We start from the raw sequence: 72089 nt of genomic DNA, 5'->3' as shown, positions 1-72089 counted from the left end.
CCACACTGTTTTGCCTGCATATTGTTTAGAAAAGTTTCTGTGTATTTAAAAGAATTTTAAATTAATTGTCAGTACTTAAAAACTGAGAGATTTTACATAAGTATTCAGATTTTGGCTTCTCTTGATAATTCAGAAATTTGGATATCCTTTGCCTACATTCTTATGAGGAAGCATTGTCTGTAGCTGAGTAGCTGCTGCTCACTTTAGAAGTGGCATCGCAGGGGCTTCCCTGGTGGCTCAGTGGTTGAGAGTCCACCTGCCGTTGCAGGGGACACGGGTTCGTGCTCCGGTCCGGGAAGATCCCACATGCCGTGGAGCTGCTGGGCCCGTGAGCCATGGCCGCTGAGCCTGCGTGTCTGGAGCCTGTACTTTGCAACGGGAGAGGCCACAACAGTGAGAGTCCTGCGTACCACAAAAGAAAAAAAAAAAAAAGAAGTGGCATCGCTCTTCAATTTGCCATAGTCCCCACTACTCCCTTTTATTTCCCACATAAATGTTGCATGTCAGCTGCCATGTATCATTCTGCTTCCAGAGTTTTTTTTCCTTGTGGTGGAATTAGGAAACAAATTATTTCTTGTACTTGTGTCTATATTAGGTGTGAACAAAATGAGAAACATACACAGATACCAAGTATTTACACTTATTCACTCACTCATGTTACCTGACAAGTTTGTATACTTTAGAGTATAAGTTATGTAGACTATAACACAGGGCTCACTTGGATAGGTAAACTCTGATAAAAAATAAAAAAGGATTTTACTTAGGTCTTAGAGAGTGTTTAGGATTTTTATAGGTAGATCAAAATATGTTAGGGAAGGTAGGAAGGTTAAGCAGGTAAACATTAAAATGCAATTTGTATAAAAAATAGATTCAGTAGCAAAACAAGCATTACTCAGTTTTTGACTAGTGTAATTTGTGATGGGTTTGGTGGCTTCTGAGGCTGAAATGAATGGAATGCATAAACAAATCTGAGAATGTTTCAGTGGAAGTACCAGTCATGCCTTCTCTTTCTCTTTGCCTCTTGTCTCTAAGACAGTCACATGCACACACACATACTCAGATATATACACACACACTCCTACACAAATATGCATACATACATGCATACACATACATACATACACATGTATATATTACTGTTTTTCACTTTGAATTGTTCAGTGGCTTTAGACAATGGGATGAGAAATAATGTTGATAAAACTGACAAAGTAAATGAATTACTAGGACATAATTGTCAAAAGATTCAGGTAACAGAATTAGAGATATTTTTTTCCTTCAGGCAGGCTCTTATGGAATCCACAGGGTCACAGAATCAGTAGGGACTAAGCCATGAACCATGGATGCCTTACAAATAGAATCAGCAGATGACCATTGTCCATGTGATTGCCAGCCAGTCAAGGTCTGGCTTTCCAAATTAACTGGGAAGGTCTGTTGTCATCTTATCTCCATTAATTGTGCTGCCTCCTCCAACCCTTGTTGCGGATGGAAAAAATAAAGTATTAAAAGGATAGATACGGTTTTAAATAGGTTATTACCTGGCTGCTTTCAGAATAGTAAAGAACCATTCTAAAACGGTACTTGAGTGCATTTGACTGAAACATCTTCATGTAACGTGAGCCTTACTGAGCATCAGTTTGCTACACTTCACTGTACTAGCGATAGTTCTCATTGTAATAGTCCATTCCAATTTACCTTATGCCAAGAAAACGAGTATTTCCTGAACTCCAGAGGCACAATTTCCTTTCTTATGTATTCTGTCTTGAAAGAAAATGTCACTTCGAAACAAAAAGCAAATATTTAAATCTCCCCCTCACTCCACCCCATCCCTATCTTTAAAAGATTAGATATCAGGGCAAAATAATTTGTGATAACTGCAAATTATTAAGATGTAGCCTGGCTTACCCACTTCTGTTCAATACATAAAATATTTCTTAACAAACTGCTTGAAGCAAAATAGGAATTTCACAGGTATTAAGTCTATTTTTTCTCTCTTTAGATATAACTACTGACTTAAAACATGTAGATTTGGGACCCATGAATGATGAAATTACTGTCCTGCAGGTGCATAATGGTAAATAAACATAAAAGATCGAAAGCTTATGCAAGGCACATATGAACCAAGTGCCTACCAGGTTTTAGAACTGAAAAGTGTCACAGCATTTGCTATAGTGGAAAAGGCCTAGACATTTTGGGTTTGGGTCCTGTGGACACTAATTTCCATCTGTAAGGACTCCCTTTTTTCCTCCTACCTGTTTCCTTCCTTACTTCATCTATCCCTTCCTTTCTTCATAAAATGAACACTTACTCTGTGCCAGTTACTGTACCAGGTGCTGGAACACAACTCCCTGTATTAGCCTGCTAGGGCTGTCATAACAAAATATTACAGATTGGGTTATTTTAACAACAAAAATTTATTTTCTCATAGTTCTGGAGGTTAGAGTCCAATATCAAGATGTTGGCCAGTTTGGTTTCTACTGAAGCTTTTCTCCTTGGCTGTCGTTTTACTGTGTCCTCACTTGGTCTTCCTCTGTGAAATTTGTCGCTGGTGTCTCTTCCTCTTCTTACAAGGACATCATTCATAATTAATTAGGTCCCCAAACTTACCACCTCATTTAATCTTTTTTTTTCTGAACTAAATAAAATTTTTTAAAATTTTATATTGAAGCATAGTTGGTTAACAGTGTTGTGTTAGTTTCAGGTGTACAGCAAAGTGATTCAGTTATACATATACATGCATCTATTCTTTTTCAAATTATTTTCCCATCATGTAATCTTAACTACCTCTTAAAGGCTCTGTCTCCATACAGTCATATCTTAAGGTACTGGGGGTTAGGACTTCAACATACAAATTTGGCGGGGGACCAAAATTCAGTCCGTATCACACCCTAATGCAAGATCCCTCTTTTGGAGAGGATTATGGTATAATAGGAGATTAAGAAGGAAACAAAAGTATTAATCACTTGATCAAGGATAAGTCACTTCACCTCTCAATTTCTTAGCATTTTTCCTGTAAATGATGGATTAGGTAAATAATTTCTAGGATTTCTTACAGTTCTGATGATCTGTGATTCCAACTCTGTGTCTAAAATTAGGCCTGAAATACAGGGTGAAATAAATACGGAGAATGGGAAGGGACATGACTAGGCAGTGAGGAAAGTACCAACTGAATGGTAACTGTTCCTTCTCTAGGGGTCACTGGTATGAATGTAGTCATTCCCCTTTAATTTTCTAAGAAAGGTTTCTTGTCTCCCATTACTTCAGGGAGTTGGTGATTTTTATTAATCAGTCACTCATCAACTTTTTATATTCTGAAAAATTAACTAAGATTTAACAAATTCTTAAAACAAAAAAGCTGTCTTGTTCTTGGAGTTGAGCAGACATTTTGTTGCCTGAATTTAGGCCCTGAGTCTCTGAAAGAATTCCCCAAACATGTACCACCCCGTCTGTAAAATAACTGACCCCCTCACATCATAATATCAAATGAATGGAAGGAAACCCTTAGTGTTCCAGATTCAGTGCCATGTATAAGGCTTGTTTTCATCAGTTGTGATTCTTCTTTCCGAAAATGAATTTCTCTGTTTTCCTTTTACCTTTTATCCAGTGTGAAGTAATTTAAAAATCCATTAACACATATTGCCATGTTAATTGGATGGTATTCTTCAAGGTCAAGAAACTATCAATAGATATTGAATAGTGACTATAAATAAATTCATCACAGTAATTAGATTTGTCAATTAAATTTGGGAACTGCAACTGGATTAAAGGTGGATCACTTTGGGAAAATAATTTTGCTCAACATAATAGAGGAAGATTGGTTGATGATCTCATATGCAAGGTTGACCCCATGAATGAACTAAGCTTCTGATTTTTTTTATATCAGCAGGTTCAGAAACTCCTGAAAGTGTGGATGCTGCTGAATTTCCTCTAAAAATATTTTTAGAAATTAAAACCAGGTGAAATATCCAACATAATATTTATCAAGAAGACACTCTAATAACAAGATCTAACATTTATTAAGAACTTGGTCTTTGCCAGATTATGTACTAAAACTTTAATGTATTATCTTTTTTACTCCTCATAGATTATATACCACATGAGGTATATAGTTACTTCTTTTTGCAGGTGAAACTTTTCCATGGTCATTCATACTATTAATAAGTGCCGGAGCTGAATTAAAATTTAGGTCCATCTGACTCCAAGCCCAACACTCTTGTCACCTCTCTGCATGTGTATTACTAGATAAATATTTTAATTAATTTCACTTTATTTGTTATTCTCTCCAAGTGAGAAGGTTTCTGGTAAAGAAAAATGTAATCCTTGTTGTTTTTAGTTTTAGTAAATTTGGAATGGTTATTCTGAAAACCAGATCACATAATTTATTGCATATTTCTTCATTTTTTAATCTTGAAGTTGTACAGTGTATAAAAGTTTGTGGTCACTATTTGCATTCTATTTTGTTGGTGATGGAGAGCTATGTTTTTTTTCACATGTTTTCTCCATAAGGAGTCTGAATTGCATAGCAACTTTAGCATTACTGGTCTGGGGATGTCAGATGCTCTGTGTATGGAAGAGAAGTGCGACTGTCTATTTTTGATGCTGCCAATCTTATATATTCACTCAGCAAATAATCATTAAGTGCCAGTCATGTGCCATAATCTAGCCTAGGTGCTGACAATACAACAGTGAATCAGAAGACAAAAATTGCTACGTCAAAGAACTTATATTCTGAGAGTAGAAAAGCAGAACCAGTAGGTGATCTCAGATTTGTCTGACCCCAAAGTGCACACTTTATAAGTAGGCTATTCTGCCGTTTCTTATCTGCTGAGTCACTTTTTTAACATAAACCAGTACATTTGGTGTGTGTGTGGTGGTGGGGACTGAAGCTTTGGGGGTGTGCAGAATGTGTGGTAATGACTAGAAAGTAACACACTAAGCTGTGTTTGTCTTAGTTTTTTTAAAGTATCGCACTAACTGCTGACATCTGAGCATGTAATACCATAGGACATGGTTCATACTTTCTGTTTGTTGCAGAAAAATGTCTGTTGTTTGTGGTATGCCAGATCCTCAAGGGGAGTGGCCACCAGAAACTTCTGTGACGAGTGAGGGATCATTATACAGAGTAGCTATCAATGCTGAAAATCAACTTGAATGCCAACTTTTTATTATTTTAATAAATATTGAGCATTCATTATGTCTTAGGCTCTAGATAATGGAGATAAGTAAAGATTTGGGGGAATGACACAATGGGGCAACATAGCAAATAGCACATATTTGATATCGATAGAATATTAACTGTAAGTGTATCTGAAAATCAGGCTGAAGAGAATAGAATGTGTGTTTTGCCAAATGGCTTTTGATCTTGTGGCAGAGAATGGGAACTTCTTTCTATGTCCTTCAAACTGGAGAACAGATATCTTAGGGAATATGTGATTGTTTTTAAGTGGTACAGAGGCTGATATATAAACCTATCCTTTCTATAATATCAACTTTTTATTGACTACCCAGAAGCAAAAAAACCCTAAATTTAAAAATACTAAGCATAGGGGCTTTCCTAGTGGTGCAGTGGTTAAGAATCTGCCTGCCAATGCAGAGGACACGTGTTCGAGCCCTGGTCCGGGAAGATCCCACATGCCGCGGAGCAACTAAACCTGCGAGCCACAACTACTGAGCCTGTACTCTAGAGCCCACGAGCCACAACTACTGAAGCCCTCGTGCCTAGAGCCCATGCTCCGCAACACGAGAAGCCACGACAATGAGAAGGCCGTGCACCTCAACGAAGAGTAGTCCCCGCTCACCACAACTAGAGAAAGCCTGCGCACGGCAATGAAGACCCAATACAGCCAAAAATAAAAACAAATAAATAAATTTTTAAAAAATACTAAACATAGATAAATTACAAAGAAGCATGCAAAGTGTATGTGCATTTTTAAACTTTTGTATCTATTTATTGAAATATACATAGAGAAAAGTGAACATAAGTGTAGAGATGGTAAATTTTCACTGATGACAGCTAATAGCGTATCAAGAAATAGAACATTAGCAGCACCCTCAAACCCCACTGTGCACTTTTCCAGTCTCTACCTCCTTCCACCAAGAGTGAGCACTTTCCTGACTTCTAACAGCACAGATTAGTTCCACCTGTTTCTGAACTTTATAGACATGGAACCATAGAGCAGTACTCTTTTGTGTCTGGCTTCTTTCCCTCAACATTGTGTTTGCGAGAGTCAACAATATTTTCTGTGTGTAGCTGTAGACTGTTCATTCTCCTTGTATCATGTTCATTGTGCGAATATAGTTTATTTTGTTTATACATTCTGCTCTTGATGGACATTTGGGCAATTTACAGATCTTTGACTATTACAAATAGCTTTGATATGACATAAAAATATGTATGCATTTCTAAGAGCCAAGTTGCTGGGTCATAGGTTTATATACGTTTAGCTCTAAAAGATATAGTTTTTCAAAGTGGTTGTACAATTTATACTCATACTAGCAGTGTATTAGAGTTTTAGTTGCTTCAGGTTCTTGACAGAATTTTCCATCTTTTTAATTTTAGTCATTCTAGTGGGTATGCAGTGATACTTGATTGTAATTTTAATTGCGTTTCCTAAATGAAATATTTTTGTATTTTTAAATATTTTTCTTGTAATCTAGATACTCTCTTTGGTTAAGTGTTCATTTTTTGTCCACCTTTTTACTGGGTTTTCTGTTTTTTTTTTTTTTTTATTGATTTGTAGAAGTGCATTGTATATTTTGGGTACTAGCCTTATGCCAAATATCTGTGTTGCAAATATCTTCTCTTACACCTTGTGTTGAATATACACATTTTTAGCTAATACATAAGCATAAGACTTGAATGCAGTTTTGCTCACAAGAGGTCACTTTGGGCTATGCCCCAAAGGATGAAAGTTTACTTATGTATTTGCTCCACTATCACTTAAGGATATAGGTGCCATATTCCCCAGCCCTGTCCTGGTCTCAAGTGCCCTATCCTTGAAGTTAAAACCAGGAAGATTCAAGAAACAATGAACAAGGCTAGATCCTTAATGTTTGCTAATGCACTTCGTAGTCTCAGGAATGTTATAGAATTTAGGATAAAGAGTTACATCTAATAGATATCAGAAAACTGATTAGTGTTTGTAAGAGATGAGTGGCATGTATAATTGAATTAAATGCCATATTTTAGGAGACGGGTAGTTCTCACTCAAAGGAAGAAGGGGTTTTTAGAAAAATGTCCCCTTTTTGTTTGTAGGCACATGGCATGTTTGTAATTCTGGAATGACAACATCAATATTGTTATGCTGAGCCCAGCCATGAAGGTCATGTGATACCTTAGCCCAAGCCTTCTGTTTGTACACAGTCTAAGTACTTTTTATGTTATTCTTCTTCACTCTTTATTTGAATATATGTATCAGTTAGGGATGCATTCTGCTATAAATAGCAGTTTAAACACATGAGGCCTAGTGATTTAATGAAACAAGAAATTCATGGGTGAGGAGTCTAGGACTGGCACAGAAGCTCAAGGAGGTCATCGGGGACCTGGTTGCTTTCCATCTTCCCACTCTGTTCTCTTTAGTGTATAGGCCTTTGTCCTCATGCTTATTGACTCAGGGTCACAAGATGGCTGCTGAACCTACTGGGAGAGGATATGTCTTCCAGGCAGGAGGAAGCAAGAGAGCAAAACAACTAGTAGGCTAATAGGCTTTAATTCATGTACAAAATCTCTGGGGATTTCTGCCTATTTCTTATGCCCTGAACTCTGATATATGTCCACACCTGACTCCAAAGTAAGCTGGAAAATGGGATTGTTTTGTTTTTTAGCTGTGACAGTCAGGAAGGCAAGAACAAGGAGGCCTGTGAAAGGGGCGTGGTCTGCAGAATAGGCCACAGAGCCTTCATCTCCCTCCCTTTTCTCTTACATATTTTATTTGTCATTATAAAGGTATTAGAGACTTGTTAAATGAAGACAGCAAAGAACAAGAGCAAAGTACAAAAAAGTGTCCATCATTTTAACATCCTGAACAGTCACTATAGATATAATAGCTTGCATCTTCTAGTCACTTCAGAAAACAAGACCTGGGTGCTCAGTGTACTGTACTCATGGGTATTGGTGGTGTCATTGCTCTCAGGCGTCCTCAGTAGACAGAGAGGTAGGTAATCCACACACACAATTACATTTACATATATTCTACAAGTGTCTGTATATTATGAAATCATTAAGTTCACACTGTTATATTTAATTCCAGTCCCACATCAAGGTTCATTCCACTTGTCTTTTTTCCTATATTTGTTAGCCCTTTCTCCACAGTGAGAAACCTGACTCCTTTTATCAACCATGTATTTACTTATTTGATCAGTCTCTCCATAACCTGTCTCCCATCTTACCACTTTCCCCTCCCACCCCTCTAGATGTCTTCTTAACTCTACTGAGCCTTCAGTAACGTGTGCCAGGCTGCTCCCTTACTTGGACATGACCACCGCTTCCCGCTTGAGCTCAGGCAGCTTTGCTAGGCTGCCCATTTGCTCCCATTCCCTTCCTGCTTCCTAGAGCAAGCCCTTCTCACCCACAAGTGTTCTGGCTTCTCACTGGCTCAGAAGAATCCCTATAACCCCATTCTGACACTATCTTTCTTGGCCTTATCTGTCAGTTTGGGACAGAATTTTGCAGGAAAGGACGGGAAGGAGAGAAGGATATACAAAGAAACTATTTGTCTTTTTATTTCGTGGTGTGTTCTGATGTTAGAAACTTTACATTTTCTTTAAGTAAACTGGTCAGTCTTTTGGGGTGATTGCTTTTTTTTTAATTAAAAATAAATTTATTTATTTATTTTTGGCTGCCATGGGTCTTCATTGCTGCGTGGGGTGATTTCTTATCCTTTTACATTTGAAATGTGGTGCCCCATAGAGATATTAAAAATATACTATTTTTTCTAAGTTTTTTGGCATTTAATTATCTATCAGTTAGACATTTTGCCTTTTAATGTGAGGGGAAGAGATCTAAGCTAATTATTTTCTGTTATTACAATACCACCTTCCTTTTTTAACTTTTCTCATTTTCTCTTCTTGTAGCTTCCCATATCACTTTTCTTTATGTTTCTTTCTACTTGTTTTTGACTTCTTCTTTGCACCTTTATATTCCCTCAAATTCTGCCACCAGAGATCACAAACCCTGCCAGCTCTGCCCTACAGTGTCCTTTGCTTTCCACTCTGCCATCCTCTGAATGCTCTCTTCCACCCTTTGCGTAACAGTCAGCTAGATTTTAGGAAATCAAGTTGTCATTCACAGTAATGAATGCCAAATAAATCAAAGATATTTTAGGCTCTTCCTAAGAAAGCCTAGGGAAAGAGAACCCTCTGATTGTCTAAGATCTTTCCAGCCCTAGCTTTCAGTCTGCAGCTGAAGTCAGCAGGATTACTTTTATATTCTTCCCTATAAGGGGACTGTCTTGCCCTAAGCAAAGTGTGACTTGTTACTACAACAGATTTCTACCCCGGGGATACACTGGTCAGAAGAGGTTTTCCATAATATTTAGGCCAAATATTTTACCTGTTGGAAAAGGTAAGTTTAAAGGTTCCAGAAACATCCCAGTACAGCTCCCTCAATCCTCCTTGTTTTTCACTCCTCCAGATAAACAGAAACATGCTTAGTTTGTGTGTTAGAAATAATCACAGATGTGAACTGCTTTACGTTTATGTATCAGTACGATACCATGAGAATAACAGGTACTCATTTCAGTATAGCAGATTTTATGTTATGGTATCATTTACATTTTCTAATGTATTTCCAGTCTTTAAAGCTCTATGGCATATTTATCAGACTGCAACTTAAAGTAAGTAAGGATTAAGGGACTAAAGAGATAAAAATGAGGTTTAAAGAAAATTGGTTCGAAGGACTAAAGGACAGTGAGTAATTTTCCTCTCTTTTGATTCCCAAGTGAATGCATTTCTGAAGAACTTTGTTTTAGAAAGATGCTTATGTCCTGAGTGAAGTCAGAGAAAACACTAAAATGATGTGGTTATAATTAGGAAATGGTTGGGGATGGGGAGGGAGAGCGTATAAAGCATATATGTGGGCTAAGTGATTTTTGAAAACTATTTTCAAGGTGAAAGTAATAAGCCAACCATTTGCCAGTCTTTCTGGAACAGTCAACTCTTGATTATGTACGGAGGCAGTGGTGTGGATGATTAGCAAAGAGTGGATAGTTTCCTATGCTTTTCTATTAACATGGGCAAGGGAGTGGTTGGTTCAGGTTGTTTAGCAGGTAGAGGAGAGAGTCTCCTTTCTCCTCAAACCTTCAACATTTCTTCCTTCTTATTTTAAGCTATAACTTTGTTTCTTATCTCACAGAAGAGAAGTAGTATTTCACAGAAGTAATCAGAAGAGAAATTCCTCTATCTTCCTCTCCTCACATTATGCAACCCCCTACATCTATCTATACATATGAATTCTACCTTTCATCCTTCACTGTGGATGAAATGTGGTTCTTGCTATGGCAATACCCTCCATCCCTCCTCCCCCACCCGATATTCCTGCCATTTGCTCTCTTAAGACCCTATCTCCTCTGTACTAATCAAGGACATTGCTCTAGCAAATCTTTTTTCTCTTGCTTCATGATTTTTCGCTTTTTGTCAAATCATTCCAATGAACAAACACATAAGCTTTTTCCTGTCTTAAAAACAGATAACAACAATAGCAAAACTCCAAAAAATTTCTTTATTCCATTTTTTGCTCTTCCTTAGAGTTAAACTCCTAGAAAGGGCTGTTCTAATACATACTGTATATCCCTTGTCCCCATTTGTCTTTGAGCCCACTTGATGACCTTGAAACAGCTCTCATGAAGTACACCTGATTTTTATGTGGCTAAATGGGTTTTCTGTGAAGTCTTCCCTGACCAGCTTATATAAAAGAGCCTCCCCATCACTCTCTATACCCCTGTTCTCCCTTTATTTTTTTTTCCTCAGCCCTCATCAGCAACTGACATGCTGTTAAAATTGTTAAAATTTAAATAAGAATGTAAACTCACTGAGTCAGGATTTTTACTTTGTTGACTACTGAGTCCTAGCACCTAGAACAGCACCTGTCCCATAATGGATACAGAGTAAATGTTTATTGAGTGCATAGATAACTGGATGGTAAGGGAAACAAGCATTTCTTATTTGTTTTAAAGTTCTAAGGGCTGAATTTGTGTCATGTTTGGATGGCACAGTGGGAAGGGAGAAAAGGATGTATGGGTGGGAAGAGAACGGGGGCCAGAGCCCAAGTATCACCTGTTTGGCACCAAGTCAAAATCCTTGGAAGGGGATTCTGCCTCTGAGTGATGATGTAGTGATTCATATAGCATAAAGATGGTTGATAGACTTTGTTAGGCATCAGGGTAACCAATTAAGATATCCTCATGTGAAGTTGGACAACTCCAGAATTATTTGGTCATTAGTAAAGCAAACCTGAGATATGCTAGGTAGGAGAAACTATTTCCAGGACTGACTGGCCCCATGAATTCTTGAAGTCAATTTCTCACAAACTGTAACTTCTTCAATAGTATATATATATTTTTAAGATAGGGACTAATATTCTTTTCTATTTTAATTTATTTATTTTACTTTTGGCTGCGCTGGGTCTTTGTTGGTGCTCGCGGGCTTTCTCTAGTTGCGGCGAGCAGGGGCCACTCTTCGTTGCGGTGCGTGGGTTTCTCATTGCGGTGGCTTCTCTTGTTGCAGAGCACGGGCTCTAGGCACGTGGGCTTCAGTAGTTGTGGCATGTGGGCTCTAGAGCACAGGCTCAGTAGTTGTGACACACAGGCTTAGTTGCTCCGTGGCATGTGAGATCTTCCCAGACCAGGGCTCAAACCTGTGTCCCCTGCATTGGCAGGTGGATTCTTAACCATTGCGCCACCAGAGAACTCCCTAATATTCTTTTCTTAGGAAGCATTTTTGGCTTACAAAGAGAGGCAGCATAAAAAATAACACATTATGTATACGAAAATCAGCAGCTGCCATGCAATGAAAATAAGGCAATGAGAGTTTTAAATTAAAACTATTCTAATTTCAAACCTCCTGTCTCTTACTATTAAAAAAGTTCTCCAAGGCAACAAGATATAGCTATAAAAGCTTGAAATCTGTTTTAATCTTAGTTCTATTACAAAACTAATGGAATAGCAAAATGGGGTATTTCTTCAGTTTCTTTATTTGTACATTGAGGATTCTGGACTGGAGTTGAGTTAGCAAATGTATTTCATCTTCTGTGCCAGCTGTGAATGATTGGTAAGGGCACCCTAGAGTGCTGTGTGGATAGGCACTGGAGACCACACCTAGGCCCAGCAAAAATGAAACCTGAAATTGATTGGCGCTGTCTGCCTTGGGTTTAGGAAAGATGAATGGCAGCGTGTGTGTGTTGTGTCTTTGCTTTCCTGGACTTTACAGTCTCTAAGATATTTTTCAGTTCTAAAATTCAATGATTGGAGTGCCTAGTATGTTATATACAGTCTCTGCAGTAAAGGCAATGATAAGATTTTATACGTAAGATAATAAAACATTTGTTTTAGTGTATGCTTTTGGAAAATCTGAATATCTTTCGTAACATTTTCTTCTAAAGGTTCTGGGATTTATATATTACTCAGAATATTTTTACATTGTGTGCGAAGTGCAACATGATAAGTGTACACAAGAAGCATATTGAAATAGTAGTGATATTTTGCCATAGAAAACTCAAGTCAGCATCAATTAATATAATTCACCTAAATCAAGTTTTAGTTTAATTTTAAACAATCTTGCAGTTTTACCCACTGGTGTTGTCTTATGATAAGCCCATAGGTGGTGCTATTTTGGCGTCCAGGAAATGAAGCATTTCAACTGCAATCTTTCCAAATTACTATAGAAACTTCTAAAATTGAGTGATGCTGTCTTAGTTAAAATAAATATAAGGGTGAGATATAAGGGAGAATATCTAGAGATCTTTAGAGATAATTCAACTTTAAACATGGAACCTTAATTATGATGCAAACGTAGTCTGCTTCAATTTATATTTCTTAGAGCAGTTCTTCCTTGCCCACCACCTGTAACATGCCATATAAAAGAAATTGGAAATTTTAGGTCGAGTATATGGATCTGATATAATTTCATCTATTTTTTAAGAAAGTATCAAAATGTGATACAATTATGTAACTGGCTGAAAAGCATCATTATGTTTGGGATATTTTTAGTGCAGTAACCTAAGTGATCACAAGAAGGAAATGTCAGTTTGTGGAAGTAAGCATGTGTTCTTCATGTAACTGTTAAATATGTCTTACTCATCTTCAAACCTGGCACTGAATTTGACACTTAAGTTCTTAAGTGTCAATTTTCTGAATGGAAATAATTTAAATAGTACTTTGGATAAATGTACTTTGAAATGCATTATTTCGTATATAATCCTGGAGTTATTTGTGGTGTTTGGATCATCTGAACTCATTTTCTCTAATTTCTGATCTTTGATATAATCAAAGGGTTTTTTTTAAGAACTGAAAAGGGCATTTAGAAATCATCTAACTCAATCCTCTCATTTTCCTTTCCTTTCTTTTACTTTATATTTTTTGTGATTTCTATGTTCATCTTGGTCATGTGCTTTTATTTTTGTTTTCCCGTTTGTTTGGTCTGGTCTTATTATTTTAGAACAAATACAATGAAATAAGTCAGATTCCACTTTCTACATGAAGCTTAGGGTCAGCCAAACACCTGGTTCAAAGTGAAATGTCTGTTAAATTAAGCAAACAGTGGTTTGCTTTCACACCCTGACCAAATGGTCTGATTTTAGTCTGAACTGGGTTGATGGTTTTCCACTCAGACTATCCGATTTTGTCCTTTTAGTAAGCTGATTTGATTAACTGTGTTTATTTTGCCTGCATCACTGTAATCTCTAACTAATTGCCTCAGGGTGTCTGTGGTATGCAAGCAGCTCAAGGGCTGGAGGTTTTTGTTTGTTATTTTTATTTACAAAGCAGTCACATCCTGCTGGCAGGATCCACGTTGTGTTCCTTTTTTTCTTTGAGCACTTGGACAGTGCTTTCTACCCAGTAGGCTCTCAATATTTGTTTTTTAAATCTCTATGTATTCTTTTATTTGAGATATCGGTTAAGAGGTTTTACCATGAATTAGGACCTCACCTATGTGATTCTGATATGAATTCCTCTGGAATCTGAGTTGAATAACTTTGGATCTTCTCAGCTCTTTCAAAGTCTTCCCAAACTTTGACCACCTTTGAAGACCTTGTTATGGGATCTCCTTCTGGATTCTGAGATGCTTTTCAATAGTTACAAATACCCTATTCATTTCCTTTTCATTTTCTAGATTTATTGAAACTCCAAAGTTATTTTTTCATTGAGTATTACTCATAAGTTTATAGATGAAAATTTCTGAATAAAGGGAAGGGAATTCCGTATTTAAGAACATAGAAGGAGGGGGGTGGGTGGTGGTGGTGGGATGAACTGGGAGACTTGGGATTGACATGTATGCACTAATATGTATAAAATAGATAACTAATAAGAACCTGCTGTGTAGCACAGGGAACTCCACTTCGCTGTACAGTAGAAAGTACAACATTGTAAAACAACTATACCCAATTAGAAAAAAAAAGTCTAATTTTACATTCACAGAAAAAGAAAAAAAAAGAACATTGAAGAAAATGCGGAAGTGGGAATCTTGTAACACCAAAGGGATTCAAAACTGTATGTAGACATGTCTCTTCATTTTACATATGAGGAAATGAAATCAAAGAAAGGCTGAGTTGTCCAAGATGCACACTGGTTAGTGACTGAAGGATCCTCAGACTCCTATTCCAGTGCTGTTTCAACTTAACTGTCCTGGGAGGTAAATCATAAGTTGCTCAGATTTTCACACCTTTCCATCTCCATTCCTGCTCTTTCTTTTGTCTAAGGTCAATCAGAAGTGACCAGATCTCTCTAAACCTTTCCCTGAAACAATGAAAAGAGAAACAGTGAAAGATGCTGCTGAGCTGGGTGTGGAAGACTGGGTAGAGGTGAGTGGTGAGTGATTAAACATGGAAGATTTCATACATCATGTTTATCTAATATTTGCAGAGTTTTTAAAAAACTTCAAGTTGCATGGGGTTTTACAGCAGACTAACCATCTCATAACCATCAACACTCCCTAGAAATTGTTTTCTTCCTTTTTCTGTTATATAGGAATGCATTTCAATTTAGCATACTTTAACTGTCAGAAATACCAGAAAGAGCTTTTGCACTTTATGCAATCTTCCCAAACTCCTCTCCAGTGGACACACAGTGAGAGCAATTTTGAAGCAATCCTTGGTTTGCCTTCCCATTGCCCTTTCACCCCAGATGAGGCTTTCAGCTAATTAGGTCTTCCTGACATCTCAATGAGAGTTATACTGTGCTCTACCTAGAGCATAGATTGGGGAAGGTCACACAACTCTAGCCTTGCCGGGATTTCTTTGTAAAAACCATATTTTGTTTAGCTGTTTGACACCTAACATTTCAGTTGCCCAAGTGCTCACAATTTCAAGGTTCCAATGAACTGCAACTTACCATTTTAACGTTACTCTTTACTCTGTTTCTTTACTCTGTTTCTGACTCTTATCTTTAGGTATTACGAGTCCCAAGTCATAATGAAATCATTTTTATTTTGCTTTTTAAAAATTTGAAGAAATGTTGAATGTCAGGACAGAATCACTGCGTTTATTTTTATGGGCACATTACTTAAAGATTAAAAGGCAATGAAAGAACAAGGACCTTTCAATATTTTTAGCATACAGTGTGCTTTGGAAGGCAGCAAATCAGAAGGTCATCAGTGCTGTGGTATACCTTCACAGAGGAATGAAGCCAATTAATGTACAATTACTGGCATCGGTGCTTTATTTGAAGGGTCTTTTACAATGAAACTTTTTAACAGGATAATTGTAGACATCTGCTCCATGTTACCTTAGCAGCAGCATAGCCAATATTTGCTAAGATGTTCTGAGCTTTTACAGCTTTACACAAAAGGACATACTGGCAATTCTGTTTTCTATATAATAGGCATACTATGCAAAATGCTGAGCTAGAATTCAGCATTGTAGAAATGCTCAATGTCACCAGAGCGATTGACTTGTTCCACCTGGCTTTCAGACATTTGGAGAAGCAAAACATATGTACCTTAATTGCAAAATGTGGGTTTAATGAACATGCGGCTGTTATGTTATACCAAATGCAACAATCGACATGATGGCAAGCTACTTAAGAACATGTCACAATGTTTGGTTTTTAAGAGGTTTGCCTTTGGCAGTGTTTCAGAGAAGAATGTGTTTCTTGCATTTGCACTCCTGTGAGCCAATAATAAAGTGTTCAGCATATGAGGCTGGTATTTATTTTAAATTGCTATGTCAATATTTTTGTTTAAAAGCAGGTTTGATTCCCTGTGTGGACTTTGTTGAAGCCTTCTATCACTGCTTTTTATTTGAGTTTTTGATTTAGCTTCTTTTCCCCCTGATTTTGTGTTTTGCAGAATGGCTTGCATGAAAGCCTTCTGATTGGGTTGGGGGGATAAAGTTGCTATGTGAATTTCAAAGCTCAGACAATGTAAAAAGGAGCAAACACTTGCTCAAGGAATCAGAGAAGTGACTGCAATCAAGCAGTGTTGCTTTTGTGACCTTGAAGCTTCCCAGAATAGCTACAACATTTGGAATAATGGAAGCCCTGAATTCAAATGCCTCAGGATGACCTCATCACCAGCAGCCCCCTTCCTCCTCCTGATATGTCTCCAGGCTTTATGCCAATGTTTAGTCCGTTAGCAGGAATCCAGAAAATCAGGCTTTTGTTTTTGAAAATACAAAATAAAGGCAGCCATTATGGTATATTGCATAACTGATTTAATCCTAATGTGGTGTCAAAACAAATTTCCCCAGTAGTTGAGAGAATGCTTTATCTACCACAGATACAGTTGCTTTGTTGATACTGGGTGCTCTTCCAATAAATTGTTGGGCAGTTCTGTTCATGAACTCTCACAGTTCTCCATCCCAAGAACATTTTTGTGGGTAATTAAAACAGTCTTTTTATAACGGCAGTATGAAACAGTATGCATCATCTATACACGCTGAGCTAAAAAAATATTGTATTCGTAAGTTAAATTGGACATTTTGAAAGGTTAACGCAAAAAGCTGCTTTGCTCTTGGTAATCAATAAAGAAAAAAGGATTTCAGGTAATTAAAATCTGTGAAGTGAACATTTCTCATTTGGAACCTATTAAAAAGAATGTAAGCCGACAGAGAGGCGAGAGATAAATATGGAAAACAAGTGCTTCAAAGTTTCTGTTATATGTTGGCAAGGGAAGTAACTACATATATTCTGAGGTCTGAAATAATATAACATGTTATTACAGATAATATGACAAATTATACAGTCTGTGTGTAAGTTATGTATGTACATTACTTAATTTAAGCATTAGGTTGTGATTTTAAAGTATGCCTGTACTATATTTTGGGCTCCGATTTAGCTGTTGTTTAGGTTTTTCTTACTCAAAGTTTGAGCTTGGAGGCAGTATGCAGCATGAACGCTTGTTAGAAATGCAGAATTTCAGGTCCATTCCTGACCTACAGAATCACAATCTGCAATTTAATGAGATCCCTACGTGATTTATATGCACATCAAAGTTTGAGGACAGGCTTTGGGTGATTGTCATACTAAGGTGTGTTGCCTCTTAAAAATTCATGCTCATTTTTTTAGGCCCAAATCAGTAGTGTTTCCTGGGCCAAATATAAGGATAATAACAGACTCTGCCTAGGTTATTTTAGAGCTCCTGACTGCTCACAATGTAGCAACTAAGGGAATTAAATGCTGAGAGTGGAGCCAGACTCCATGCCCAACACTTGCATCTAGGCCCTGTTGATACAATTTTTCTCTTTGTCTAATGGCAGCGTTCTTTCCTCTTTCTTTGCTGTTTCCCTATGAAAATTGATCTCTGGTACCAGATTACAGTTTTCTTTACTAGACATTAGAAATCACCTCTGTGGAATTATGTTTGTTTGTTTGTTTCTTTGTTGGCATATTCTCAGCTCTTTAGAATTTTTCCTAGAATTCTGACCTTGGCTATAGATACCGGACTGAAACATCTGAATACTTGCCATTCTGTGTTGGTTAATTTTATGTGTCAACTGGACTGAACTAAGGGTTGCTCAGATAGCTGGTAAAGTATTATTTCTGGGTGTGTCTGAGGGTGTATTTCTGGAAGAGATTAGCATTTGAATCAGAACATTGAGTAAAGCAGATGGCCCTCCCCAGTGTGGGCAGGCATCATCCAATCTGTTGCGGGCCCCAATAAAACAGAAAGGCAGAGGAAGGGTGAATTAGCTTTCTCTTTTTGAGCTGAGACATCCATCCTTTCCTACCCTTGGACATTAGATGTAAGCTTCCGGTTCCTGGGCTTTTGGATTCAGATTGGGTTTTATACTCTTAGAACCATCCTCTTCCCTCCCACCCCAGGTGGGTCAGTTCTTTGATTACCTGTCTGTAATTTCTGCTTCAGGTCTCAGCACACAGCTTCTGCCAGGTACAGGATGCTAGACTGTAAAAATTCTTTTTGCTTTCTCTTCAGTTTTCATATAGCTTTCAGAACATTGAAGTAGCATATGCTTCATTTTAGTTTTGACATAGAGTTGCAAAGATGTTTGTATGATAGAAGAGATCTTTTTTGTGCTAGGGATTAAAATATATGGCTATGACATTTTAAAAAAAATATTTGTTTATTTGGCTGTGCCGGGTCTTAGTTGAGACACACGGGATCTTTTTTAGTTGTGGCATGCAGGATCTTTTAGTTGCGGCATGCGCACTCTTAGTTGCAGCATACAAACTCTTAGTTGCAGCATGTGGGATCTAGTTCCCTGACCAGGGATTGAACCTGGGCCCCCTGCATTGAGAGTGTGCAGTCCCTGACTTTTGGATAATAAATATTTTGTATATATATATATATATATATATGTAAATTTCTTTCCAGTGAAGAGTAAGGACCTATGCTGTGTGCTGTGCAGTATAAGGATGAATTATAAACTACATGGTTTAGAGCACCTAGTGCATATAACTGTAATACAGGTAGGCCAGTGTATAAGTGCTATGAAAATAGAAGTGACAAGGGCATTAAGTGCTCAGAGTAGAGAGAAGTCACATCTGGCTGATATTCAGGAAAAGGCTCAAAGAAGAGGCAGTATCTGAATAGAACCTAAATGGGATAGGGAAATAGTATTCCCAGCCCAGAACATAGCAAGGGCACAGATGCTAAAACAGATTTATTTAAGATGTACCCAGAATTATAATGGACATTCAGGTGAAGCTGAATATATGTGAAGGCAAATGGTGGGAGACAGAGGAATCTGATCACAATGTGCTAAGCATGTGAACTGGATTTCTGGAAGGAGCACAATTGTTAGTGACAAAAATGGGAGAAAAATAGTGCTGTAGGGGGAAGTGCTGTAGGGAGAAAGGCAACTTTGTGCCTGAATGCCTGCCTACTGAAGGCTGGCCATGAAAAGGTCACACTTAGCAGTAAAGGAATGCACATGAAGTCATCTTTGTCAGTCTGAGCAAGATTTCTCATCCAGAGGGGTAAAGGATATGTGTATTAGAAATCAGTGGCACCATCACGTGATTGTCAGCAGGCACATAGCTCATAGACAAAATAATACATTGGTCATATGTTTGGCCAAGTGGATCTAATAAATTGAGAATCCAGAAAACCCACTGATCAAACTTTGCAGCTCAGGACAGATGAAACAAGTAAAGTGATTGGTTCTCATTAACCAGGAGAGAACAGGTGAGATAGGAGACTAGTGTAATGAATGGAGGTGAGAAGGAGACTAGTATAATGGAGGAAGCACTGACTCAAGACTTAAAATACAGGGACAATGATACAATTCTGTCCTAATTCACTGTGTGACTCTTGACAAGTCACTATAGCTTTCTGGGCTTCAGTGTCCTCGTCTGTAAAATGAGGACAGTCTGTATTCCTGGCCAATGTGGATACATTTTGCCTAATTTTCTAGGTCTTTTGAGGATCACAGTGAACAAACAAATTTCAGTTTGGGAGACTGTGCCAACCAATATGGTGAGGTAGGAAATTTAAGTTTCTTTCTGAATATCAAAATAGTAAAAATTTTGTTGAATCTACATTCCACATGTTGATGCAAATGGAACCATTGCTGTACACTCAGGCAGTAGTGGTAGAGGTGCAGAGTTTGAGAAGCAGCACCAATGGACCCAAGACCATGTTCACGGCCTTTTGGACCACTGGACTGCTGGAGGAGTCAGAGGAGGGTGGGAGTTAGAAGTTATGACTGGGGACATCCGCAGGCGGCTTTGTAGAATAGGACATGATGTTGGGCCTTCAACAAAAATGCTCTACTGCTAGCTCGTGCCTGGATCCATGATGCTTAAACTTCAGGTTGTATATTTTTGGTGTTCATCATTGTGGAAGATCGTTTAAGACTTTGGCTTCCAAGTGTCACATAGTTTATGCACTGCAGGGAATGTCTGCCAATCAAGTAGTATATCTCAGTGGGATATATTTTAAAATTCTGGTGGCTGTAATCACCTCTCATTACAATTTTCTACAACGTCTACTCTGGAAAGAATGCTATAAAAATAGAAAAAAAGATGTATTTTCAGAAAATTATTCACAATTAATGCCAAGTGAGTAAAATTCCTAAGTGTTTAAATGCTAAGTAAAAGACAATACTAACTTGACCTTCTTCAATTTTCATATGGAAGCTTGTGAAGTTTGGGTAGGATAAAGAGAAAAGTACCTTTTATTCCCAAAGGTTTTTAAAACCTGACTTTAGTAGGTACTCTGTGTCTTTTCTTTGTAATCTCCGGTTTTATAGTCTCCTTTATCAGTTGTGAGAGGTGTGGACTGCTAGTTTGTATCTTTCAGAAGGGACACCTGGGTCAACAGGTTGAAAGAACTTTGAAAGTTATTTGTATCTTTGCTAGTCACTGCATTGTGTGAGAATCGCCCTAGCTAGTGTGTAAACTACCTTTGAATAAGAGGCAGAAAATGGAATTTATCAGGGGACAATGCCCTTTGTTTAGAAGGAGTAACAAAAGATGAACAAAAGGACACAGCCAGTCTTCTGTGTTCAGTGTCCCATTTTTCCAGATACAAAAGGGGATAATATTCAATCTTGATTGTGCACAGAGGCTTTTGGTACTTTAAGGAGATGGAGGAAGAAGGGATATGAAAAAAGAAAGCAACCGATATGTTCTTGAACTGTGACTTCTAGCAGCTGCATTTAAAAAACAACCATTACATTTTTTGAGTGTATCTGTGAGGCTTATCCATTATGTGGGCAAACACAATCTGATTAGTATTTGTTATAAGCTCATCTTGTCTGCTTTTATTATAGACAGCACCTTCAGATGTGGGGCCACTGCAGCTATTAAATCAGGAATATTTAGCCATTATTTGTAATAAATGTCAGCAGGGCTGAACTGAAGCCAGCAGGAAGTGTTCAGAGCAGAAAACACACTGACATTCATTCATGCAAATTTGTACCACTGGTAGAATTAATCATAAAGAGGGAGGGTAGAGCATACAATGCATTTATATTACTGGTTTGGCCAGTTCTCCTTCTTCTTGAATATGAGAGTTATAATGAACAGAGAGCAATCTACTGACAAATAGTCCCACGTGAAGTACAGGCAGCAAGATTAACTTTTCCAAAGCAGGCATGTCTGGGTTTATAGTAGATCACCTTTCCTTCCCTCCACACTACCCTGACCATCTAAGGCAGTTTGTGGTGTCCTTTTTCCTCTTTAAAAGACATCTAGATTTATGGGACTTTCCTGGTAGTCCAGTGGTAAAGAATCTGCCTTTCAATGCAGGGGATGTGGGTTCGATCCCTGGTCTGGCAACTAAGATCCCACCTGCCGCGGGGCAACTAAGCCCGAGTGCCATAACTACTGAGCTTGTGCGCCTCAACTAGAGCCCGTGTGCCGCAAACTACAGAGCCCACGTGTGCTGGAGCCTGCACGCCACAACTAGAGAGAGAAAAACCTGCATGCCATATCTAGAGAGAAGCCCGTGCACCACAATGAACAGCTCGCATGCCTCAACAAAGATCCTGCGTGCTGCAACTAAGACCTGACGCAGCCAAAAAAAAAAAAAAAGACATCTAGATTTAGCATGCACATAACTCTTACCTCTAAAAATCATAGGGACACTCTAAAGAACATTCTGTGAGTTTTGCTGAGTGCTGGACCAGACTTACCTTATTATAACTCAGGATGCTTACATCACATTTGGAAGCTATGGTGATAGGAACTTAGCTGTTGGTGATTAAGAAACTGTAGTTTACCAAAAAGAAGAAAGTTCAAATCCTTTGTAATCTGCCTCTGTGTAAAGTGAGGTGAAACAGCCTCTACAACTGAATAATCTCCTCAGAGAAGATTGTAATCACCATTATCAAACATAGCTATTTAATATGGGAGTATCATTTAATTCTGTGAGTAAAGTTATAACCAGAAAAGAATTAGTGCACTTATTTTTGTAGAAAGTTGAGAAAAATACAAGATGAAAGCATACTTTAAAATTTTTCTTATTGTATGAAATTATTATTCACTAGGAAACAAAAACTGCTGAAAGAAGTTGGCATTAAATATAGGTGATTTCAAAGATACTAATTCTTATGATGTTTTAGCCCTATCATTTGAATAAAAAACATGAAGAACATGAGATAAAAATATGCTTAATAAAGTTAACATAGAAATGCTTTTAAAAATCGTATACTCATATTAATCAGAATTAAGGTAAAGTCTTCTAAAATGTTTCATGTATCATGGAAGTCAATTCAAAGTAATGCTTTTCTAAAACAGTGTCAGCCCTCGCCCCCACCCCTGCTGCTATCACTTGTACGCATATTTATAGAATGCATATTATAAACTGAAGCACTTTCCTTGCTAATTCTAATCCTTGATGTGATTATGTTTCTTGCATTATTTTTCTTAGTGTAGGTTTTAGGAGAGAGCTTACACAAGTCAAATGGAAAAGGACATTTCTATTAATTAAGTGAAAGTTGTACTAAGTATAGCAACTGAATTGAATGACTTATGCTATAATTAGGGAGATCAGAAGTGGCATCAAGGGAGGTGTAGAACATGTTTTTTGCCTATGGGATGTTTGCAGTACCATGGAGAAAACTAGAGAAGCTGATGTAGCATTGTGACGTCACAACTTTTCAAAGCTGAGCTACTCTTTTTAACAATGTCCTTATGGTGTAATTATTGATTCCATGTCTCATTCTACAGAGGATTTGCAGAAATTATAGGAACGTGTTAAAAAAATAAAGGGGTGAAAGAAGTATAAATTAATGGCAGCAGTAAACATTTCTTTATAGGGAAGATCAATATAAGGGGGATAGATATTCACACTGCAGATACATAGACTATTTAATCTTACAGAGTTACTAAAGCTGAGTCAAAATTTTGGCTTTGGGTCTCCTAGTGGCCAAAAAGAAAGAGCAATATGATTCTTATGTGATTAGAATTGTTGGAAAGAAGAAAGTATTAGTAATTTGAGGCAGACAGACTCTGTGGTGGTCCTCATGATTCCTGCCTCCTGGTATTCATGTTCCTAGTGCAGACTCTTCCCCTTGAGTATGGTTAGGATCTATAACTTCTGACTAAGAAGAGTATGGCAAAGGTGTCAGGACATGCATGATTATCAGTGAGTGAGTGATTACAGCACAGAAGATTATACCACCCATCTTGCTAGGACTCTCAAATTCTCTCCTTTGCTGGCTTTGAAGAAGCAAGATGCCATATTGTGAGCTGCCATAAGGAGAAAGCCAGTGGAGGGGGAAAGTAGCCTCTAGCAAACTGCCAGCAAGAAGCTAAGCTCCTGAATCTAGCAGCACAAGGAATTGAATGCTGCCAACAAGGGCATGAGTGGATCATTCCCCACTTGAGCCTCAGTTAAGACTGCAGCCATAGCTGACACCTGTATTGAAGCTCTATGAGACCCTGAAACAGAAGAGCTAGATAAATCGTTCCTGGACTCCTGACCCACTGAAATTGTGAGGCAATACATGTCTCCTGTTAAAAGCACTAAATTTGTAGTAATATTGTTGTGCAGCAATAGATAACTAATGGGTAAATATAAGAAGAACTCCTTTTCAGTTCCTCTGCTGTTTGGGCCCTAAAACTGTTCTTTATTTTTAATTTATCTTTGGGACCCAAGAATTTTTTTCTCCCCATCAAATTGCCTGCATCTCCACCTCCTCTTATAAATATGTTTCCTTTGGTTTCAAAGACAGTTATTTCATATCCCTATGTCTTCTCCCTTTTCCCCCCCTCTCTTTTTTTTAATTAATTAATTTATTTTTGGCTGCATTGAGTCTTTGTTGCTGTGTGCAGGCTTTGTCTAGTTTCAGTGAGCAGGGGCTACTCTTCGTTGCGGTGCACAGGCTTCTCACAGTGGCTCCTCTTGTTGCGGAGCACGGACTCTAGGCGCGCAGGCTTCACTATTTATGGCACGCGGGCTTGGTAATTGTGGCTCATAGGCTCTAGAGCGCAGGCTTAGTAGCTGTGGTGCACGGGCTTAGTTGTTCCACGGCATGTGGGATCTTCCTGGACCAGGGATCGAACCCGTGTCCCCTGCATTGGCAGGTGGATTCTTAACAACTGTGCCACCAGGAAAGTCCTATTTTCCCTCTTAAGATGGTTCTCTTCTCTATACCCAAAGAAAAGTGAGCATTCAATCTCTGAAGAGACTACAGATTGTTTTTCTGAAAGATTTTGATGCTGCTTTAAAAAATAAGCATAGCACAATTTACAAAGTATACATATTACAAAAAATTTTATAAGGGAGACAAAATAGAAAACACAGATTATATTTATTATGTATCAGGCTCTATTCTAAGTGCTTACATGTTAACTTATTTTACATTAATAAAAACTTTTTCAGAAAAAAATTGAAACAGAGAGGTTAAATAACTTTCTCAAGGACACACATTTAAAGTGCAAACTGGAATCCAATTCCAAGTATTCTGGTTTCAGAATCTGTACTTTTAACTACTATGCTATCCTGCCTCTTAAATGCTGTTAGCAGGAGAAGACAACTATTAGAATGGATGCAATTGTATATAAAGCTGAGTCTAAGTTTCCTGGTGGTACTTGCTGAGGATGAAATGTGCTAAGTATTTAATTTTAATTGTGTTAAGAAAGCATTAGTGAAGTGGCCGTGAATCAGCCTCCATATAATAAAAGGAGATTCACAGAGTTGTTTTTGAAGCCCCCTTCAGCTTTCGATTTGGGCAAGTAGCCCATATCATCTCCTCATCAGGAGGCTCGTTTGGGCACCAATTTTGATTAATCTGAATTTTATTTAAAAAGGTAGCCTTTGCATTTTTTTTCCACTTTGATTATTCTCCTTGAAACTTCTAGTTTAAGCAACACAACCAACTGATGCATCTGTCTTTCAGGCTGAATCACCTTTGGCCTCCTATAGCCATCATCCATCTCCACCTTTCCTTCTTGATTGTTGAAGTTTTGTATAGTGTGATGGTTAATTTTATGTGTCATCTTGGCTGGGCTATGGTGACCAGATATGTGATCAAACATTATTCTGTATTCCTGTAAGGATTTTTTGGATGAGATTAACATTGTTCCTGAAAAGCACAAAAATTTTACCTCACTCCATTGAGAAAGAATTCTGCTAGCAGACAGCTTTTGACTTGAACTTCAGCACCAGCTCCTCCTAGATCTCTGGCTTTCCAGCCCACTTGGCAGATTTTGGAATTGCCAGCCTACATAATCATGTGATCCAATTCCTTAAAGTAAATCTGTTTTAATGGTACTGTTTCTCTGGAGAACCCTGACTAATACAGTATCCATGTGCTTCAGGAGAGGCTGGTCTTCCTTTTAGTCAAGAGGTGAAAAGGAAATGTTAGAGGAATTCTACTGGCAACATTTTGAGAAATGTTTCCTCGATTGTAAAAGGAGATACAAGACAGGAGATCCTTTCTTTTATCACTCTGGACTTCATTGGCTGGTGTGACACCAGGACCAGTGCTAATCAACTTGGAATGAGGGGAGGAGATAGCCACAGAAACCAAGGCTATATACTCAGGATGGCAAAGCAGGAAACTGAGACATTCTAGTTGCTTGAGATACTGTTGAGCTGCTGAATTAGCCAACATAAGAGCCCTGAGTTTAAAACTCCTTTCTTTACATGCAAGATAATAAATGTCTATATTGTTTAATCAATTCTAATTGGATATTAATTTTACTTGCTGCTGAAAATATACTAATGGATGTTGTTAACCATTGCATATATCTCTGGGGAGTTGAACAAAGTGACCTGACATGTGTAATTATTAGATACTGATTACCAAATCAGTTACAACCTCATAAGAATACAAGGTCCAGGTAGTAAATATATTTAATGTGTAATGGGGACTGTGGGGTACCTGAAGAGGGTATAATCTGCCTTATAGGGCAGCTACTCAGCTCCTATGAATTGTTACCATGAAAATGCAATCTAAGCACTGTCAGTTTTTTTGAATTTGAATTGGAAAAATATGTATTTTTCTTTAAAACCTTCCAGTTTTTGAATGTTTATAATTAATTGTTTATAAGAAATAAAACATGAGTGGGTCAGACAATCAAGGTTGAAGGCCAGAGTCCACTTGAAAGGTTCTAGTTTGCAATTTCGGACATAAAAAGTGGTGAATTTATGCCAAATATAATTTCTTGTTTCATTTTATGTTAAGTATTTATTACCTCTTTTTCCTTGTACTACATAAGTAGCAGGACTAATGATCTCTTAAGGCAGTTTCTGGATAGTGATAATAACCACATTACTTGAATACAGAAGAATGCTTATCTTCCCATTTGCTTTAATATAAAGCATTATGAAACAGTTATGATACAAAGTTTAAAAGGAAGAAGGAATGTAGAACCCTTTTTTTTTTTACCATCATTTAAAATTGATATGAACTCATCAAGACACCATTTCCTCTACAGAAATTATCTAGGATTTCTTATTTTCATTTTGTTTTGAAACATGCTTGCTGAATTAGTCCATCTAGATTTTAAATTCTAATCAGATGTATACTCAAGAATTTCTGGGCAGACTCCACCACCACTTATTTGACACTGGGAAAATTATTTAAGCTTTTAAAAGCTATTTTTTCCCATCAGTGAAATATGAAAATTAAGAGGAGGAGACATTCAAGATGGCAGAGGAATAAGATGTGGAGATCACATTCCTTCCCATAAATACATCAAAAATACATCTACATGTGGAACAACTCCTACAGAACACCTACTGAGCACTGGCAGAAGGCCTCAGACTTCTCAAAAGGCAAGAAAATTCCCACGTACCTGGGTAGGGCCAAAAAAAAAAAGAAAAAACAGAGACAAAAGAATAGGGACAGGACCTGTACCTCTGGGAGGGAGCTGTGAAGGAGGAAAAGTTTCCACACACTCGGGAGCCCCTTCACTGGCAGGGACTGGGGGTGGGTGGGGGGAAAGCTTTGGAGCCATGAAGAAAAGCGCAGCAACAGGGGTGCAGAGGGCAAAGCAGAGAGAGTCCCGCACAGAGGATCGGTGCCGACCAGCACTCACCAGCCTGAGAGGCTTGTCTGCTCATCTGCCAGGGCGAGTGGGGTCTGGGAGCTGAGGCTTGGGCTTAGGAGGTCAGACCCCAGGGAGAGGACTGGGGTTGGCTGCATGAAGACAGCCTGAAGAGGGCTATTGCACACAGCTAGCCAGGACAGAGTCTGGGAAAAAGGCTGGACCTGCCAGAGAGGCAAGAGACCTTTGTTTCAGTGTGTGTGAGGAGAGGGGATTCCTTCCCAGTGTGCCCACAGAAGGCAGAGCACCACCTAAGCGAGGTCCAGAGATGGTCATAAGATGCGGCTATCCGCTCTGACCCCAGAGGCGGGCTTGAACCACTAACGCTGCTGCTGCTGCCACCAAGAATCCTCTGTGCCAGCGCAGGTCACTGTCCACACCCCTGGTAGCCTCTGAAGCATGCCACTGACAGAGTCCTGAAATTCAGGGACAAGTTCCCCGGGAGAACACACGGCACACCTCAGGCTGTTGCAATGTCACACCGGCCTTGGCGGCCTCAGGCTCGCCCTACATTCCAATTATGACTACCATAGCCCTCCCTCCCCCTGGCCTGAATGAGCAAGAGAGCCCTAAAGAGCTGCTGCTTTAACCTCCTCCTGTCTGGATGGGGAACAGACTCTGGGGCGGCCTACAAGCAAAAGCAGGGCCAAAACCAAAGCTGAACATCAGGAGCTGTGTGAAAAAAGAAGAGAAAGGGAAATTACCTGTGCAGCCTCAGGAGCATCAGATTAAATCCCCGCAATCAACTTGATAAACGCTGCATCTGAAGAATACCTGAATAGACAATGAATGTTCACAAAATTGAGGTGGTGGTCTTTGGGAGCAACTGTAGATTTGGGGTTTGCTTTCTGCGTCTAATTTGTTTCTGTTTTTTTGTTTATCTTGGTATAGGATTTACTGCTTATTATCATTGGTGGATTCGTTTACTGGTTTGGTTGCAGTCTTCATTTTTTAAAAATATTATATATATTTTTTCCTTTTTCTCTTTTTTTGAATGTGTATAAGTATGCTTCTTTGTGTGATTTTGTCTGTATAGGTTTGCTTTTACGATTTGACCTAGGGTTTTGTCAGTTCATTTTTTTGTTTTTGTTTTTTTGTTCTTGTTTTTTTTCTCTCTTCTTTTTCTTCTGAGCCATGTGCCTGGTAGGGTCTTGGTGCTCCAGCCAGGTGTCAGGCCTGAGCCTCTGAGGTGGGAGAGCCGACTCCAGAACATTGGACTACCAGAAACCTCTTAGCTCCATGTGATATCAATAGACGAGAGCTCTCCCAGAGATCTCTGTCTCAACACTAAGACCCAGCTCCACCCAACAGCCAGCAAGCTCCAGTGCTGGACACCCCATACCAAACAACTAGCAAGACAGAAACACAACAACACCCATTAGCAGAGAGGCTGCCTAAAGTCATACTAAGTTCACAGATACTCCAAAAAACACCACTGGGTGTGGCCCTGCCCACCAGAAGGACAAGATCCAACCCCGCCCACCAGAACAGAGGCAGCAGTCCCCTCCACAGGAAGCCTACACAAGCCACTGAACCAACCTCACCCACTGGGGGCAGACACCAAAAACAACGGGAACTACGAACCTGCAGCCTGTGAAAAGGAGACCCCAAACACAGAAAGTTAAATAAAATGAGAAGACAGAGAATATGCAACAGGTGAAGAAGCAAGGTTAAAACCCACCAGACCAAACAAACGAAGAGGAAATAGGCAGCCTACCTGAAAAAGAATTCAGAGTAATGATAATAAAGATGATCCAAAATTTTGGAAAAGGAATGGAGAAAATAAAGAAACGTTTAACAAGTACCTAGAAAAACTAAAGAGAAAACAAACAATGATGGACAACACAATAAATGAGATTAAAAATTCTCTACAAGGAATCAATAGCAGAATAACTGAGGCAGAAGAACTGATAAGTGATCTGGAAGATAAAAGAGTGGAAATAACTACTGTGGCGCAGAATAAGGAAGAAAGAATGAAAAGAATTGAGGACAGTCTCAGAGACCTCTGGGACAACATTAAATGCACCAACATTTGAATTATAGGGGTCCTAAAAGAAGAAGAGAAAAAGAAAGCGGCTTAGAAAATATTTGAAGAGATTATAGCTGAAAACTTCCTTAACATGGGAAAGGAAATAGGCAGTCAAGTACAGGAAGCACAGAGAGTCCCATACAGGATAAATCCAAGGAGAAATATGCCAAGACACATATTAATCAAACTGTCAAAAATTAAATACAAAGAAAACATATTAAAAGCAGCAAGGGAAAAACAACGAATAACACACAAGGGAATCCCCATAAGGTTAACAGCTGATCTTTCAGCAGAAACTTTGCAAACCAGAAGGGACTGGCAGGACATATTTAAAGTGATGAAGGGGAAAAACCTGCAACCAAGATTACTCTACCCAGCAAGAATCTCATTCAGATTTGATGGAGAAATTAAAACCTTTACAGACAAGCAAAAGCTGAGAGAGTTCAGCACCACCAAACCAGCTTTACAACAAATGCTAAAGGAACTTCCCTAGGCAGGAAACACAAGACAGGAAAAGACCTACAACTACAAACCAAAACAATTACAAAAATGGTAATTGAAAAATACATATCAATAATTACCTTAAATGTAAATGGATTAACTGCTCCAACCAAAAGACACAGACTGGCTGAACGAATGCAAAAACATATATGTGCTGTCTACAAGAGACCCACTTGACCTAGGGAAAAATGCAGACTGAAAGTGAGGGGATGGAAAAAGATATTCCATGCACGTGGAAATAAAAAGAAAGCTGGGGTAGCTATACTCATATTAGACAAAATAGACTTTAAAAAATAAAGGCTATTACAAGAGACAAAGAAGGAAACTACATAATGATCAAGGGATCAATCCAAGAAGAAGATATAACAATTGTAAATATTTATGTACACAACATAGGAGCACCTCAATACATAAGGCAAATACTAACAGCCATAAAAGGGGAAATTGACAGTAACCCAATCATAATAGGGTACTTTAACACCCCGCTTTCACCAATGGACAGATCATCCAAAATGAAAATAAATAAGGAAACACAACTTTAAATGATACATTAAGCAAGATGGACTTAATTGGTATTTATAGGACATTCTATCCAAAAACAACAGAGTACACTTTCTTCTCAAGTGCTCATGGAACATTCTCCAGGATAGACCATATCTTGGGTCACAAATCAATCCTTGGTAAATTTAAGAAAATTGAAATCGTATCAAGTATCATTTCCAATCACAACACTATGAGACTAGATATCAATTAGAGGAAAAAAACTGTAAAAAGTACGAACACATGGAGGGTAAACAATACGCTACTAAATAGCCATGAGATCACTGAAAAAATCAAAGAGGAAATCAAAAAATACCTAGAAGCAATTGATAATGAACACATGATGACCCAAAACCTATGGAATGCAGCAAAAGCAGTTCTAAGAGGGAAGTTTAGAGCAATACAATCCTACCTCAAGAAACAAGAAACATCTCAAATAAATGACCTAACCTTACACCTAAAGCAATTAGAGAAAGAAGAACAAAAAAACCCCAAAGTTAGCAGAGGAAAGAAATCATAAAGATCAGATCAGAAAATAATGAAAAAGAAATGAAGGAAACAATAGCAAAGATCAATAAAAGTAAAGCTGGTTCTTTGAGAAGATAAAGTTGATAAACCATTAGCCAGATTCATCAAGAAAAAGAGGGAGAAGACTCAAATCAGTAGAATTAGAAATGAAAAAGGAGAAGTAACAACTGACACTGCAGAAATACAAAGGATCATGAGAGATTACTACAAGCAACTCTATGCCAATAAAATGGACAACCTGGAAGAATGGACAAATTCTTAGAAAAGCACAACCTTCTGAGACTGAACCAGGAAGAAATACAAAATATGAACAGACCAGTCACAAGCACTGAAATTGAGACTGTGATTAAAAATCTTCCAACAAAGAAAAGCCCAGGACAAGATGGCTTCCCAGGTGAATTCTATCAAACATTTAAAGAAGAGCTAACACCTATCTTCTCAAACTCTTCCAAAATATAGCAGAGGGAGGAACACTCCTAAACGCATTCTACAAGGCCACCATCACCCTGATACCAAAACCAGGCGAAGATGTCATGAAAAATGAAAATTACAGACCAGTATCACTGGTGAACATAAATGCAAAAATCCTCAACAAAATACTAGCAAACAGAATCGAACAGCACATTAAAAGGATCATACACCATGATCAAGTGGGGTTTATCCCAGGATACAAGGATTCTTCAATATATTTAAATCAGTCAATTTGCTACACCATGTTAACAAACTGAATAGTAAAAACCATATGATGGTCTCAATAGGTGCAGAAAAAGCTTTTGACAAAGTTCAACACCCATTTACGATAAAAACTCTCCAGATGGTGGGCACAGAGGGAACCTACCTCAACATAATAAAGACCATATATGACAAACCCACAGCCAACATCATTCTCAATGGTGAAAAAATGAAAGCATTTCCCCTAAGATCAGGAACAAGACAAGGTTGCCCACTCTCACCTCTGTTATTCAACATAGCTTTGAACGTTTTAACCACAACAGTCAGAGAAGAAAAGGAAATAAAAGGAATCCAAATCAGAAAAGAAGAAGTAAATCTTTCACTGCTTGCAGATGACATGATATGAGAATCCTAAAGATGCTACCAGAAAACTACTACAGCTAAACAATGAGTTTGGTAAAGTAGCAGGATACAAAATTAATGCACAGAGATCTCTTGCATTCCTATACACTTACAATGAAAGATCAGAAGGAGAAATTAAGGAAATAATCCCTTTTACCATTGCAACAAAAAGAATAAAATACCTTGGAATAAACCTTCCTAAGGAGACAAAAGACCTATATGCAGAAAACTATAAGACACTGGTGAAAAAATTAAAGACGATACAAACAGATGGAGAGATATACCATTTTCAACATTGTAAATATAACTGTGCTACCCAAAGCAATCTACAGATTCAGTGCAATCCCTATCAAGCTACCAATGGGATTTTTCACAGAATCGGAACAAAAAATTTTACAATTTGTAGGGAAACACAGAAGACCCTGAGTAGCCAAAGCAATCTTGAGGAAGAAAAATGGAGCTGGAGCAATCAGGCTCCCTGACTTCAGGCTATACTACAAAGCTACAGTAATTAAGACAGTATGGTACTGGCACAAAACAGAAATGTAGATCAATGGAACAGGATAGAAAGCCCAGAGATAATCCCACGCACACATGGGCACCTTATTTTTGACAAAGGAGGCAAGAATATACAATGGAGAAAAGACAGCCTCTTCAATAAGTGGTGCTGTGAAAACTGGGCAGCTACATGTAAAAGAATGCAATTAGAAAACTCCCTAACACCATACACAAAAATAAACTCAAAATGGATTAAAGACCTAAATGTAAGGCCAGACATTATAAAACTCTTAGAGGAAAACATAGGTAGAACATAACTCTATGACATAAGTCACAGCAAGACCCTTTTTGACCCACCTCCTAGAGAAATGGAAATAAAAACAAAAATAAACAAATGGGACCTCATGAAAGTTAAAAGCTTTTGCAGAGCAAAGGAAACCATAAACAAGACAAAAAAACAACCTTCAGAATGGGAGAAAATATTTGCAAATGAAGCAACTGACAAAGGATTAATCTCAAAAATATATAAACAGCTCATGTAGCTCAATATCAAAAAACAAATAACCCAATCCAAAAATGGGTGTAAGACCTAAATAGACATTTCTCCAAAGAAGATATACAGATTGCCAATAAACACATGGAAGGTTGCTCAACATCACTAATCATTAGAGAAATGCAAATCAAAAGCACAATGAGGTATCACCTCACACTGGTGAGAATGGGCATCATCAGAAAATCTACAAACAATAAATGCTGGAGAGGGTGTGGAGAAAAGGAAACCCTCTTGCACTGTTGGTGGAAATGTAAACTGATACAGCTACTATGGAGAACAGTGTGGAGGTTACTTAAAAAACTAAAAATAGAACTACTGTATGACCCAGCAATCCCACTACTGGGTATATACCCTGAAAAAACCATAATTCAAAAAGAGACATGTACCGCCATATTCATTGGAGCACTATTGACAATAGCCAGGACATGGAATCAACTTAAGTGTCCATTAACAGATGAATGGATAAAGAAGATGTTGCACATATGTACAATGGAATATTACTCGGCAATCTGTAGTGAGGTGGATGGAGCTAGAGACTGTCATACAGAGTGAAGTAAGTCCACAGTAGAAAAACAAATACTGTATGCTAACAGATATATATGGAATCTTAAAAAGAAAAATGGTTCTGATGAACCTAGGGGCAGGACAGGAATAAAGACGCAGAGGTTCATAATGAACTTGAGGACACAGGGAAGAGGAAAGTTAAGCTGGGATGAAGTGAGAGAGTAGCATCAACATATATACACTACCAAATGTAAAACAGATAGCTAGTGGGAAGCAGCTGCATAGCACAGTGAAATCAGCTTGGTGCTTTGTGATCACCTAGAGGGGTGGGATAGGGAGGGTGGGAGGGAGACGCAAGAGGGAAGGGTGTTGGGGATATATGTATACATATACCTGATTCACTTTATTATACAGCAGAAACTAACACAACATTGTAAAGCAATTATACTTCAATAAAGATGTTTAAAAAAAAGAAAATTAAGAATGAAAATCAGTAACATTCTTTTCAACATTAGAATATAATGATTCATGGTTTATAGCAATAGCACACAAACTACATTTTGGGAAGAGCTGATGATACTATACTGTCTTTGTAACATTTTTCTGTAGCTCAAGAATGTTATCTTTTATTATTTTTTTCAATTTTATTTATTTTTTATACAGCAAGTTCTTATTGGTTATGTATTTTATACATATTAGTGTGTATATGTCAATCCCATCTCCCAATTCACCCAACACCCTCCAGGCTGGTTTCCCCCCTTAGTGTCCATACCTTTGTTCTCTGCATCCGTATCTCTATTTCCGCATTGCCAACCGGTTCATCTGTGCCATTTTTCTAGATTCCTTATATATGCGTTAATATACGATACTTGTTTTTCTCCTTCTGACTTACTTCACTCTGCATGACTGTCTCTAGGTCCATCCATGTCTCTGCAAATGACCCAATTTCGTTCCTATTTACTTCACTCTGTATGACTGTCTCTAGGTCCATCCACATCTCTGCAAATGACCCAATTTCGTTCCTATTTATGCCGAGTAATATTCCATTGTATATATGCACCACATTTCTTTATCTATTCGTCAGTCCATGGGCATTTAGGTTGCTTCCATGACCTGGCTATTGTAAATAGTGCTGCATTGAACATTGGAGTGCATGTGTCTTTTTGAATTATGGTTTTCTCAGGGTATATACCGAGTAGTGGGATTGCTAAGTCATATGGTAATTCTATTTTTAGTTTTTTAAGGAAGCTCCATACTTTTCTCAATAGTGGCTTCATCAGTTTACATTCCCACCAACAGTGCAAGAGGGTTCCCTTTTCTCCACACCCTCTCCAGCATCTATTGTTTGTAGATTTTCTGATGATGCCCATTCTAACTTGTGTGAGGTGATACCTCATTGTAGTTTTGATTTGCATTTCTCTAATAATTAGTGAAATTGAGCAGCTTTTCATGTGCCTCTTGGCCATCTTTATGTCTTCTTTGGAAAAATGTCTATTTAGGTCTTCTCCCCATTTTTGGATTGGGTTGTTTGTTTTTTTTAATATTGATCTCCATGAGCTGTTTATACATTTTGGATATTAATTCTTTGTTAGTTGCTTCATTTGCAAATATTTTCTCCCATTCTGAGGGTTATCTTTTCATCTTGTTTATGGTTTCCTTTGCTGTGCAAAAGCTTTTAAGTTTCATTAGGTCTCATTTGTTTATTTTTGGTTTTATTTCCATTAGTCTAGGAGATGGATCAAAAAAGATCTTGTTGTGAGTTATGTGAAAGAGTATTCTCCCTATGTTTTCCTCTAAGAGTTTTATAGTGTCTGGTCTTACATTTAGGTCTTTAATCCATTTTGAGTTTATTTTTGTGTATGGTATTAGGGAATATTCTTTAATATAAAGCTGTCCAGTTTTCCCATCACCACTTACTGAAGAGACTGTCTTTTCTCCACTCTATATCATTGCCTCCTTTGTCCTAAAGTAGTTGACCATAGGTGCGTGGGTTTATCTCTGGGTTTCTATCCTGTTGCATTGATTTATATATTCTGAAGTCAGGGTATCTGATTCTTCCAGCTCCATTTTTTTCCCTCAAGATTCCTTGGCTATTCAGGTTCTTTTGTGTCTCCATACAAATTTTAAGATATTTTGTTCTAGTTCTGTAAAAAAATGAGATTGGTAATTTGATCTGTATTGCATTGAATCTGTCCATTGCTTTGGGTAGTATAGCCATTTTCACAATATTGATTCTTCCAATCCAAGAACATGGTATATTTCTTCATCTATTGGTGTCATCTTTGATTTCTTTCATCAGTGTCTTACAGTTTTCTGAGTACAGGTCTTTTACCTCCTTAGGTAAGTTTATTCCTAGGTATTTTATTCTTCTTGTTACAATGGTGAATGTGATTGTTTCCTTAATTTCTCCTTCTGATCTTTCCTTGTTAGTATATAAGAATGCAAGAGATTTCTGTGCATTAATTCTGTATCCTGCAACTTCACCAAGTTCATTGATTAGTTCTCATAGTTTTCTGGTGGTATCTTTAGGATTTTCTATGTATAGTATCATGTCATCTGCCAACAGTGACAGTTTTACTTCTTCTTTTCCAATTTGTATTCCTTTTATTTCTTTTGCTTCTCTGATTGCCATGGCTAGGACTTCCAAACCTATGTTGAATAATAGTGATGAGAGTGGACATCCTTGTTCCTGATCTTAGAGGATATGCTTTCATTTTTTCACCATTGAGAATGATGTTTGCCGTGGGGTTGTTGTATCTGGCTTTTATTATGTTGAGGTAGGTTTCCTCTATGCCCACTTTCTGGAGAGTTTTCATCATAAATGGGTTTTGAATTTTTTCAGATGCTTTTTCTGCTTCTATTGAGATGATCATATGGTTTTTATTCTTCAGTTTGTTAATATGGTGTATCACATTGATTGATTTGCATATATTGAAGAATCCTTGCATCCCTGGGATAAATCCCATTTGATCATAGTGTATGATCCTTTTAATGTGCTGTTGGATTCTGTTTGTTAGTATTTTGTTGACGACTTTTGCATCTATATTCATCAGTGATATTGGTCTGTAATTTTCATTTTTTGTAGTAGCTTTCTCTGGTTTTGGTATCAGGGTGATGTTGGCCTCACAGAATGAGTTTGGGAGTGTTCCTTTCTCTGCAAGTTTTTGGAAGAGTTTGAGAAGGATGGGTGTTAGCTCTTCTCTAAATGTTTGATAGAATTGACCTGTGAAGCCATCTGGGCCTGGACTTCTGTTTGTTGGAAGATTTTTAATCACAGTTTTAATCTCAGTGCTTGTGATTTGTCTGTTCATATTTTCTATTTCTTCCTGGTTCAGTCTTGGAAGGTTATACCTTTCTACGAATTTGTCCATTTTTTCCAGCTTGTCCATTTTATTGGCATAGATATTGGCATTGCTTGTAGTAGTCTCTTATGATGCTTTGTATTTCTGCACTGTCTGTTGTAAAGTCTCCCTTTTCATTTCTAATTTTAATGATTTGAGTCCTCCGTCTCTTTTTCTTCATGAGTCTGACTAGAGGTTTATTAATTTTTTTATCTTATTTTAGTTTTACTGATCTTTGCTATTGTTTTCTTTGTTTCTATTTCATTTATTTCTGCTCTGATCTTTATAACTTATTTCCTTCTACTAATTTTGAGCTTTGTTTGCTCTTCTTTCTCTAGTTTCTTTAGGTGTAAGTTTAGATTGTTTATTTGAAGTTTTTCTTGTTTCTTGCGGTAGGATTGTATTGCTATGAAGTTCCCTCTTAGAACTGCTTTTGCTGCATCTCCTAGGTTTTTGATCATCATGTTTTTGTTGTCATTTGTCTCTAGGTATTTTTTGATTTCCTCATTGATTTCTTCAGTGATCTGTTTGTTATTTAGTAGCATATGTTTAGCCTCCATGTGTTTGTGTCTTTTACGTTTTTTTCCCTGTAATTGATTTCTAATCTCATAGTGTTGTGGTCAGAAAAGGTGCTTGATACGATTTCAGTTGTCTTAAATTTGCAGAGGCTTGATTTTTGACCCAAGATACGATCTATCATGGAGAATGTTCCATGTGCACCTGAGAAGAAAGTGTAATCTGGTGTTTTCAGATGGAATGTCTGATCAATATCAATTAAATCTATCTGGTTTATTTTGTCATTTAAAGCTTGTGTTTACTTATTAATTTTGTGTCTGGATGATCTGTCCATTGGTGTAAGTGAGGTGTTAAAGTCCCCCACTATTTTTGTGTTACTGTTGATCTCCTCTTTTATAGCTGTTAGCATTTGCCTTACATACTGAGGTTCCCCTATGTTGGGTGCATATATATGTATAATTTTTATATTTTCTTCTTGGATTGATCCCTTGATCATTATTTAGTGTTCTTCCTTGTCTCTTGTAACATTCTTTATTTTAAAGGCTATTTTGTCTGATATGAGTATTGCCACTGCAAATTTCTTTTGATTTCCATTTGCATGGAACATCTTTTTCCATCCCCTCACTTTCAGTCTGTATGTGTCCCTAGGTCTGAAGTGGGTCTCTTGTAGACAGCATATATATGGGCTTGTTTCTGTATCCATTCAGCAAGCTTGTGTCTTTTGCTTGGAACATTTAAGCCATTCCTATTTAAGGGAATTATTGATATGTATTTTTCGATTACCATTTTTGTAATTGTTATGTGTTTGTTTTTGTAGGTCCTTTTCTTCTCTTGTGTTTCCCACTCAGAAAATTTCCTTTAGAATTTATTGTAGAGCTGGTTTGGTGGTGCTGAATTCTCTTAGCTTTTGCTTGTCTGTAAAACTTATGATTTTTCCATCAAATCTGAATGAGATCCTTGCTGGGTAGAGTAATCTTGGTTGTAGGTTCTTCCCTTTCATCACTTTCAATATATTGTGCCACTCCCTTATGGCCTGTAGATTTTCTACTGAGAAATCAGCTGTTAACCTTATGAGAGTTCCCTTGTATGTTATTTGTCGTTTTTCTCTTGTTGCGTTTAATAATTTTTCTTTGTTTTTCATTTTTTTCACTTTGTTTGGTATATGCCTCGGCATGTTTCTCCTTGAGTTTTTGCTTCCTGGGGCTCTCTGTGCTTCCTGGACTTGGGTGGCTATTTCCTTTCCCATGTTAGGGAAGTTTTCGACTATAATCTCTTTAAATATTTTCTCAGGTCCTTTCTCTCTGTCATCTCCTTCTGGGACCCCTATAATGCAAATGTTGGTGTGTTTAGTGTTGTCCCAGAGGTCTCTTAGGCTGTGTTCATTTCTTTTCATTCTTTTTTCTTTATTCAGTTCCGTGGCAGTGCATCCCATCATTCTGTCTTCCAGGTCATTTATCCGTTCTTCTGCCTCAGTGTTTCTGCTATTGGTTCCTTCTGGTTTATTTTTCATTTCAGTCATTGTATTGTTCATCTCTGTTTGTTTGTTCTTCAATTCTTTTCAGTCTTTGTTAAACATTTCTTGCATCTTCTTTTTCTTTGCCTCCATTCTTTTTCAGAGGTCCTGCATCATCTTCACTATCATTATTCTGAATTCTTTTTCTGGAAGATTGTCTATCTCCACTTCACTTAATTGTTTTCCTGGGGTTATATATTGTTCCTTCAACTGGTACATAGTCCTCTCCCTTTTCATTTTGTTTATCTTTCTGTGAATCTGGTTTTCATTCCACAGGCTGCAGGATTATAGGTCTTCTTGCTTCTGCTGTGTGCCCTCTGGTGGATGAGGCTATCTAAGAGGCTTGTGCAAGCTTCCTGATGGGAGGGACTGGTCGTGGGTAGAGCTGAGTGTTGCTCTGGTGGGCAGAGCTCAGTATAAGTTTAATCCTCTTGTCTGCTGACTGATGGGGCTGAGTTCCCTCCCTGTTGGTTGTTTGGCCTGAGGCTACCCAACACTGGAGGCTATAGGCTCTTTGGTGGGGCTAATGGCAGACTACAGGAGGGCTTATGCCAAGGAGTACTTCCCAGAACTTCTGCTGCCAGTGTCTTTGTCCCTGTGGTGAGCCACAGCCACCCCCCCCCCGACCCCCTGCAGGAGACCCTCCAACACTAGCATGCAGGTCTGGTTCAGTCTCCTACGGGGTCACTGTTCCTTCCCCCTGGGTTCTGATGCACACACTACTTTGTGTGTGCCTTCCCACCATGGAGTCTCTGTTTCCCTCAGTCCTGTTGAAGTCCTGCAATCAAATCCTGGTAGTCTTCAAAGTCTGATTCTCTGGGAATTCCTCCTCCCGTTGCCTCACCCCCAGATTGGGAAGCCTCATGTGGGACCCAGAACGTTCACTCCAGTGGGTGGACTCCTGTGGTATGTGTTCTTCAGTTTGTGAGTCACCCACCCAGCAGTTATGGACTTTGATTTTATTGTGATTGCGCCTTTCCTACCATCTCATTGCAGCTTCCCCTTTGTCTTTGGATTTGGGGTATCTTTTCTGGTGAGTTCCAATGTCTCCCTGTTGATGACTGTTCAGCAGTTAGTTGTGATTCCGGTGCTCTCACAAGAGGGAGTGAGTGCACGTCCTTCTACTCTGCCATCTTGAACACTGTGCCAAGAATATTATCTTTTAAATAACTTGTAATGGAGTCAATCTGTGAATCCACCTAAACTCAAACTTTGTCAGAGTTCCAAGTTGAATAACGTTTTGAGGATAATGAGTTCCATGTGTGCAGTTATCAACAGGTAATGAAGTACTTCTTTTATTTGTTCCCAAATATGGATTTTAAAAATGAACCACAAACATAAAAATATTTACATAACTCATGGGTGGGACTATGACACCCATTCATAATTTCTTTGCATAATTTAAAAAAAACTCATTAAACATGTAAAGGTAAAATGAACTGGAGGTAGTGATATTGCTGTTATAACTGCAGTAATGAGAAAATAGCAGCAATAACATGACACCAGCTTGATGGTATTTATCAAAAAAATGACCTGTGCTTTCTCAAGGTAACAAGTACCTCAAGCACACTCCAAAGGCATTCTGATTTTTCCTTTTGATTTGCTTGTTTCTCTTTTCAGGCTCTTGGCTAATTATGCCAAATGTTATATACCAATCTCCTATGTGAACAGAACAAATATATGTTAAATAGAAGTTTCTTATTGAATGTATACACAGAATTCAATGACTAACAAATATGACCTCATTTCTTAGGGAAGGAGAATGAGATCAAAATACTTCCAACACTAAGGCTCAGTGTTCACAATAAATTGAAATAATCTCGTTTTCAAAAGATATGGAGTTCTCACCTGCTTGAGAAGATTTTTTATTATGTAGAGACTTTCATGCCCCCTACTGTACATTCAACATGTTTAATGACCACTCATGTAAAATAGAATTTTAAGGAAACACTGCCCGAAATTGGTTTATTTTGAGATTGAAATATTTAAAAATTGTATCCTTTTCTGGAGTTACTTTTTTTGCTATATACAGGATTAGAAGATTTTTAGAGTTCCTGGAAGCAGTAGGGATGGAAGTTTTTGTGTTTATTATATCTAAGTTAAAAGCTCCCACACTTGGGACTTCGCTGGTGGCAGTGGAGTGGTTAAGAATCCGCCTGCCAGTGCAGGGAACACAGGTTCGATCCTAGTCAGGGAAGATCCCACATGCTGCGGAGCAACTGAGCTCATGCACCACAACTGCTGAGCCTGCATTCTAGAGCTCCCATGCTGCAAGTACTGAAGCCCGCGCGCCTAGAGCCTGTGCTCCGCAACAAGAGAAGCCACTGCAATGAGAAGCCTTCACACTGCAATGAAGAGTAGCCCCCACTCACTGCAGCTAGAGAAAGCCTGCATGCAGCAAAGAAGACCCAATGCAGCAACCCCCCCCCCAAAAAAAAAGCTTCCACACTTGATTCCTTAGCTCGCATTTCTAAATTAGAGCATTTATCTTTGTTAAAAATTGATTTTTACCATGGCCAAAAAGTTGATTTATTTTTGTTCGTACTCAACCATTCTTATGAAAAGGAATGAATATGAAGTGCTATTGTGAAATTCCTATAGTGCATTCACTTTAATTTTTTGGCAGCTGTGATTTCTCTGTTTATTTGGATATGACTTAGTGATCCCATATGATCATGATCTGAGGTCCTTAAATCCCTTCCATTTGAGGTAGGAAATATACCAGGCCTCATTAAGAAGTCACCTGTATAGTATATTGATTTTTATAAATTGCTTCTCAAATTATCGTGGGCAGCATGATGGATACAAACTTCACTGAGATCAGGTTATGTTGGGATAAAATTAATATATTTGCTAGTAGTTATTGTCACAACTATTCTCTTACTGTGCCATGAGTAGTTGTCCTTTGGTAAATTATTTAAAATATAAACTTTTGTCTTCATTCTCATTGAAGGTATATGTTGAGTAAATTATGCTTATTGTTATGTTATAGATGTCAATCTTGATGCGTGAGAAGCTATGATCCTTCCTAGGTCAGTCTTACCTGTCCACAGCCATTGCTGAAGAATCTGACTTGTGAAGATGATAGAATTCTGCCCCCTTGATTTGACTGATTGGGAAATAGGGAAATAATTAGTGGTTAATAAGGGGAGCAAAAATTGAAAGATGTCATGGGTTAAAATTAGAACCCTAAGTGATGATCACAAGCCAAAGTTCTGAGGAGGCAGAACTGTGAGTAAACAGAAGTTACCAAGAAGAGAAAGGATAGCAAATCTGTCTCCAGTTGTATGAATGGAGATAGGTAGCCTAGTTAAGGTAAAGCCAGAACACCGGTATAAAGATTCTGCCATGTTACAGGGTTTTTATTCTCTGGGCACCAGCTTGTCGGGTTTCTGTAGCTATGTCCATGTATCCTCACAGCACACTTCCTGTTATATAACTCAAGTTTGTCTCTCTCTTTTTTTTTTTTTTTTTTTTTTGCGATACGTGGGCCTCTCACTGTTGTGGCCTCTCCCGTTGCAGAGCACAGGCTCCGGACGCACAGGCTCAGCGGCCATGGCTCACGGGCCCAGCCGCTCTGCGGCATGTGGGATCTTCCCAGACCGGGGCACAAACCTGTGTCCCCTGCATCGGCAGGCAGACTCTCAACCACTGCGCCACCAGGGAAGCCCTGTCTTTCTTTCTTGACATACAATGAGAATTTTTTTTTTTCTAACAGCAGAACCAATTCTTTAAGTGAAATATTTTTTAGCTTCCTTATATTTTAAAGCAAATGAAGTCCTGTACACTTGAGGCAATGGTAGTGAGCTAAAGTGCCTGTCACTCTTCCCTTAGTTCTCCCAATTCTACACTGTCACCTGCTGAGACAGTTCTGTAGATTCTAGTTACCTCTTCCTGTAGTTTAAACTTCACTAATTTGAAGTAAAGATACAGGTAAAGCCATAAACAAGTGGTGAAAGGAGCAGGGGGACCTAGACACACAGAGGCATTTATTTCTCTTGAGTTTGAATCATTATTTTATTATGATTCCTATCATGATTCTTTTGCTATGAGACCTCTTCTTCTCAAACTACTTTCATTCCTCCCATGATCTCACAAAATATCACAAAATTTGTGTTCAACTATAAGCTTGGCATCTTCAGCCTAAACCGCTTCCTTGAACTCTGGACTCCTCTGTCCACTTGCCTACCAATCATGTCCTTTGTGTGGCTAGTAGGCATCTCAGAAAGTAGTGGGAAAATGAAGTCATTACACAAAGCAGTTGTGTAGTTAAACTGAATGCGAGAGAAACTATGTTCTAGCAGCCAGTAATGTTGGATCTGGTAATTTGACTAAGGCAAAGCATCATCAGACATTACGTTAAATTAATATTAATTTTAACTTATTGCTTTTATAGCTTTGATCATATTTAATTTGTATGTTTTTGCTTTTATATTTAGGTAAGGAGTTTATATTTGGATTTATGTTTTAAATATTTAAATTACCATAAACACAATTGAAGTTATTACCGGTAATGCATAAGGCTTTGTATTCCTCTAATATAAAGTGTCCATGAGAACCATTAACTGACACCATTATTACATACTATTAACCCTATTTATGTTGTTCACAGAGTGGTCTTTTATCTGCTAGCATCCTAATAGCAAAAGTTTTTTTTTAAATCAGATACTTTTAGAAGGGGAGCTGTATGTTTTTGCTGAATAAAGCAGGATAAATTGATGAGGCTTGTTTTGATGTGTAAAGGTAGAATGCAAAGATATTTAAAACTGAATGCAAAGATATTTCTTACATTCACTTTATGTTTTACTTTCACCATGTCTTAGAAGGTAAAGGTTATGTTTATAGTGTTTGTTGGGAGTCATTTAATAATATGATTAGAAAGTTAAAAGGTTACTTTTTGAGGTGTCATCAAATGCCACAGCTTCAAAATATATTGATTTGCTGAAAGTATTTGGTTTAACTTGTGGCTGGATTTTCTTTTAGGAGTGCATGCTTTTGTTGATACCAAGAGACATACTAGTTTACCTTTCTTTCTACCTCCCCTCATTAATAATTGTGTTGTGGCAAAAGCATGTAGATTATGTGTAATTGGAGGAAGCTAAAAGTGAAGTAGAGAGGAACCAAGGAAATGATAAAATAAAATAGAATTTCATTGATAGTGGTGATAAAAAAAAAAAACTTCCTCTTGCCACTAGTATTACCTTTATCAGTAGCAATATTAGTAAAATAATCTCCAGAATTAAACTCAGAAATGATTCAGCTCTTTCATTTTATATAATTGTGGAGAGTTTGTTTACGGACAAATATTTCTTAAGCAGCAGCTCTGTGTAAGAGACTGTGAATAGAGCTTTATACATAAATTTTACCCTCACAAAAGTCTTCAAGGTCTGTGTTATTACCTTCATTGTGCAGACTATGAACCAGAGGTGCCAAGTGGTTAAGTAGTGTGACCTGTGTCAGGCAATGTGTAGTGGACTTAGGTTTCAAAAACCAGATTTGTGTGGTTTCCAAATTCATACTGTTGCTGTTACATCTCTTTAATAAAAATCAGAAAGATGACTATGGAATACCGTGCATTTAGTAAAATATAAGGCCTGTGTTCTTGTAAACTAGTTCTAAAGGCAATTCCTATTAATGCTCTATTAATATTTGGAGCACTGTCCGCATTTTAAACTGTGTAAGATAACTAATTTAAGAGAACAACAGCACACTTATATACTTGTAATTTCTAGATTATCAAAAATGAAACAAATAGTTATTTTTTAGTTGCACTCTTTAGAGTATATACTAAAAAGAAGTTATGGTAACTGAAGTACCTGACTGTCATCTTGAGATGGTTGTTCTTCAGGATCCTTAATTATGTATTCAAGGTTCTTACAATATATAGACCAACATACTAGTTACTTGTTATTTCTAACATTAATAGTATTAATATTTCTACTAGTTTCCCAAATTAGAGACATTTTGGACCAGTAAATAGGGCTATTGGACTCCTTCCTTCATTTCTTGAATGCTAAAGCATTTGATCCCATTAGGTCGTGGTTATCAACATCAAAAGACAATTCCAACATTCATTTTTGGGATCCCTGTTAACTCTGCAGTTATCAAGAAAAAGATGATGGTATGTGTCTCATAAATGATTAAGTGGGAATTAGAAAACACAATAGTTCCCCCTGACAGCCCTTTACCACTGGCTTTCTAGAAACCTATGATCAAATTTAGTACACATTTCTTACAACTAATCCCTATTCTTGGGGAATTTTTCATCTTTAAAAGTCTTATTATATCTTATTATATCTCTTATGAAATCTATTTTTATTGTTTTGTACTCACCTGTACATTTTTTGGTAATATGTTTGTAATTTAGACCCTCTCCAGTTCTCTTTAGAAAGCATATATATTCTCTTTCCACTGAATAATATAGAACTATATTGTGTTAAACAAAAATAAAGGATAATTTAGTTGTTGAATCTATGAGGCCAAAGAAAACTATGACTAGAGAAAAAATTTGAGTGTATTGGTGAAATTTATCATTGTCTTACCATGTAGCAATACTCCCTTTCAAAAAGTTGCCTAAAAGGGATTGCCTTGGTAAACTTTCTTTGGAATGTTACTTGCTAGATGCTTGAAAGATGTGAAAAGGCAAACCACCAAATGTGTATGTGTTTAAAAGTTGATCTTTACAACTAAGAGGAAATAGTGGCTTTTGACTTAGTTATTCATTCCACACAGCAGTGGACAGGTTGTTATTGTACAACACCAAACATTCTGGGGTGAGATTTGCTGTAATAACATAAACCAACAGGTTTAAATCTCAGAAATGACCTTTTAAAGGGCAGACATTCAATTTTGACAAAAGTGATCAACAGCAGGCTTGAGGGTAAAATATAAAAATTTTAAATCCTACCATTAGGCAACTTATTTAAAAACACAGGATGAGAGGCACAGATGGTTCATATTAACAAAAGCAAATAAACAAAAGACTAAAAAACAGGACTATAAAATCAGCGATGGCAAGAGATCTGGCCATCAGACTGGCTCTGAAATATATATCTCTTTATCAGTCAGCATTTATTGCGAATTGGAGGTAAAATACAACATAAGTCTTTACTTTGAAGAAATTTACCTACTGATAAAGGTGATAGAGTTTACATCAGTTGTATAAATCTATGTGCAAATGAAATTTCACCCTATAAAATTATTTGTACGGAAGAATGAAACAAGTTTTGAAAAAGATTTTTAAAAATCTCATCCATGAATAGATACAAACGCAGTTGTAAATTGCTATGCTTCCCTATGTTCCGAGAGCTATACTTCTCTCAGTCTCTTCTGCCAAATTATATAAAACTAAAGTATGGAGAAGTGGTATTTGTTTCCAAGAGTAATTACTGCATTCATATGATTGGACTTATTGGTCAGATAACATTTATGAACCAACTATAGTGTGTGCACAATACTTCATAAAAGTTAAGTGGGAGTGAGAAGATGGTGGTTTGGATGGGGGCATGTTCATAAGAAATAATAACGGTTTTTGTCCTTATGAGTGTAGTAGTTTGATAGATATGACTGGGGTTGGGGAGGGGAAAGAAATGAGAGTGAATATTTGTGTTCCATAAACTATTCTTCATTCCTTTTTCTACCCTTTCTTCTTGGGGTTGTTTCTCCTTTCTTTTTTAAAAAAATCTTTCTTCTTTTCTTATATTTCCCAGATACTTATGTATTGAGACCAAAGTGGTTTGAGTAGAGGAAGTATATGGTTGAATTGCTTATGGGTCAGCATTTTAGTTTTTCTTTTCTGTTGGTCCCCATTCTTGACTCAATTCTTAGTCACAGTATACCCATCCACCTTTGTGCCTGTGTGTGGAAAGGGGAATTTGATTCTTTTGCTAATCTAAGGGCTTAGAATCCTTGATTTTTTGTAATTTGAGGGCCTGAGCGAGGGAAAAGAAGAGGCCTCCTCAAATTCCAACTGATTATAAATTTTGGTTTTATGAATGCCCTAGGCATTTGACTGTTGTCCTTCGTAGATACTTCCTGTGATAGCATGTGAGGCTGTCAATAGGAAGCTAATCTATTTGATCGCTTAAATAAAGTGAACGATTTCAAGGACACCTGCTTATACGGAACACTATTCTATATCAAATTGCTTTTATTGGCTTATTTTATAGATTGAAAGACTGAGTAGCATAGAAAGTTTAGTGACTTTCCAGCACAGCCCAGCAAGTCACTATTAAGATAATGCAGACTAATGAAACGTGGATGTAAAGCCTAACAGGCAATTGTGTATGTGCGTTTTTTTTGCCGAGGCCTCTTACGGGCTCCATTTTATTTTCTGTGGTTGCTTGTTTCTTTCAGCTGACCTCACTTCAAAAGCACCAGCTCTCAGAAGCAGTAACCTGATAGTGGCACCATTGGCACCATCTGGCTCATCATTGACCTGGAGACCCTGGCTCTATATAGTAGCCCCTCCACATAGACATGCCTGTGATTGACTCACAAAATGCACTCACTCTGTGAGGGGAAATTTTTATCTGATTGAATGACTTGAATGGGCCAGGGGTACTAATGTGTATACAGAAATCTATGGCATATTTTTCTTTTTCGAAAATGTGAGCTCCACTTGTCAGGATAAAGAATATTTTTTTCATTTGCAAGGTTTCTCTCTCTGTCTCTGACTTCACATTTCCTCTCTGCTACATCAGCCCTGAATGAACTGTAAATGGGATAATGTAGAGCGCAGGAAGGACATGATGTTCAAGGGGGGCAAGGCAGGGAGGGGTATCTTTTTCACAGTTGATCTTCTAATGACTGTTCAGTCTTCCAGATGGCTGGCACAGTGATCAATTCTAACACTTTAGACAGTACCGTTCCAGCTGCTAGTACCTTTGTCATACCTAGTGTTGCATTCAGTGCCAGTCTGACAGGGCAGTGTTGGCAGAATTTTTCTAACCTCAGGTACAAAAGCAAAGCAAACAGTTTGTGATAAATGGATCAGAAACATTTCCTGTCTCCCTTTGGAAGGAAATTTTTTTCTTTTTTTCTCAGACAAATGAGGGTGAAATAAGGCAGGCTTGTGGGGAAAGAGATGAATCAAAGAATTTCCTTATGTTTCAATCAATACTAAGTGTTTTAACATATGTTTTCCCCTGGGAGGGTGGAACCGGGGCTGTCATAGAGTAATTAGAGGCTGGTGCACTGAGCATTGTGTATACCCTTCAACCAAATACCACAGGTAGTTAAGCCTTTTTGTATGTCTCTGTGGCAGGTATCCTCCTTCCTGGCAGTCACAGAGAAGTGTCTACAGATGTTTTCTGCAGGTGTCTCCTAGCAGGGACTCCCTTTTACTGACTGCTTTCTCTTATCGTCTGCTTCTTTTCTTCATTCCCATACCTATCCATTTCCTTCTAGTGAACTTTTTGCTGCTCTTCTCTCTCTCACACCTGTCTCCTAGTTCCCTTGACTCTTTGTCCCTTCTTCTTCCTTGCATCTGCAGTCTGGCAAGAAGACCATCTGTTCTTTTCCAAATCTCTTGTCAAAATTCACTTTTGGGAAATGTTTTCAGTACATTACCATAATAAGTGCATTTCTAAAGATTAACAGTTGAGTATCAAAGGAAGAAAAAAATACACAAACATATAATAAAAATAGTGCCTTATCTCTAATTTAAGTTACCCATTAATTGTGAAATATATGATACATTTAATGCATTCATTTATTTAATAAATTTTTCCTGACTAAAAGAACCCAGAAATCTATATTTAGGAAGAAAATTTTTCTGACCTAAAATTAAACAATACATGGAAAAATAAATAAATAACTTTACTAAAAATCAAAAGTTAGCCCATCACTATTGAAGCTGTATTTTGTCCTACTAATATTAGGCACACTACTATTAGGCACACTACTATTAGGCACACTACTATTACCATTAGGCACACTACTATTATACTAGGGAGAATAAGAAAGTCTAATAAAAACTGTTGTCTAGAAAAATGGTACAGATGTACCTATTTGCAGGTCAGGAATAGAGAAGTAGACGTAGAGAATGGACATGTGGATGCGGGGGGAAGGGGAGGGTGGGACGAATTGGCATATATACACTACCACGCCTAAAATAGATAGCTAGTGGGAACATTCATTCTATAAAGCACAGGAAGCTTAGTTCAGTGCCCTGTGACAACCTAGTTGGGTGGGTTGGGGGGTGGGGATGGGAGGGAGGTCCAAGAGGGAGGGGATGTAGGTGTACATATAGCTGATTCATTTCATTGTACAGCAGAAACTAATACAATATCGTAAAGGAATTGTACTCCAATAAAAAAAAAAGTGTTCTGAGCTCACTAATTGTTGAGAAGGACTGTTAAAAAAAAAAAAAACACAAAAAAACTGTTGGACCAAATAAGGTATCTTGTCAATAGTTAGATTTTTTGAAGTTTTATGCAAAGATAACACATACACTATTTTAAATTTGTTTAAATACCCTGGAAAATTATTTTTTCCTTTACTTCTATGTACTTCTACTATTTCTCCTCTAGATTTTTCTACAGAACTTCTTGTTTTCCCTTTCATTATTCTCATACTGTAGATAGATTTCATTCCTTATACTTCTATACCCTCAAATTGTACAAGCACAGAGTTTTAAACGTTTTAAAAATTGTAATTTATGTTAGCTGTTATAGTCAAAGATAATCTGGATAAGCAACATAGATTTATTATACATTGCTTTTATTCTTTTAGTAGATGGCATAGAGTTAAGACTGATAAAGAACACTTGGGATGCATTTACCTGTAATTGTTTTCATACCGTATCTTTCTATCTCCCTAACTGGTTTCAGAGCCTAAAAAATTAGGGGAAATATACACCTTGGTAAAAGACAAGAGAAGCACACACTGTGCCGGAACACAAAAATTTGTACAGATGTGGAGAAAGTGTTCCAGCCTCGCTAGCTCTCATAATTGAGAATCAATTCTTTAAAAAAAAAAGGCAATCCAAAAGTGTGTCCTCAGCTTCTTAGAAAGAAATAATTTAAAGCGGAAGCAGGGAGAGATGAAATGGGGGTGAGTACAGAGAATTAAAATAAATGCCAAATTTAGAGGCATTAAATTTTTCTTTGGGTTAATTCTTATTTTTGTTTACCCAGGATTTTTTTTTTTTTTTTTGACAAATACTTAACTACATAATTGGGTGACTTCATTTAGGGAAGAGAAATTAGCACACTTTTTAAAAAAAGACTATTCCAAGGGCAAACAAATCTTTAATGAAAATTCATTGAAACTTTTTAAAAAGTACTTTAAAAAGTATTTTTTTAAAAAGGTACTTTAAAAGTCCTTGGGTGGAAATGTGCTCATTTTCAGACATAGGCGCCTCTCTGGCATCATTATATGAACACTAAAGGACCATCAGAGCCACTCAAACCACCAAGGGGAACAGACTTGAGCTGAATAAAGTGAACAAGTCTCTCTACTCTGAGGACAATTTTGTTAAAAATCAGATATTTTTATGCTTTATTAGCATAAAACAGAATTTCAAAGTTTGTGTCTCCCATGAGTTTCTTTATATGGTTCCCCCCCACTCCACTTTCATTCTTTCACCCTAAGTAAGTAGTAACTCTATGCTTTCATAAATTAGTAGTTTTCTGTATTTATTCTGCAAAACCAGATTTAGATATGACACAGTAAAAGAGTGAATATTGATTAATATAAATGAACATATATCATTAACTGCTCAGATGGAAAATCATTGTGTGTGTGTGTGTGTGTGTGTGTGTGTGTGTGATTGCTATAAATATTTTCCTAAACATATTTTCAGAGAAAAAAATCCCAAACCTGTGTAATAATTTACAGAAAAGGAAGGAGAGAAGGACTCCAGATATGAAGAAGGATTCATTTGGAGCAAATAGTCATGGACTCTAGTCACAGATCACTTTATGATTTCATAAAGTTTGAACATTAATTCAATATTGATTCGGTAATGTTTGAACAAGATAGTACAAAACGGAAAGGATTAAAACAAGTGGCCTGTAACCCATTTCTCTTCTGATAAATAATTACCAGAGTACCAGACCAGTTGATTCCCTTCCAGTGAAAGGAAGCAGGTGACCAACATCACTGTAAACATGCTGCTAACCATCCTCATGGTATTGCTTAGCAGGAGAATCCTTATCTGTGGAACGCTAGTAGTTCAATATCCTTGTTTTAGGATTACTGAAGGCAAACAAATACAGAATCTGTGGGTTTATGGGACAACCTCACTGGGATCTCAAGTGTTACTGTGAGCCAGAAAGTTCGTGGGATATAGAAAGGAAGGGCTTGTAGAGCCACATGGTATATCCCAGAGCTCTCCCTGCTTCGCCTTTGCCTCTTGATTCTGGGTGAGATCTCTGATTTGTGCGAGTCTTGATTTGACAACTAATCAAGTTGTGTCAGTTCAAAAATAGTTTTCATTTATTAAATAACTAAATTGGACAGCATACAATAATTTTACATACATCATCTCATTGAACTGTCACAAGAACCAATTCATTGCCCTCATTTTACAGAGGAAATAACTGAAGCTCAGAGAGGTTACTAATTTGCCTTAAATTACACAGTTAGTAAATGGTAGAGCCTGGCACCATGCTAGGTCCCTTGGGGACAGGTGGAAATATAAAACCTAGTCTCTGTTTTTCTGTAATAATCCTCCTTGCTCCATACAAATGGTGTTCCCGGTCCCTGCCAATAACACATCAGACTTTTACTAAAAAGAAACATGAGTATAATGTTGCAGCAGTAGTAGCAAAAAGGCTATTTAAATCAGTATGTAAAAAAAAGTCTTGTTGAGGAGGAGGTTTACCTGGAGAGAAGACTGAGTATACTGTGTAATTTCAGGGAATTTGAGGGAATTTGAACTTTAGTTAGGATAAAGACTAACAAAAGAGTGGCCAACATCACTTATATTCTGAGATGTGTGAGATGATAGAAGTGTTTAAATGGAGATTAGAAATCATTTTATGCTATCTACTCTGTAGAGATGTAAATCTCAGTCTGTGAAATCAGGTGTGCTGGAAATGTAACTTTGCTTTTTATTACTTATTTTAAACCTACTCCAAGCCTCCTTTTTTACTGGGTAATAGAAAATCTAAGTCAATGCACAGTTTTCATCTCCTCCCTGAAGTGAGTCTGAGTTCTAGGGGACTTCTGAAGAGTCCAGGCAACGTATTGAGATTGGAGCACACTTTCGTGCTTGACATCTGCTGAGCTATACATCATCTCATTGGGTCCTTGATCTTTGCATTTTTTTCCCCAGATCACTGCTGTGCCTGTGCCATGTCTTGATTTTAGATTATAGGCCTCTTGGGGTATGCTGAGACCCCATTCGATGTTTTTTCTCCTCCTAAATCATTCTGGTGGGCAGCAGAAACTACAAGATTGTCTGAGGTCGATTGTCCTAAACCTACAGTGCAGCCTCTGCTTTTGTGTCATTTCTAGTATGCAGGGAAATTCTGAGGTCTTTCCACCTTTCTGGGCTCTACTGGGAAGTGACGTAGTTTCTCTGTAATCTGGACGTCCTCACAACTCTTTGGAATTGTTTTTTGTCCCATTCTATCTATCTGGTCCAAATTAAAAGGCATGGTTAGTGCACAGGCAACTTTCTTAGGGACACATCAATGCCTAAGCTATCTTTGCTTCTCCTCTTAATGGAAATAGAAAGGTTTACCTTTACCTTCTATATCCTTTATATCCTTGAAGCCTCCTACACCTTATATTTTTGACACTTCAAACCTTATTTTATGTTCTTCTGCTCTCCCAAACTTTGCATATATGCCAAGTGTTTAGCTGCCCAAGTGGGAAAAGTTTTAAAAAGTAACATGAAATAGAAGAAATGTCATAATCACTTAGTATTCTTTTACCACCTCTCACGTAAAGATGAGAAATGAGAACTGTGGAGATGAGAGAAGGGAGTCCAGTCAAGAAGCAGAGCCGAAGGGGAAGGGGCTTCCCTGGTGGTGCAGTGGTTAAGAATCCGCCTGCCAATGCAGAGGACACGGGTTCTAGCCCTGGTCTGGGAAGATCCCACATGCCGTGGAGCAACTAAGTCTGTGCGCCACAACTACTATGCCTGTGTTCTAGAGCCCACAAACCACAACTACTGAGCCCACGTGCCACAACTACTGAAGCCCGTGTGCCTAGAGCCCATGCTCTGCAACAAGAGAAGCCACTGCAGTGAGAAGACTGCACACCACAGTAAAGGTTAGCCCCCGCTCGCCACAACTAGAGAAAGCCTGCGCACAGCAACGAAGACCCAATGCAGCCAAAAATAAATAAATAAAATAAATAAATTTATTTTAAAAAAGGAAGCAGAGCCAAGACCAGTAGGTAGAGAGTTCAGCTTTCCCTTCTTCCGTGATGCCATTGTCCCATTCAAACTTCCAGGACAGGACAGAAATGTTATATCAACAATAGCAGAGAAGACCTTCAAGATGGCGGAAGAGTAAGACATGGAGATCACCTTCCTCTCCACAAATACATCAGAAATACACGTGCATGTGGAACAACTCCTACAGAACACCTACTGAACACTGGTAGAAGACCTCAGACTTCCCAAAAGGCAAGAAACTCCCCACAAACACGGGTAGGGCAAAAGAAAAAAGAAAAAACAGAGACAAAAGAATAGGGACAGGACCTGCACCAGTGGGAGGGAGCTGTGAAGGAGGAAAAGTTTCCACATACTAGGAAGCCCCTTCACTGGTGGAGACAGGAGTGGTGGTGGTGGGGGGGGAGCTTCAGAGCCACAGAGGAGAACACCGCAACAGGGGTGCAGAGGGCAAAGTGGAGAGATTCCCACACAGAGGATCAGTGCCGACCAGCACTCACCAGCCCGAGAGTCTTGTCTGCTCACCCGCCAGGGCAGGTAGGGGCTGGGTGGTGAGGCTTGGGCTTCGGAGGTCAGATCCCAGGGAGAGGACTGGGGTTGGCTGCATCAGCACAGCCTGAAGGTGGTCTAGTGCGCCACAGCTAGCTGGGAGGGAGTCCGGGAGAAAGTGTGGACCTGCCTAAAAGGCAAGAGACCATTGTTTAGGGTGTGCGAGGAGAGGGGATTGAGAGCACGACCTAAACAAGCTCCAGAGATGGGCACGAACTGCGGCTATCAGCGCGGACACCAGAGATGGGCATGAGATGCTAAGGCTGCTGCTGCAGCCACCAAGAAGCCTGTGTGCAAGCACAGGTCACTATCCACACCTCCCCTCCCGGGAGCCTGTGCAGCTCGCCACTGCCAGGGTCCCATGATCCAGGGACAACCTCCCCGGGAGAACACACGGTGCACCTCAGGCTGTTGCAACATCACACTGGCCTCTGCCGCCGCAGGCTCGCCCCGCACTCTGTACCCCTCCCTCTCCCCGGCCTGAGTGAACCAGAGCCCCCTAATCAGATGCTCCTTTAATCCCGTCCTGTCTGAGTGAAGAATAGATGCCCTCAGGCGTCCTACACGCAGAGGCAGGGCCAAATCCAAAGCTGAACCCAAAGCTGGAAATCTCTCCCAGTAGCCTCAGGAGCAGCAGATGAAGTCTCCACAATAAACTTGATGTACCCTGCATCTGTGGAATACCTGAATAGACAACGAATCATCCCAAAATTGAGGTGGTGGACTTTGGGAGCAGCAATATATATATTTTTTTCCTTTTTCTCGTTTTTTGAGTGTGTATGTATATTCTTCTTTGTGTGATTTTGTCTATAGCTTTGCTTTTACCAATTGTCCTAGGGTTCTGTCTGTCCATTTTTTTTTTTTAGTATAATATTTAGTGCTTATTACCATTGGTGGATTTATTTTTTGGTTTGGTTGCTCACTTCTTTCTTTTTTTTATTACTTTTTAATTCTTAAATAATTTTTAATATTTATTTTTTATTTTATCTTTTTCTCTTTCATTCTTTCTTTCTTTCTTTCTCCTTCCTCCCTCCCTTCCTTCCATCATTCCTTCCTTCCCTTCTTTCTTTCTCCTTCCTCCCTCCCTCCCTCCCTCCCTCACTCCCTCCCTCCCTCTCTCTCTCTCTCTCTCTCTCTTTCTTTCTCCCTTTCTTTCTTTCTTTCTTTCTTTCTTTCTTTCTTCCTTCCTTCCTTCCTTCCTTCCTTCCTTCCTCTCCCTTTTCTTCTGAGCCATGTGGCTGACAGAGTCTTAGTGCTCTAGCCAGGTGTCAGGCCTGAGCCTCTTAGGTGGGAGAACTGAGTTCAGGACATTGGTCCAAGAGAAATCTCCCAGCTCCACATAATATCAAATGGTGAAAGCTCTCCCAGAGATCTCCATCTCAACGCTAAGACCCAGCTCCACTCAACGACCAGCAGGCTACAGTGCTGGACACCCTATGCCAAACAACTAGCAAGACAGGAACACAACCCCACCCATTAGTAGAGAGGCTGCCCAAAGTCATAGTAAGTCTACAGACTCCCCAAAACACACCACTAGATGCGGTCCTGCCCACCAGAAAGACAAGATCCAGCCTCATCCTCCAGAACACAAGCACCAGTCCCCTCCACCAGGAAGCCTACACAACCCACTGAACCAATCTTAGCCGCTGAGGGCACACACCAAAAACAACAGGAACTGTGAACCTACAGCCTGTGAGAAGGAGACCCCAAATACAGTAAGTTAAGCAAAATGCGAAGACAGAGAAACACCCAGCAAATGAAGGAGCAAGGTAAAAACCCACGAGACCAAACAAATAAAGAGGAAATAGGCAGTCTACCTGAAAAATAATTCAGAGTAATGATAGTGAACATGATTCAAAATGTTGGAAATAGAATGGAGAATATACGAGAAACGTTTAACAAGGACCTAGAAGAACTAAGAGCAAACAATGATGAACAACACAATAAATGAAATTTAAAATTCTCTAGAAGGAATCAATAGCAGAATAATTTAGGCAGAAGAATGGATAAGTGACCTGGAAGATAAAATAGTGGAAATAACTACTGCAGAGCAGAATAAAGAAAAAAGAATGAAAAGAATTGAGGACAGTCTCAGAGACCTCTGGGACAACACTAAACACAGCAACATTCGAATTATAGGAGTCCCAGAAGAGGAAGAGAAAAAGAAAGGGACTGAGAAAATGTTTGAAGAGATTATAGTTGAAAACTTCCCTTATATGGGAAAGGAAATAGTTAATCAAGTCCAGGAAGTGCAGAGAGTCACATACAGGAAAAATCCAAGGAGAAATACGCCAAGACACATATTAATCAAACTGTCAAAAATTAAATACAAAGAAAAAGTATTAAAAGCAGCAAGGGAAAAACAACAAATAACATACCAGGGAATCCCCATAAGGTCAACAGCTGATCTTTCAGCAGAAACTCTGCAAACCAGAAGGGAGTGGCAGGACATATTTAAAATGATGAAGGGAAAAACCTACAACCATGATTACTCAGCAAGGATCTCATTCAGATTTGACAGAGAAATGAAAACCTTTACAGACAAGCAAAAGCTAAGAGAATTCAGCACCACCAAACCAGCTTTACAGCAAATGCTAAAGGAACTTCTCTAGGCAGGACACACAAGAGAAGGAAAACACCTACAATAAAAACCCAAAACAATTAAGAAAATCGTAATAGGAACATACATTTCCCTAATTACCTTAAATGTAAATGGATTAAATATTCCAGCCAAAAGACATGGATACAAAAACAAAACTTGTATATATGCTGTCTATGAGAGACCCACTTCAGTCCTAGAGACACATACAGACTGAAAGTGAGGGGATGGAAAATGATATTCCATGCACATGGAATTCAAAAGAAAGCTGGAGTAGCAATTCTCATATCAGGCAAAATAGACTAAAATAAAGATTATTACAAGAGACAAGAAGGACACTACATAATGGTCAAGGGATCAATCCAAGAAGAAGATATAACAATTGTCAATATTTATGCACCCAACATAGGAGCACCACAATGCATAAGGCAAATGCTAAGAGCCAGAAAAGGGGAAATTGACAGTAAGACAAACATAGCAGGGGACTTTAACACCACACTTTCACCAATGGACAGATCATTCAAAATGAAACTAAATAAGGAAACCCAAGCTTTAAATGATACATTAAACAAGATGGACTTAATTGATATTTATAGGAAATTCCATCCAAAAACATCAGAATACACTTTCTTCTTAAGTGCTCATGGAACATTCTCCAGAATAGATCATATCTTGGGTCACAAATCAAGCCTTGGTAAATTTAAGAAAATTGAAATTGTATCAAGTATTGTTTCCAACCACAAAGCTATGAGACTAGATAGCAATTACAGGAAAAAAATCTATAAAAAATGCAAACACATGGAGGCTAAACAATACACTACTTAATAACGAAGTGATCACTGAAGAAATCAAAGAGGAAATAAAAAAATACCTAGAGGGCTTCCCTGGTGGCTAAGTGGTTGAGAGTCCACCTGCTGATGCAGGGGAGACAGGTTCGTGCCCCAGTCCGGGATGATCCCACATGCTGTGGAGCGGCTAGGCCCGTGAGCCATGGCCGCTGAGCCTGCTCATCCTGAGCCTGTGCTCTGCAATGGGAGAGGCCACAACAGTGAGAGGCCCATGTACCGCAAAAAGAAAAAACAAAAAACAAAAAAAACCCCTAGAAACAAATGACACTGGAAACATGATGACCCAAAACCTGTGGGATGCAGCAAAAGCAGTTCTAAGAGGGAAGTTTATAGCAATACAATGCTACCTCAAGAAGCAGGAAACAGCTCAAACAACCTAACATTACACCTAAAGCAATTAGAGAAAGAAGAACAAAAACACTCCAAAGTTAGCAGAAGGAAACAAATCATAAAGATCAGATCAGAAATAAATGAAAAAGAAATGAATGAAACAATAGCAAAGATCAGTAAACCTAAAAGCTGGTTCTTTGAGAAGATAAACAAAATTGATAAACCATTAGCCAGACTCATCAAGAAAAAAAAGGGAGAAGACTCAAATCAATAGAATTAGAAATGAAAAAGGAGTAGTAACTACTGACACTGCAGAAATACAAAGGATTGTGAGAGATTACTACAAGCAACTATATCCCAATAAAATGGACAAACTGGAAGAAATGGACAGATTCTTAGAAAAGCACAACCTTCTGAGACTGAACCAGGAAGAAATACAAAATATGAACAGACCAGTCACAAGCACTGAAATTGAGACTGTGATTAAAAATCTTCCAACAAACAAAAGCCCAGGACCTGATGGCTTCACAGGCGAATTCTATCAAACATTTAGAGAAGAGGTAACACCTGTCCTTCTCAAAACCTTACAAAATATAGCAGAGGAAGGAACACCCCCCTACTCATTCTATGAGGCCACCATCTCCCTGATACGAAAACCAGACACAGATGTCACAAAAAAAGAAAACTACAGGCCAATTTCACTGATGAACATAGATGCAAATATCCTCAAGAAAATCCTAGCAAGCAGAATTGAACAGCACATTAAGAGGATCATACACCATATCAAGTGGGGTTTTATGCCAGGAATGCAAGTATTCTTCATTATATGTAAATCAATCAATTTGAAACACCATATTAACAAACTGAATTATACAGACCATATGATCATCTCAATAGGTGCAGAAAAAGCTTTTGACAGAATTCAATCCCCATTTATGATAAAAACTCTCCAGAAAGAAGGCATAGAGGGAATTTACCTCAACATAATAAAAGCCATATGTGACAAACCCACAGCCAACATCGTTCTCAATGGTGAAAAACTGAAACCATTTCCACTAAGATCAGGATGAAGACAAGGTTGCTCACTCTCACCACTATTATTCAACATAGTTATGGATGTTTTATCCACAGCAATCAGAGAAGGAAAAGAAATAAACGGAGTCCAAATCGGAAAAGAAAAAGTAAAGCTCTCATTGTTTGCAGATGACATGATACTATACATAGAAGATCTTAAAGATGTTTTCTAGTAGAAAACTACTATTGCTAATCAATGAATTTGGTGAAGTAGCAGGATACAAAATTAATGCACAGAAATCTCTTGTATTCCTATACACTAATGATGAAAAATCTGAAAGAGAAATTAAGGAAACACTCCCATTTGCCATTGCAACAAAAAGAATCAAATACCTAGGAATAAACCTATCTAAGGAGACAAAAGACTTCTATGCAGAAAACTATAAGACACTGATGAAAGAAATTATAGATGATGCAAACAGATGGAGAGATACACCATGTTCTTGGATTGGAAGAATCAACATTGTGAAAATGACTGTACTACCCAAAGCAATCTACAGATTCAGTGCAATCCCTATCTAACTACCAATGGCATTTTTCACAGAACTAGAACAAAGAAATTCACAGTTTGTATGGAAACACAAAAGACCCTGAATAGTCAAAACAATCTTGAGAAAGAAAAATGGAGCTGGAGGAATCAGGCTCCCAGACTTCAGATTATACTACAAAACTATAGTAATCAAGACAGTATGGTACTGGCACAAAAACAGAAATGTAGATCAATGGAACAGGATAGAAAGCCCAGAGATAAACCCATGCACGTATGGTCACCTTATTTTTGATAAAGGAAGCAAGAATATACAATGGGGAAAAGACAGCCTCTTCCATAAGTAGTGCTGGGAAAACTGGACAGCTACATGTAAAAGAATGAAATTAGAACGCTCCCTAACACCATACACAAAAATAAACTGAAAATGGATTAAAGACCTAAATGTAAGGCTAGACATTATAAAACTCTTAGAGGAAAACATAGGCCGAACACTCTATGACATAAATTACAGCAAGATCCTTTTTGACCAACCTCCTAGAGAAATGGAAATAAAAACAAAAATAAACAAATGGGACCTCATGAAAGTTAAAAGCTTTTGCAGAGCAAAGGAAACCATAAACAAGATGAAAAAACAACTCTCAGAATGGGAGAATATATTTGCCAATGAAGCAACTGACAAAGGATTCATCTCCAATATTTACAAGCAGCTCATGCAGCTCAATATGAAGAAAACAAACACTCTGATCCAAAAATGGGCAGAAGACCTAAACAGACATTTCTCCAAAGAAGATATACAGATAGCCAACAAACACATGAAAGAATGCTCAACATCATTAATTATTAGAGAAATGCAAATCAAAACTGCAATAAGGTATCACCTCACACCAGTCAGAATGGCCATCATGAAAAAATCTACAAACAATAAATGCTGGATAGAGTGTGGAGAAAAGGAAACCCTCCTGCACTATTGGTGGGAATAAATTGATACAGCCACTATGGAGAACAGTATGGAGGTTCCTTAAAAAGCTAAAAATAAAACTACCATATGACCCAGCAATCCCACTACTGGGTGTATACCTTAAGAAAACCATAATTCAAAAATAGTCATGTACCACAATGTTCTTTGCAGCTCTATTTACAATAGCCAGGATATGGAAGCAACCTAAGTGTCCATCGACCGATGAATGAATAAAGAAGATGTGGCACATGTATACAATGGAGTATTACTCAGCCATAAAAAGAAATGAATTTGAGTTATTAGTAGTGAGGTGGATGGACCTAGAGTCTGTCATACAGAGTGAAGTAAGTCAGAAAGAGAAAAACAAATGTTGTATGCTAACACATATATATGGAATCTAAAATAAAAAACAAACAAAAAATGGTTATGAGGAACCTAGGGTCAGGACAGGAATAAAGAGGCAGATGTAGAGAATGAACTTGAGGACACAGGGAGGAGGAAGGGTAAACTGGGATGAAATGAGAGAGCGGCATGGACACATATACACTACCAAATGTAAAATAGAAGCAGCCACATAGCACAGGGAGATCAGCTCGGTGCTTTTTGACCACCTAGAGGGTTGGGTTAGGGAGGGTGGGTGGGACCGAGGCAAGAGGGAGGAAATATGGAGATATATTTATATGTACAGCTGATTCACGTTGTTATAAAGCAGAAAAATAACACACCATTGTAAAGCAATTATACTCCAATAATGATGTTAAAAAAAACACCAAAAAAACAATAGTAATAATGGTACAGATGAACCAGTTTGCAGGGCAGAAATAGAGACACAGATGTAGAGAACAAACATATGGACACCAAGGGGGGAAGGTGGCGCGGGGTGGGTGGTAGTGGTGTGATGAATTGGGAGATTGGGATTGACATATATACACTAATATGTATAAAATGGATAACTAATAAGAACCTGCTGTATAAAAAAATAAAATAAAATTCAAAAATTCAAAAAAAAGTATTAACTCCAGATAAAATTTTAAAAAACCCAAAACAATAGTAATAATGACTAAGTTTTATTTATGGCTAACTCTGCTGGAAAGTTCTCTAATAAGTATTTATGAACTATCTCATTGAATAGTCACAACTCCAGGAGGTACATATATTTTCTTCATTTTACAGTTCAGGGAACTGAGGTGCAATGCAGAACACTGATGTACAGAAAGAGAGACAATCACTTCCTCCTGCTATAATACTATACTGCACTGATTATGTAGACAATATTATTGTACTAGTTATATGTTACTTCATAACAAAGCAGCTAAAATCAGTAAAAATCTTACACAGTTTCTGTTGATCAGAGATTTGGGAGCAACTTAGCTAGGGGGGTTCTGGCTAAGGGTTTTTCATCAAATTGCAGTTATGGTGTAGGCTTGGTCTGCAGTTATGGTGTAGGCTTGGTCTATAGTCACCTGAAAGCTTGACTGGGACTGATGAATTTGCGTCCTAGGTGGATTACTCACATGCCTGGCAAGGTTGTTCTGGCTCCTGGCAAGAGGCCTCAGTTCTTTGCCATATTGACATATTCCACAGAGCTGCCTGAGTTGTTTCCTCCTTACATGGTAGTTGGCTTCCAGAGAGAATGATTGGAAAGGGAGAGGGAGAGGGAGCAGGAGAGGGAGAAGGAGAAAGACCTTTTATATCCTAGACTCGGAAGTCATACTCTGTCACTTCTGCCGTATTTATTTGTTAATATGTTAGTTTCATTTCACTTGTTAGAAGTCAGTCACTAAGTCCAGCTCATATTCAAGGGCAGAGCAATTAGTCTCTACCTTTTTTTTAAAATTGAAGTATAGTTGATTTATAATATTGTTTCAGTTTCAGATGTACAGCAAAGTGATTTGGTTTTTTATATATATATTTCAGATTTTTTTCCATTATAGGTTATTACAGGATATTGAGTATAAGTCTCCACCTTTTAAGGGGAGGTGTGTTCATGTGTAGGCATATTTTAAAATCACCACAAGGGCATTCCATGTTCATGAATGTTATAATTTATTCCAATTTGACTTTTAACTTTCTCTTTACACATATGTGTGAAAAAATATTCTCCTCATAAAGAAACACATCCAAGTCCTTATTAGGAAGAATTGAATCTGCCAACACCTTGTGCTAGAATTATGGGTATAAAACAATCATAGATTTGATGTTTACTTCACTGTACTTTGGAAGCTAATTTTTAATTTATAAAAATGACAATTTGGGTTTCCCTGGTGGCACAGTGGTTGAGAATCTGCCTGCCGCTGCAGGGGACACGGGTTCGTGCCCCGGTCCGGGAAGATCCCACGTGCCACGGAGCGGCTGGGCCCGTGAGCCATGGCTGCTGAGCCTGCGCGTCCAGAGCCTGTGCTCCGCAATGGGAGAGGACACAGCAGTGAGAGGCCCGTGTACCGCAAAAAAAAAAAAAAAAAAAAAAAAAGACAATTTTCTGTGCCTTTGTGGCTATTTTTGATATGTTTTCCATTTTTCCCTGCTATATTGAAGTCAGTCTCTGTGGTACATTCATCATCGTTGAGTTACATTCATAGGTAAAATGCAGTTTACAGACTCCAGCTCTGCACACCTGTGTTCAAATCCCAGCCTCACCACTTGGTTTTGTGACCTTGGACACATTGATAGTCTAAGTCTCAATTTCCTCCTCTGTAAAATGGGGCTAATAATAGTGCACGTGTCATATGGTTGTGATGATTAAGTGATGTAATTTCATGTAAATTGTTTAGCACAGTTCTTGATACATAAGTGTTCAGTGTAGTTTGGTTTTTTTTAAATTGAAGTATAGTTGATTTACAATGTTGTGTTAGTTTCAGGTATACAGCAGAGTGATTCAGTTATACATATATGTGTGTGTGTGTGTATGTATATATATTCTTTTTCAGATTCTTTTACATTATAGGTTATTACAAGATATTGAGTATAGTTCTCTGTGCTATACAGTAGGTCCTTGTTGTTTATCTATTTTACATACAGTAGTGTATACATGTTAATCCCAAATTCCTAATTTATCCCTCCCCCCACCCGTTGTTGTTTTTCTAATTATCTCATAACAGAACTGGTATAGTATCTGCCAAAAGATACACTGACATTGGTTTTTTAAAAATATTTGACTAACAGATGATATAAGACCACCAACCTCTTTCTTATGGGTGCTACAGTATTTAAAAAGTGCCCCTTTTTTATGAATGAAGCTTTAAACCAATCATTTATCAAACACCTGACTTTCAAGCACCTGATTTTCAAAGAATTTATCCATATTCCCCTAGGGTCAGGACAAATGACTTGATAGGCTTTGCTATTCCCCTTTAAGGTCAGTTGGTTAATGACAGTAAAACACTTAATTGTGGTAGAGTCACAGGTCAAACTTCCCAGCTCACTCTAGCTGGGAGTTTTACTGAGAATTTGCCTTTTGTTTTCTCTTTTCAGCCTTGTTCTCCATTAAGTGGATCTCAGATGATTGTGTTATCAATCACTGTGGCAGCACTTACTCTATATGGCCAATAATATGCTCAGAAAATCATGTACTTTCCTTCATGATACAGTTCTGTAGCTGTTTTCATTATATATGATAAGCAAAGCAATATGCAAGTTTCTATGCTGAGAAGTGGAATGTACCAAGACATGGAATTGATTCTCTTTTATAAATTCAGGAATTATTCAAAGTATTTAGTTCTTGGACTTTTAAAGACTGTGATTCTTGGATTAACTCTCAGGAAAAGTAAATAATTTAATTATCTGAATTCAAATATGTGTGTGTGCTATTCTTTCTTATTATGAACATTACTATTTAATGATAACATTGGAATATTCTGTTTTATGGAAAGTAATGAATCATCCAGCTATCTGTGAAGGCAGGATATGATGGATGTGACAGTCCACAGAAGATTCTGTTAGGTAATTTGGCTTCAGTTCACCTCTGTCAGCCCAGTTCAGTGCTTAAAACTACATATCTCTTTAGTATATAAATGGGTATTACTGTCCAAGGTAGGCTGTGCAACTTTTTACATACGGGCTGTTTTTCCAGGGAAAGTAGTGGGAGGGAAGAAAACTTTAAAAAAAAATTTCCTTTGGTTGTTTTATAGAGATTCTTAATTCCGGATGTGCATCAGAATTATCTATTGGGCTTTAAAAAATCCAGGTGCCAAGATTCCATCCTAGACTTAATCAGTTAGAAAGCCTAGAGGTAGGGAACAGAGATATGTAAAGTTAAAAATCTCCATTGTTCATTTTAATGTACTCTTAGATTTAACAGTAATCATATATGCTGAAGTTTTGTTGGGAAAAAATACCAGTAGTCACTTGGCAGTTTTCTTTTTACCTGAAGCATAGACTAGGAATTAATGTAGTATCTAGTATACAGTAAACGAGCTCTGTCATGGGTAGGAATTTTGCACAGAGCTTCAAAGCCAGGTTGAAGGATATAAGGAAGTCGTAACAGGGAACCTCTCTGTTTCCATAGCTTGGGTTAGAGTAATTCCTTGGAAAAGCTCTGCTCTTACAGGAAATCTAGTAAATCAATTTTGAGCTGCATTTCAATTTTAATTTTGGCAAACTGATTAACATTTCAATGTTTTTTTCCTCATGTTCGATTTTATAGACTTCATGATTCAAAATAAGGTTGTAAATGATTGCATTCTTGTGATAATTTGAACTTTCTGTTTAGAATCTATTGGATTTTATAATCTTGCATAGGGTATTTGGTAATTTCAAGGTTTAAAATCTCAGAATGAATAATCTGTTACATTAATCTTACTTTCAGCTGTAGTCCTTGAGGATAGTTGCTATGTTCTGCTCACAACTCTGACTCTAGTTATGTTTAGTTAGCTCCCTATTTGTCTGATGCCTCCAGCATCAGCACAGTGTTTGGCACATGTTTGGATGTTAATATCCATTGAATGATTAAACCCCCAGATATACCCAGTTTTTACTCTGTTACTCTACTTCTTTTGGCCTGATAGAAATGCATGACATGTTTTATTATAGCAGATTTTTTTTTCTTTTAATACCTACTGTGACCATCTAGTACTTTTTGGAGCATGAAGAGACGTACCCACTGAGAAATGAGTCCCTTACTCTGTTCCCTTTGCTACTGCACATGACAACACCTCTCAGAGAAGTAGTTTTAAGCATTGAACTTGATATGTTAATTGGTTTTATTCATGAACTGGACAAATTCCTTAAAATCATCACCATCCTGCTTCTCACAATACAGTGAGTCATTTTGCACTTACATTTTCGGGTGCCAGAATGCATATGTGTTACTCTGGAAAAACATTTTACCTTTTGTGAAAGATGGCTTGGGAGAATTAAATGTGTGTGTAGTGAATGAGAGTGACAATAAAAATTATTTTTGGAAAGATTGCCTTTAAAAACTAGTTTTTCACCAGAAAACTTGGGCAGTAGAATATATGTAGCTTTTTATAATTTTTAAGTGATTTTGCATATTCTATCATGTTTAAAATATATTTAATCTTCAAATAACCAGGGATAAACTTAAAACTTTACATTTGAAAGATTAAACAGTGGAGAAAGCATTGCGACTTTCTTACAGCAGTTCATAGTTTTAATAATTTCTATCATTTAATAAAAAATTGTAATGCATCAGGAGCTCTGCTGATTGCTTTATATAATATCTCATTTCATCTCACAGCAACCTCCTAAAATAGGTATTATTAATGGGGAAACTGAGGCTCAGAGCAGGTACCTTAGTAATTAATTGAATACCAAGTGTCACAATAAGTGTATGAGATTGGCTTCAAGTCCATTGGAGTTGAAAGTTCTTGTTCTTAACCCCACTAATGTGCTCTGGAGCTTGAATACAACTTTCCTAATAATGAATTAATTTTCCTCATCATATCATACTTTCTTTTTATCACAGCTACTATAGACCCCAAATCAATGAAGACAATGTAGATGTACTGGCCACGTTTACAAATTGTAGATTTGTTTTAGTTAAAATAAAGCATTATAAAATTTATAGAATAATGCCTTGTATAATGAATTTTATTAATGATACTAAAAATAAATATTTGATAAGATTTTACTGTCTTACTGCTCCTTAGTTTGCAGAACAATAGCTTGACTATTGTTTGCACTGAGATTTGTTGTTTTATAAACTATAATACTCAGAGGACAAATATTCACTCTGACCAAATATCTTTCCTCTATCCCGTGCATACTATTATTCACAGTTGTACTCTAAAGAAATCCTTTTGGATTATGGTGATATAAGTAGCTAGTGCATCAGAAAATTCACAGAAGAGCATAGCCATGGAAGAGCCAAATAGGCTGGTTTTGAGAAAAATCCATCCTTTTTTTTTTTTTTTAAACAGGTCCTCACAGTCACCCCTTCGCGTTGCATGGCTGGATTTGCAGTGCTTCTGTAAATGTGCTGTTTCTCTTTGTCCAATTTACTGGTCAGATGACTGTGTCATAAATCCACCATCACCACCTCCACTCCTGGTACTAATTAGCACCCTGTTTGTCAGCTTCAGTCCAGTGGTAAGGACTTGAGTGGTTATAAATACTGTAATACTTTTTCACCTGTGAAAGTAGCTCTTCCAAAGACAAAGAAGAAAGCACAGCAGGCAGGAAGGCTGCATTATTGCCACCTGAGCTCTTCCTTTCTCTGGACAATTTCAAGCTTTAACATCTGTTCTGAACACTGCATTTATTAAACTAAATAACAAAATACATTCATCTGTATGTAATAGTCCTCCCAGGGGATACAGAATGGGGTTTCCCTCTTTTTAAAAAAAGTGAAACACAGTTGACAGAGTCTGCTGTCTGTTTAATGTCAAGAAAAGCAGCCTGGGATATAGGAAAGGAACGTATTAGGAAAGATTTTTTTCCCCTCTTTGACTGCGATGTGACTGCTGCTGAGGATATGATTATGTGTATTCTCCTACAATTTTTAATTACTGGGTTTAATTGTTGGCAGGTGGATAAGAGTTCTGTTACATGTAATGTTTAATTGTTTATCCTTTGCTCTTTGTTAGAAATTGAATGCATTAGTTTGAAAATGAGACTCAAGAGGTCTGTTGTGGTAATGTGTTCCTTTTCCTGCTAGAGGACAAAATAAACTCGGATTATAAAGTTCTAATTCTTGCAAGGTCAGAAACTTTCCTCACAAATAGCAATCACATGACTACCAATGAATATGTAGGTCACACACTTAACATTCTTAATAAAAGTAAAAAATGTGAGGAAAATATAGCCATTTTTAAATGGATATAAAAGTCCATTCTGAAACCAATGTAGAGAACATCAATAAAATTTCCAACTTTTCTCTCTCTATTATCACAGTTATGACTTAGACCTTCTTTCTCTCACCTTCCCCTCTTTCCTCCTAGTTTCTTAAAGACTTCATCTAGATTCTGAATGGGCTTTCTCCATTTGCGTAGCTCTCACTTAGCACTCCCATGCCCTAAAGCCTCAATTGTCTGTAGACCCTAACCTCTAGCAGGCTGTGAAGCTCAAAGGAGGTGGTTTGGTTTTTAGAAAAGGGACTGAAAAAGTGAAAAAGTCTAAAGGGTTTCAGAGAAGTAAAAATAAACTGGTTATAGATGTGTAGAGGAAGTCTCATGAAAGATGTGATTCTAGGTTATGAATGATCGTAAAGTGTTGGAGGTAGTGGAAGATAACACTTAAATGGGAACAGAAAGCTAGGGGGAGTTGGAGAGTAGGCCTTATGGAAGATGAGAAATAATATTGGTGAACCCTGGAAGAAAATATACTCTGAGGATATTGGTGAAGCATTTGACATGAGGGAAAGAAGAAAAGGAATGTTCAGTCAGTACTTACTGGTCTTGTACCTCCATTAATGCTGTCCTTAGTGTGCCCAGGGTGAATATCACATGATGCATAGATTATTTCTCATATGACTCACATATGATCATACATTTATGACCCATCTATGACTACTGGCTCACCTGTCCAGTATCTAAGTGGCAAATGAGAGCTTAACCCTTTGTGAAATTACACCTGTGGTGTGAAATGCAACAAAAATACTGACTGGTATGAATTGCTACTTTGAATTTGACAAAAAATGTCTTTTATTTAGCCAAGTTAAGCAAGAAGTGCTATATTTCACTTGCAAAGAACTTCTGTGAGTTTTATGAACCCAGTGGAAAAGTCAAGTTTGCCTTCAAAACACTTATTTTTATTGGTGATTTGGATTGCTAAGCTATTGTAGAGTGGCTTTTGTTTGTTTGTTTATTAATAGGTACAGGAAAAAACTTAGATCATCTAAGAAGATTTTTTCCCTGTCAGACCAACACTGACTATTAATTCACATTCTCATATAGTTCTCGTTCAGTTTGAAATGACTCAAGCTGATTTCTTTAGTATCTGCCTCCATATCTTTAAAGAACATCTGTATATTGTACTTCATTTTAAGACATTATTTATTGACTTTTCATTAGTAAAGGTAAGGATTTAATTCTGTTTCACCTACTACACATACATGTTTCCATTCCTCCATGCTCCCAAAATATTATGGTATAAATTTGGGTATTTTCTCTCAATTTTTCCTGTATTTGATATATTGTTCCCAGAATATTAATGTAAACATTCCCTCTCACACTGGACAATAAGGTAAAAAAAATCTCAGAACATTTACAAATGCAGCTGCCCTTTATATAACTCTGGTTATGTGATATTCACCTAACCTCAAACTTTACTCTGGATGTATATGTTTTACATGTTTTGATCTGCTATATTGTTTGGAGTATCATTAAAAGGCAAGGTGATTTGGTTTCAAGACAGCTCTGACAATGCTAAGAAGTCTAGCACAATTCTTCTAGCACAGAAAAACAAGTATGCTGTATGTTGTATGTTGCCAACAACTCAAGAGGAAAAAAGTAGTTTAGATCTTAAACATCCTGGCATAAATAATACCCATAGTATACACAAATCAGCAATAACATATTATTTTTGAAATGAGGTTTTATTTAATGAATGCCAACAAGAATTTAATCCCTGTATTTCATTGAAAAATGTTTCATCCATTTGAATAAATATTTTTTTCTTCTTAATTTGTGGCTTTAAAAAGATTTTGCAGGCATTAGAACAGCTGCCAGTGTTATAAATTATGATGTACACTAAGTAGAATTGCACTGAGTATTTAAAAGGAAAAAAAAAAGAAATGTACACACACCTTTAAAGTATTAAATTGTTCAAAAAAGGCATTCTTCTTGTTATCCCTAAATGCATGTAAAACATTATAAAATGCTGCCTAAAGTTATTGTCTGCTTGGTTTCTTTGGAGGGAAACTTGTGAGTGGTTAAAACAAAACATTTTCTGTTTTGTTTGCAAGATGTTTCTCTGTCATGGCTGCTCTTATTAAATAGCTAGTTTTTGTGTGCAGTGTGTATCTAGGAATTAGTGTTACTTGAGAGATTAGAGCCTGTTCAAAGACATAAAAGGAAAAAACTTTCAAGAATTGATGTTAAAATAACCTGAAAACTCCTGATACTGATGTTTTTCAAGAATTACTTTCAGCATTTTAGAATTCTCAGTCGGTATATCTACACAGAAAAATAATCACTCTCTAAGTTGGGTTCTCCATGGCTTTATCCTACATCTGCTTGGTTCAAGGGAACAAAATACTTCTTTGTTGATACAAATGGGTTAATATGAGTTAACTAGAGCAACAGTTCTGCTTAAGACAATCCCAGTATGGGAAGAGCTAGATTTCACTTTTTTTCGAAGTTTTTCTATTTAGTAATGACTTTTTGTGCATGGATTGAATTCAGTTAGAACTACAGAGAAGGTTTGATGTACAATATTTGGAGCATAGTGGGGACCAAATCAGAGAAGCAATTATTCTCTCACTTATCAAGAAGGTAAATGATCTTTGCACCTCCTCTATATGGATCACAATTGAGAGCCAAGAGGTGAAAAAATAAGCCTTGTGCGTTGCCAACATATATGTTTATACATACTAAAGCTCATGAACTGTATTTGTGGGAAAGCTTCTTATATTCTTTTATAGCAATTGTTTAAGTTTCTATTATTGGATTATTAAAAATCCAATAGGTTATTTTCTGATTACTCCACTTCTACTATTTCAAAAATATTTTAAAAGAAGGGGAAGGGCATATAGCTATATGCAGGTCAGCTGAAAGGACACTGACAGTCTGCAGGTGAGGGAGGATACAGGCTGAAAAACCTCTGTGATCCTTGTGGGTAGCACAGAATAATGGTGCTGATAACAATAAAAATGGTGATGATGATAAAATAATAATGGTGATGATAAAATAATAATGATGAAAATGGTAGTCATTGTAATGGCTTTAATTTCCTGAGTAGTTTCTATGAGTCAGGATTTGCTTTATGTGAACTTTCATACCTGATCTTTATGATAAACCTATGGAATATGTATTACTGTTGCCCCCATTTTGTAAATGATGTAACAGAGGCACAGAGAAGTTAAGTCATTTGCATGAGGTCACACAGTTAAATGAGGGAGAAGCAGAATATGCACTCCTACAGATATGTTATGCTCTACTGAATGACTTGCATTTGATGACTCCAAGTCATCAAGAAAATGTTAAATTGTGTTCAGCATTTTTGGTTAAGAAGATAGAGAGAACTGTAGCTTGATTAGAGGGATAAGTGTCAGTTTTCTAGAAGAAAACTTATTATCTTTTATATAAATGCAAGTGTATGTGAGAGACAACTAAACAAGGCTCAGTGATAAACTTCTTGAGGATAGGGAGGAAATGGGAAATGTGCATTCATTACAGGCTTTAGTCAAATCAGAGGGGTCTGATGAATGACATTTGGGAAGCCTGAGACAGGGTAGATATTACTACAAAGCCATTAGGGGCTGATATTGAGGATTTATTTGAGGATAGTGAAGTCTTTCAAAACTGTCCAAGGCAAAGTTTGTTTGTAAAGGGAAAAACAATGTTGTAAGCATAGATGAATTAGAGTAAAAATCAAATGTACTTGAACAGTCAAAGTACCCTACCATTGGGTACAGACAATGACACCTTTTTTCTCCTATGAGTGAGTACTGTCCTAGGTAATTAAAGAAAAAATTAGTCAATGTGCCTTATCAGGTGTCAGTCTCAATAGTGTGGGTGGGTCTGCTTATGACGAGAAAAACCACATAAACAAGTCATGCTGTCTCAACCTCAAAAGTAGAGCTGATCTTCAACATAATTGATTTTTATCAGTTTAAAAAAATAATCAGTGATTTATTAGATGACACTTGGTGCTAGTGAATCAAGATGCACATGACTGTTAACTCGGATGACAAATGTGTTAAATTGAACAGATCATAAAAAATTAGAAAGATAGCCAACAAAAGCTAAAATTAAGTCAATGGAAAGTGGCTACTTGCAAATATATTAATGACCAAAAATTAACAATGTGTATATGATTGGAAAAAGCCTGGCTTGGAAGAAAATGTGGCTGGAGATTACCTGACAGAGAACTGTAAAGAGAAATAAGAATCCCAAACCTAAACCTTAAATACATACATGAATTTATAACAGCCATTATTAAAAGTTAATTTAGTTCTATTTCTGATGGTTTCATTGATGAAGTTAAACCAGAATTGAAAAAAGTCCCCAGTCAAATATTCAAATAAATATCAAAATAGTAGCTGAATTAGAACACACAAAAGAACTGT

The sequence above is a fragment of the Delphinus delphis genome, chromosome 3, assembly GCF_949987515.2.
Source record: "Delphinus delphis chromosome 3, mDelDel1.2, whole genome shotgun sequence".
Lineage (NCBI taxonomy): Eukaryota > Metazoa > Chordata > Mammalia > Artiodactyla > Delphinidae > Delphinus > Delphinus delphis.
Note: the sequence above shows the minus strand (reverse complement) of the source record.